Source organism: Argopecten irradians, chromosome 2 (assembly GCF_041381155.1).
Source record: "Argopecten irradians isolate NY chromosome 2, Ai_NY, whole genome shotgun sequence".
NCBI lineage: Eukaryota > Metazoa > Mollusca > Bivalvia > Pectinida > Pectinidae > Argopecten > Argopecten irradians.
Genome location: NC_091135.1, coordinates 2,119,924 through 2,185,446, shown reverse-complemented (window position 1 = coordinate 2,185,446; position 65,523 = coordinate 2,119,924). Strand labels below are relative to the sequence as shown.

Genomic DNA, 65,523 nt, shown 5'->3' with positions numbered 1-65,523 from the left:
GTGTCTGTGCACCCTGTACACTTACACACCATGTACCCTGTACCTGTGCACCCTGTACTGGTATGTACCCTGTGCCTATGCACCCTGTACTTCTTTACACCATGTACATTGTGCCTGTGCACCCTGTACACTTATCCTCAGTACTCTTAGCACCTGGTATGCCTTGGGGGTATTACTGGATTTACCTTCGTTATTGCGTCAGCGCTATATATATAGTAGTATCCACTTGCAAAGCTTGAGCAGGAATGATCCTGGAGAGCTGGGTTATAGTCAGCATCAACCAATCAGATATCTGCCAATCAGAATGCACCATTGCATTATACTCAAGCCAAGCTGATACTGTTGATAAACCGAACCAGTGCTGATATAAGTAGGTTATGTTCTTCAAATAAACCATTCAGATATATATACAAAATAACTTAACTGTGGGCGGCCTATTTCTGTTTACTTTGTAGAAACCCCATTTAAACATCGTGTAGCTCACTTACTTTAACCGTGACCGCCATGTTCATTTGTTTTTCGGAACGCTTCTCGAGTTTACCGACAAGCACAACATAACATAATTTGCATGTAGTCACTTTATGTAAAGTCGAGAAGCGTTCCGAGAGAAACATGAACATGGCGGTGACGGTTAAAGTAAGTGAGCTACACGATGTTTAAATTGAGTTTCTACAAAGTACGGGTCATGACACCTACAAAGGAGATTGTGGATGAACACACTTATAGATACTGTTTACCACCACAAGCGTAAATTTTGTGATTTTGGCTTGGTTTTTGAGGTGCCCATTAGAGCCGAGACGACATTTCGACCTGACAGGGAAATGTCTATCTAGCATATTTTTCGTAAATTTCCCGATTCATCAAGCCATAACTTCGTCAATACTAGGCCAATTTTGTTCATCAAGCACTCAATGGAAAGATAAATTATTTCTCTTTAAGGTAAGATTTCTGTCAATGTTGTATAGAACCCATTTATTAAATAATCACGGTTTTTAAAAAATAGGTCCGTTTTTCTTGACCGCCGAGTTCATACCCTTGATACTATAATATATATATGTATAATATTGGTTAAAAATTTTCGTGCCAGGTCCCTGTGATACAAACAGATAGACAAGTGCACCTATACTGTAGCTACGTAGCTAGTACGTCGATATTGTTGATTCATGCGCTCATTGTAAAGTATGTTCTGCAAACTCGTCCTATATTAGACTGTGTCGTGAAGATTTACGTGCTTCACCATTTACAAGTAAAATACGGTCATGCTGCAGCCCTGAAAACTTTTGGGGAACAGTTGATATTTCTTGTGTCGTGTCATGTAATTTATAACTTTATAATCAAAATATCAAAAGCATCACGTGCACCACGACGGTCATTTGTGGATCATTTCCATAATTTGGCAGTACTGTTTTATGTGAACCGCGTTACGAAAATAAACAACACACAATAAAAGAAGATTTTACAACATTATCTCAAAATCTGAAGAAACAAAATATATTAAAAAACCCATGATAATGCTCCAGAGATTTAACATTGTTACGGTATTTAAATCTCTGATCACGCTAAAAATAAAAATAAAGGCATTTTGTGCTTGTTTGTGATTACCCTTCTATGATTCATGATTCAGTGTTTTAAATGTGAACTAAAATCATCGTGTTTTTCGTTGTCTTTTTCCCCTCCGTTTTCTTCATGTTATTTCCGAGTGTATCGGTTGTTCCAAAAATAGTATTTTGCTACCTAAGTTTCTTTGCGGCGAGAGTTGTCTCTCTTATCCAGCGTCATGAAAAGGGCGGTTAACAACCATGGTCGAAAACTGCTGTCAGTACGCCCCGGTATCGCCGGCAATTACAGCAGTTAGAGCAGTTTCCAAATATATATTTTTATTTATAGAATCCATGACATAAGCTCACCGGCCCTTGTGGCCAGGTGAGCTTATGTCATGGATTCTATAAATCGCTACTTGTCCTAGAGTTCTGCATGGATTGTAACCAAATTTGGCTAGACACATCCTTGGGGGAAGGGAAATAGAACTTGTATAAATTTTGGCTCTGACCCCAAGGGGGCAGGAGGGGCGGGGCCCAATAGGGGAAATGGAGGTAAATCCTATAAATCGCTACTTGTCCTAGAGTTCTGCATGGATTGTAACCAAATTTGGCCAGAAACATCCTTGGGGGAAGGGGAACAGAACTTGTATAAATTTTGGCTCTGACCCCCCGGGGGCAGGAGGGGCGGGGCCCAATAGGGGAAATAGAGGTAAATCCTATAAATCGCTACTTGTCCTAGAGTTCTGCATGGATTGTAACCAAATTTGGCCAGAAACATCCTTGGGGGAAGGGGAACAGAACTTGTATAAATTTTGGCTCTGACCACCCCCCCCCCCCCCCCCCCCCGGCAGGAGGGGCGGGGCCCAATAGGGGAAATAGAGGGGTAAATCCTATAAATCGCTACTAGTCATAGAGTTCTGCATGGATTGTAACCAAATTTGGCCAGAAACATCCTTCGGGGAAGGGGAACAGAACTTGTATAAATTTTGACTCTGACCCCCCGGGGGCAGGAGGGGCGGGGCCAAATAGGGGAAATAGAGGTAAATCCTATAAATCGCTACTTGTCCTAGAGTTCTGCATGGATTGTTACGAAATTTGGTCACAAACATCCTTGGGGGAAGGGGAACAGAACTTAAATAAATTTTGGCTCTGACCCACGGGGGCAAGAGGGGCGGAGCCCAATAGGGGAAATAGAGATAAATCCTGTAAATCGCTACTTGTCCTAGAGTTCTGCATGGATTGTAACCAAATTTGGCCACAAACATCCTAGGGGAAGCGAAATAGAACTTAAATAAATTTTGGCTCTGACCCACAGGGGCAGGAGGGGCGGGGCCCAATAGGGGAAATAGAGATAAATCCTATAAATCGCTACTTGTCCTAGAGTTCTGCATGGATTGTAACCAAATTTAGCCACAAACATCCTTGGGGGAAGGGGAACAGAACTTGGATAAATTTTGGCTCTGACCACCTGAGGACAGAAGGGGCGGAGCCCAATAGGGGAAATTGAGGTAAATCCTAAAAATCGCTAGTTTTCTTAGAGTTCTGCATGGATTGAAACCAAATTTAGCCACAAACATCCTTGGGGGAAGGTGAATATAGTTTGCATAAATTTTGGCTCTTACACCCTGGGGCAGGAGGGGCAGGGCCCAGTATGGGAAATAGCGGTAAATCCTATAAATTGCTACTAGTCATATAGTTCTGCTCGGATTTTAACCAAATTTGGCCCAGAAACATCCTTGGGGTTAACAGAATAAATTTTGGCTCTGGTCCCCTGGAGCAGAAAGAGTGGAGCCCAATAGGGGAATTAGAGGTTGATATTCAAATTCCTTCAGAAAAGAAACAATGAACCTGTATTCAGAACATTACTAGGCATTACAAACCAGGTGAGCGATACAGGCCCTGTGGGCCTCTTGTTTATTAAAGTATTTATCATGTTATTATTTCATCAAAACTATAGCTTGTCCAAACTTTTGTTCTTTTTATAAATTTGAAATATGATACGGTAACAGGACGGAATATTTTTTCCGGGTAACGGCACTTTTTTGCTACAAAAATAATAAAAAAAAATTTGAGATATACCATTATAGATTATGTGTTTAGAAATGTACCTTCCAAGTGTTAAATCATTAAAAAACAAATTTAATGCATTTTCATTTTCATTTTTTTTTCTTAAAAAAATGACAATTTCTGATATTGACTCATTTGCAATTTCAATTCACTATATATAATATTGTGTTTGTAGATATGTGTCCTTATGCTTTCTTACTGCTATAATAATCTCCTAAATGTAGTTTTAACTATCGATAGTAGAGCTATAGTATGGATAACGTAGCTTACTTAGTTTCTTGGCGACATCATTCAAACCTTCATATCTCGAAGAAAAAAATTCGTATGAAATTTGGAAAGCTTGTAGCGGAAGTGTTACTCTTCCAAGTGACGACCCCTAAATCATTATAGATTCGTCACAATTATTTTTACAAGGTAATGAATAACTAGTATTCGTCAAGCGACAGACCATTTTTACTGGTTTGAGGTACATCTTCACGCCATTGTAAGATAATCTGTAATTAAATATTGTTGTTTAGATGTGCATGTCGTGTACTCTAATTAGTTCTTGTAAAAGAAATGTTGTTTGGTTAAACCTTTACGCCTAAAATTAATTTACAGCCTGACGACAGCTAAAATAGAATGTGTCCACTTTACTGGAGGATAGGTGATAGTTTGCCTATCATAATGAAAGGTTATTATATGACTCTTTCATATATACATATGTAGGATAGAACTATTCCACGCGAGGGTACAGAATTTTGGGTCAGAACCGAGGCTTGCCGAGGTTTCCGACCCAAATTCTGTACCCGAGGGTGGAATAGTTCTATCCTACATAATTTGCATATGAAAGAGTTATTTTCTCACATTGCTTGTCGAGTTACTTGCACGAATGATGAGGCAGCCATTTTGTGACAAAATCTTAACTTCTTAAATAATTGATCGATTTTAAAGATAAGAACGCCATTCGAAAGAGCTCATCAAAGTTTGGTTTATATTAATTAATATAAACAAGAAATCTTCGGTAAAGCGGTTTGAAAAGCAAATTAAACAAATGAAATGGTAAATAAATCCGGCAAATCAATCGAAATAGAAGAAAAATGACGTCAACTTTGGCTGATATGACGTCATCTGATTGTTCGGCAATTGTGACGTCAGAGCTATGTAAGATACATTTATCTTACATAGCTGTCTTTCATGGGACAACTCTATCTTACATGGCTAGCTATATGAGAAAATTTTTTCACATGCATATAAGCCTATAATATTTAATTTCAAATTGTGGGCGAATGTTTGTGACACAAGGAACATTATGACGCGGGGTTTGTTTAAATTGTAATACTTCTCATTTGACCTGAACATAAATTTACGATTACAAATTAAATACCGTTATAGGCCATGGGCTAGGAGGGTCCCACATGCACCCCCTCCCCCAAACCTCCGAACCAATATTTTTCTGAACCCTTATGACCCACTGATCACAAATCAAAATGTTAACATTGCATAAGAATGGGATGAACTTCCGGTTATGACGTCATCAAGATGGCTGCCATCTCGAATTGCACTAAAAATTGAAAAATAGTTATAACATTGACATTTTTCAACCGAATTAGACAAATGAGTTATCAAAATGACAACAACAGAGCAAGAAATACATATCAGGACCAAAAAATCAAATATATATAGAGATTTCTACGCAGGAAATGAAAACAAATCTGATTTTAAGCTCAAAAATGGTGATTTTTCCGTTCATTCTCCACTAATTTGCATGTTTTCAGAAATGAAAACATAAAATATGAAAATTGAAAACAAAATTCTTATGTATTGTCATTTGTTTGGCAAATATCTTTACTTTTTAAATCCAAAAGGGCTGGCCCCTATCTTTACTCAAAGAAAAGTTATAATTGTTACAGTCAACCATCATATTTTGGTAAAGAACAGATACGTGACTTTGTTAAAATGAACTAAATTGAGGTTTGTCATTAGAAATGTCACAAAATATACACTTTAACTGAATTTTTGCTTTGGTTTTGGACTTTTCTTTCCATTCAAAGCCATTTGTCCGTCTCGAAAGCAACTTGTCTTTATCAATTGCAGTTATGAAAAGTTCATTTGTGAATATTGGTTTGTATGATTATAAGTGTGTTCGAATAGTTTCATATAAAAATAGTACCAAAGTATTTTGTTTCTATATTTTTCCTTATTATCAAACTGTACCTTTATCTGCATCAGTGCATGTCAGTAATTTTGTATTCGTATAAATCACAACTTACTGTATAGGACATTTAAATCTTGCTTTAAACAGTAACGTATATGTTACAACATACTTAGTATATGACTGTAGAAATCTGACGGAATTATTATGTTTTTCTGTTTAATAAATTCGTCAAAATGCATTAAAGAAAACGTACTTTTCAGCGGTTTCACTTCTCTGCAATACTCTAGATGATTTTTGCCTAAATTAGCAGCGATAACGTATCTGTTCTCTTGTTATATGTCTTTATGAAGTATTAGGAAATAAACGAATTCAATAACACGAATCTGCTTCAAAACTTGTAGTCAAAACTACAACATCAAATTATCAAACGATAGATCAAAACTATTGAAAGCGGCGTCGATGAAGAGATGATTATGTTTCTACCATATTGGTAACGTATCTGTCTACACCGATTCCCATTGACTGCGGATGGTTTCAGCGTTCTTGTCATCTAATTGGGAAAAAACGACCCGCACGGCTGACAGCTGCAGGTAGATGTGATAACTCATGATAAACAGTTCGTCTGATATTATTGGCCAACGAAACCTCACTTGTCCTTTGTTGATGTTTTTTGACATGAAGCAAAGGAATAATTCATTCTCATTGTCCTCGTCTTCCTTCACCTGAGAAACGTTTCAGTCTCCGTAATACTTGAAAGCGTGAGAATTTCTGTCGATATGGGTACAGGGTAAGTTAGACGTGAACGGGCATGTGTTTATATGTTCCACACGTCTGTAAGTCAGAAAGCAAAGACTTGTGGAAAGGGTAATTAAAACACATAATATACAAAACAACAGTTATACTATTTCATGAAATGTCAACAACTATTTGTTATCATAGTTTTTATGCCAAGAACGTAGATGATATTGATCATTGGTTAGGCAATTTGCCGTACGACAGATCAAGAGTGGGATACGTAGCTATATATACACAATTAACGATGGCTTTAGGTCTCGTATTTTGAAAAAAAAAGAAATGCGTTTATTTATTAATCTTAACCTAATGATATAAAATACCTATAAAAATAACAAACGAAGTATTAGTTATAATACACGTATATTACATAAAAGCCTATCATCGATTACAAGGTCAAGGGGAGTAACTCGTACGTGACAATTTAATTGACTAACAACACGGAATTCGGCAGTCCGGAAAACTCGTAATCCGGACGGTTTATGCTGGGAACCAAGGTGTCCGGATTATCGAGGGTCCACTGTATTTTTCCATAACGTATCTGTCGGTAACGTACTGGCCGACACTAACCCCTCTCATCATTTAAATGACACCGTGTGACTTGTCGACCAAACCACAAACATTGTAACACTTAGTATTCTATACTTTTCAAACTGTGATGTGAATTTATCTCTGTGGGAAAGTGGCATCTTAGGTAATCAAGTGCATAGTAGTAACGTATCTGTTGATGTCGTTGCGTAACATGTATATTTTCAAGATTAGATCGCACCTGTCCATTTATGGATGTGTCCTTGTCATAAAGGTAAAAGTTAGTATACAGATTAAAGTTCATTATCACGGAGAAAACGTGGACATTTGATAATACATTAATTGTGTACATGATTTTATTTGTTTGTAACGTATCTGCCAGCATAGTTTGTGACAATGATAAAATGAGATACATCAAAAATATCTAAGCATTTTGTGTGCCAATACTTGTCTATTCTCATTGCGTATGCTAATATCTATGATATGATAGAAAAAAATGTAACATTTACCCATTTCCTTAGTCACAGTTGATTTATGAAATACATTATAGCTTAAGAGGACAGTCGAAATTCGTCACGAGAGCCATATTTGATGTGATGATGAGAAAAAGCTTAATTGGTCAGAGGAACAACACTTGATTATTTTCGAAGATCAATCAATATATTTTACGTGTGAAACAAACATGATATACAAACATGGTTTTTAAGTCCCGATATTGATAAAGGACACTTAATAATGGAATTTGTACATTTAGTGGAGAATGAACGTTTCAGCAAATTTTTCATACTTGGCTTGACGCAACAAAAATGTTTCCAAACAGCAAACTATTATTTCTAATAAGTTTTTTGACCACTTATCAATCGGTTTAAGCAACAAAAACAACAAAAATCAGTGTTAACATCGTACAAGTTATGACGTCATCAAGATGGCCACCATCTCGAATTTCACTGAAAAATGAAAAAATAGTCATAACATTGACATTTTTCGACTGAAGTAGACAAATAAGGTATCAAAAAATGACCACAATAGAACAGCAAATACACGTCAGGACCAAATAATCCAATATATGTAGTGATTTGAACGCAGGAAATGAAATCAAAGTGCCAAGGCCACTCATAGATGCTGTGAATGAAGGACTCAAACAAAGGAATAAAGAAATTGGTTTTTCATTTAAATATAAAATTTAGTAAACTATACATAAGTGTGCAGTGTTGAATTTCGGAGTTTAATAAAAAAAAATATTTACGATACCGTATTTATTTTATGATATTTGAAGATTTTCAAGAACAATAAGTTGAATAACTTGTTATCCTAAAACAACTGTAATAAATTTTATTTCTAAATTATTTTTGAAATAACGATTTCAACACCAATGAAACCGTTCAGAATCTGAGTATCAATTTTTTTTATAATTCTTTATTAATTGCTAAATTATCAATTTCATCAATGTCTTTTCAAAGACAAAAAAATAATAAGTAAACATTTTCGTATCTTAATATCCACTTAACATTGAAGAATATTTTCGAAAAAATATAACATTAGAAATATTACCATTTCCGGATATGTTTTGGTTTCCTTTTTAGAAAACTAACATGGGTTGTTTGACGACTTTTGACTAATAAATAATGGCCAGATACTTTTGCAAAATAAAAGGTATATTACTTCATTAAGTATATCACTCGGATTTCTTTTAAATTCACAAGAACGCTAGCCGTTAACATCAAGAAAACTACATGTAATGTACCGGACTTTAGCAAGTCTTCGTAAGCCTAACAGTAACTGGTTGACGAGATATTACCGTGCAGAACATTTATCGTGAGTTTTGCTTTGCCGACTTTTGACTTATAATAAAACATGGCCATATACGTTTGTGCCAATGCTACTGCCGACAGAGATACCAAGGTCCCAAAGAAAAACTCCGAAGACAATTACCGCCAAACTTAGAGGATACTATCGAAGAGTTTAACTCGGCCAAGCACGAAAGAGACTTAGTGATAAAACTAAAGGATCAGCTAGGAGCGGTCTATGACAAATACCTAGACGAGGTGAAAGGATTTATGAAATATTTAACTTGTATTAATAAAGGGTACATTAATTGAAGAAAACAAAGAGCAGAAACAAGAAGTGAAAAAGAACTCTCAAACCAAAAGTCATTCATCAGTGAGCAGTTCTAGTAGTCGCAGGAGTTCGCTATTAGCACTTCAACGTGCAAAGTTAGAAGCAGCTAAAACTAGTTTGACATTTACACGCCAAGAAGTTGAGATGCAGAAACACCAGGCCAAGATGGATGCTGAAATTCTTCGACAGAGAGCTCAGTATGAATCTGACCTCCAGCATCTAAAATCACAACGAGCAGCAGCCGTAGCTCAAGCCGAACTTGAGGCCATGTATGAGGAGTATGGTGAAGGCGACATAGACAGAGGACCACAACTCTCATTACCTTCGATGGACAGTAAGGAGCTTACAGCGCAGTTTATCAATGCGCAGGCACAGACTGAGAGCCATGGACCTCCTAGAGTGGAAAACAACACCCTTGCACCGATAAATACAGGTCAAGATTCTGCCTTTGAAGGAGGTAGGTGTCCAGTACATGAGTCTTCCATTGATGGAGAAAAAGTCTGATAGGACGATTAATGACAATAGACAACAGATGGATCCTAATGCACCTAGTTTTTACCCAGAACGACTAGGTTATTCTGATTTCACTAAGTACCTGTTACGTAAGGACTTGCTCCTGCAGAGACTTACCACCTTTGACGACAAACCTGAAACATTTTCAATGTGGAAGTCTAGTTTCCAGTCTGTAACCAAAGAACTCAGCGTGACAGCTAATGAGGAATTCGACCTGCTTTTCAAGTGGTTGGGACCGGAGTCCAAGAAGCACGCTTTGAGCATAAGAGCCTCCAATCCAAACCCAGCTAGAGGACTGAAGACTTTGGGAGCGTCTCCACGAGCGATATGGATGTCCGGAAATGGTAGAGGCCTCATTAAAAAGGAAACTAGAGAAGTTTCCAAGGTTGGGTTCAAAGGATAATGCCAAATTATACGAATTGGCAGACATTCTTTCAGAAGTGGGAGCCATGATGGAAGATCCCATTTATGGCTCATTATTAGGCTATTACAACACCTCTTCAGACGTTCTCCCCATTGTGGGTAAATTGCCTCTCCATATCCAAGGGAAATGGACAGTCAGAGCTGCAAGGTATAAGAAGGAGAAGAGTGTAGCCTTTCCTCCATTCTCGGAATTTGTGGTGTTCATAAAGGAAATGAGCTCTATGCTTAATGACCCCGGCCTTGTATAATAAAGATACGTTGACCACTCGTACAAGCAATGAACCGCGTTCCAAGGACAGAGTTCGGTCAAATATTCAGGTGAATAAAACTCAGGTGTCGTCTAACGAGAACTCTAACAAACAACCCAAGAAACAGTGTTTGATACACAACACATCTAACCACGACATAAATCAGTGCAGGGCATTCCGTCTTAAATCCTTGTCGGAACGGAGACGTATATTAAGCGAACACCGCTTATGTTTTCGATGTTGTGACACAGATGCTCATATATACAAAAACTGTTCAGTCTCTGTAAAATGCGCAGAATGCAGCAGCAGTCAGCACCCTACGGCGCTCCATCCCAGGGATGGACATTCTACATCCGGAAATCGAAATGGTCATAAGCCAGACAAAAACAACAATAATTCTACAAGTCCGAACGGTGGGGAGATAACGACTAGTCAGAACGGCGGGGAGAATGAAGGCGTTGTGAGTAAATGTACGCGCGTGTGTGGAGGAACGTTTACAGGCAGATCTTGTTCAAAAACAATACTTGTTCGAGTTCATAGGACTAACTCACCAGAGCAAGCTACCTACATGTATGCCATAATCGACGATCAAAGTAATCGGACATTGTGCAAGCCTGGTTTCTTCAATATCATGGATGTCTCAGGAGAGACAGTTGAACAATATACTCTGGTATCCTGTGCAGGGGACTTGCCGACACAGGGTCGGCGCGCACATGGATTCTCAGTTTCCTCTCTGAACGGCCAGTTTACCTTACCCTTACCTGACATACTGGAGTGTGATCAGATACCCAACAACCGTACAGAGATTCCTACTCCAGAGATCACCAACTATCACAGTCATTTGAAGGGCGTCAAGTTGCCTCCGTTACGGTCTAATTCTGAAATTCTACTGTTGATTGGGCGCGACGTGCCAGAGGCTCATCACATCTGTGAGCAGATTATTGGTCCACCCAATTTACCATTTGCCCAGAGGCTAAACCTTGATTGGGTGGTTGTAGGGAATGTATGTCTGGGAACTACTCATCCTCCGAACCCATCAGAGGTCTCTGTTCTCAAGACAAGGATACTTGGAGATGGTCGACCTACATTGTTTGATCCATGTGACAATCAGTTTTAATGTGAAAGGGGTTTGCGAGGAACCAATCATTGGACAAGGAGTATTCAAGCAGACTCATGATGACAACAAAGTTGGCTTGTCTGTAGAAGACAGAGCATTTCTGGATCTCATGGACAAAGAATTTGTACGAGACACTAGTGGTAAATGGACTGCACCGTTGCCTTTTCGCAAACCTCGTCCTAGACTACCTAATAATAGGCACCAAGCCCTTAAACGAGCTCAGCTTCTCGATGTCTCTCTTCAAAGGAATTCCGTTAAGCGCGAACACCTTGTCACCTTTATGAAAGGAATCTTAGACAACGGGCACGCGGAAGTGGCCCCTCCACTTAAGGAGTTGTGAGTAAACTTGAGGAGTGCTGGTATTTGCCTCTTTTCGGCGTTTATCATCCTAAGAAACCAAATAAGATCCGAGTAGCACCGCGTCATGGTCATACAATTCCACGTCTGGAATTATGTACCGCAGTCTTAGCCGTGGAAATAGCAGAAATTGTCACAGAAGAGCTATCCTTTCCCCGAGAACATGTGTTTTTCCACACCGATAGTAAAGTTGTACTGGGCTACGTAACTAACACAACTCGACGGTTTTTTATATCTATGTGGCCAACAGAGTCTGCAGGATCCTGGAATTTTCTAGACCAGACCATTGGTTCTACATCTCTACCGAGAATAACCCTGCAGATGTCGGCACTCGATACATCGATCCAGCTCGCTAAGAGGAGAGCATGTGGATTCAAGGACCTAAACCAAACATATCCCCAACTGAATCCTTAATTTTCCCTTTGGTTACCCCAGAGGAGGATACTGAAGTTCGACCTGAGGTTGTTCACGTGGCTAAAACGGACATAACGAACAGTGAGAAACCTCATAATTGGTCAGAGCGATTTGAGAAGTTCTCAAGTTGGAAAAGGCTGTTGTTGTCAATATCTTTGATAAAACACTTAGCTGAGTCTTTCAAGTCAAATCACGGCAAGTGCATAGGATGGCACAAGTGTGACATTTATCGGTCAGTTGAAAACTGTGCTTCTGCAGAAGCATTTATTATCAGAGAATTACAAAGGGAATTCTATGGGGACACTAGGAAATGTCCAAAGGAACTTTCACCCTACTTGGACGAAAACGGCATGATACGTGTTGGAGGAAGGCTACAGAACTCAGATTTACCGAGACACGAAGTGAACCCTATCTTAGTACCCGGCCAACATTACGTCGCGATGCTGTTGACTAGACACTTCCATAACGCTGTTCAACATCAGGGTAGACACCTGACAGAAGGGGCGATAAGGGCCGCAGGCTTTTGGATCACTGGGGCAAGAGACTGGTTTCTTTCGTCATTCATCACTGTGTGAAGTGTCGGAAACTTCGAGGAAAGCATTCCCAACAGAAGATGGCTGATCTACCAGTGGATCGTGTTACGCCAAGCCCGCCATTTACATTCGTTGGTGTCGATGTTTTTGGACCTTGGACCATTGTCACACGCAGGACAAGAGGCGGTTCAGCTTCAAGTAAACGCTGGGCAGTGCTCTTCACGTGTCTGTCATCTAGGGCGGTTCATATTGAGTTACTGGAAGAAATGAGCTCATCATCGTTTATAAACTCTGTGAGAAGATTCTACGCCATTAGAGGAAAAGTTGCAGAGTTCCGTTCTGATAGGGGAACCAATTTTGTTGGGGCAATCTCGGACCTTGACGCTACAGCAATCTTCATAGAAGACCTAAACATCAAGGAATTTCTCCGTGAATCTGGTACCATCTGGAAATTTAATCCTCCCCACGCCTCACACTTTGGAGGCTCCTGGGAAAGGATGATTGGCGTTGCACGACGCATACTAGACTCCATGTTCCTCAACAACAATCGTAACCTCACGCACGAAGTCTTGTCGACATTTATGGCAGAAGTAACAGCGATCATCAACGCGCGACCATTGATTCCTGTTTCAACAGATGTAGATGAACCATTAATCTTATCTCCAGCAACCCTTTTGACACAGAAAACAGGAAGTCGGATCGAGTCGTTTGAATATTTTAACCAGAAAGACATGCTTAGATCACAGTGGAAGCATGTGCAGGTGCTCGCTGAGCAGTTCTGGAGTCGATGGCGAAAGGAGTTTCTACCTGTGTTACAGGCCAGGAGGAAGTGGAATCACGAGTCTCGCAACCTTGAGGAGGGAGACGTTGTTCTCATGAAGGATGAACAAACAGCGCGCAACGATTGGCCTCTTGGTGTAATCACGCGTACCTTTCCTAGTGAAGATGGACTTGTTAGGAAAGTTGAGATTCAGATATCGCGAGAAGGAAAGAAGTCAACATTCGTCCGTCCAGTTACTCAGGTTGTTGTCATTTGTTCCAAGGAGACATAGACTGTCAGCTGTGGTCAAGTGATAAACTATGTTGTGTATAATTGATGTCTAAGTGTGTAACAGTTTAGTTCATGAACATCATGTTGAAACCTTTGCAAAATTTACTGTTAAGAGCTGGAATTATTTTGTTTATAAATATGTTACTCTTAAGTTGATTAGAGATAAAGTTAGTGATATTATTAATATCAGACGGGGAGTGTGATGGAACCAGGAGTTCTCTCTCCCTTTGATTGATAACTTAATAATCAAGGTATGGTATTAGAGTTACCTGCCCCTGTCTGTATGTCATTTCCGCCCAAGGAAAGGATGGTCTCGAGAGAGATAAAACTGCAAAAATGTAGCAACTATGTGGCCCCACACGTTGTAAGTGTATAGTTTAATGTTAAATGCATTAATTATTTCATGTGTGACAATTTAAAATTGTGATGAAGCTATGTGCGTACCATGTATTTGGTATTTTTTGTATAAATGCACATGAAGCGATGTTTTGATTTCACCGGAAATCGTGCAGTTTGTCAATTTGATTCTCTGACATGTTTTTGAGTGATGTCGTTTTATTATTGCTGTTTATAAAGCAATACCTATCAGTCTTTACGATATTATTTTGTATCTTAGTGGTATATAGCCATGTATAACATGTATGCCCTAGCTAAATGTAAATTACTAGTGCACATGGTTTAATCATTGTTAGTCGGTATGCAAAATAGAAAACCTCGTATAGGCAATGGTCGATGTATGCAGGTTTTCGATGTAGACAGGTTGTCGTTGTATGCAGGTTGTCGTTGTAGAGAGGTTAATCATGTGAATTACAGTTTTCTTTTATTTTCATTTGTCAAATCATAATATTAAAGGATTGAATTGTTATATATCCTATAATGATAAGGAAATCCCATCTTGATACTCAGAGATAGTATGTACCAAATGTCAAGTTATTAAATACCTGTTTCTGCATATTTACTGTAGAGTTAACAAGTACACTTTTAATATTTCTCTTGAAATATTACATTGACTAATTCATTGTGTAAGTGTGATCTAGTCCAGAATAGTGTTTATTTGTGCAATAGTTATTACAACTTTATTAGGTGTTTGTGAAATTAGCACTTATGTAATAAGTTTAATCCTTAGGATTAATATTTGTATCTGTAAGAGTGAATGACTACAGAAGTTAGAGATCATTAAGTAACAATATTTACTTGTTTGTATTTCAGGTTTTACTATACTCCACTATAAGCCACTATACACCACTTTATGTGGATCTGTAATAAAGGTTGGAAACAGTTCAAGGAACTTTCTGTTTTTTTGAGACAGAACAGTAAAACAACGTGTATCAGCTGCACAGTACATGATGTCTACATCCAGGGATCAGGATCCCAGCAAATTGTTTGAGCAAGGAGGGTATCTTGCGCCCATGCAGGAGTATGGGTCACAACTGCAGGTTCCCGACAACGCCCATGCTACTCCGACAGAGATGGAAAGGTCCCATCGGAAGAAAAACCTCACAGGAGGTGGGGAGGAACTGTATGAGGCCACGGTAGAGACAAGTACCGCCAAACTTATCAAACTCCGAAAAAAGGTAGAGGATACTATCGAAGAGTTTAACTCGGCCAAGCACGAAAGAGACTTAGTGATAAAACTAAAGGATCAGCTAGGAGCGGTCTATGACAAATACCTAGACGAGGTGAAAGGATTTATGAAATATTTAACTTGTATTAATACCTCCTCCAGTAATAGTGAGAAAGTTTCGCAAGAGATGATACATATCAAAATCTATAGAAAGGTAACAGATGTGCATAACGAGATGGTGGAGATTCTTAAGCAGCCAGAAACAGATATCGAAGAAAACAAAGAGCAGAAACAAGAAGTGAAAAAGAACTCTCAAACCAAAAGTCATTCATCAGTGAGCAGTTCTAGTAGTCGCAGGAGTTCGCTATTAGCACTTCAACGTGCAAAGTTAGAAGCAGCTAAAACTAGTTTGACATTTACACGCCAAGAAGTTGAGATGCAGAAACACCAGGCCAAGATGGATGCTGAAATTCTTCGACAGAGAGCTCAGTATGAATCTGACCTCCAGTATCTAAAATCACAACGAGCAGCAGCCGTAGCTCAAGCCGAACTTGAGGCCATGTATGAGGAGTATGGTGAAGGCGACATAGACAGAGGACCACAACTCTCATTACCTTCGATGGACAGTAAGGAGCTTACAGCGCAGTTTATCAATGCGCAGGCACAGACTGAGAGCCATGGACCTCCTAGATTGGAAAACAACACCCTTGCACCGATAAATACAGGTCAAGATTCTGCCTTTGAAGGAGGTAGGTGTCCAGTACATGAGTCTTCCATTGAGGAGAAAAAGTCTGATAGGACGATTAATGACAATAGACAACAGATGGATCCTAATGCACCTAGTTTTTACCCAGAACGACTAGGTTATTCTGATTTCACTAAGTACCTGTTACGTAAGGACTTGCTCCTGCAGAGACTTACCACCTTTGACGACAAACCTGAAACATTTTCAATGTGGAAGGCTAGTTTCCAGTCTGTAACCAAAGAACTCAGCGTGACAGCTAATGAGGAATTCGACCTGCTTTTCAAGTGGTTGGGACCGGAGTCCAAGAAGCACGCTTTGAGCATAAGAGCGTCTCCACGAGCGATATGGATGTCCGGAAATGGTAGAGGCCTCATTAAAAAGGAAACTAGAGAAGTTTCCAAGGTTGGGTTCAAAGGATAATGCCAAATTATACGAATTGGCAGACATTCTTTCAGAAGTGGGAGCCATGATGGAAGATCCCATTTATGGCTCATTATTAGGCTATTACAACACCTCTTCAGACGTTCTCCCCATTGTGGGTAAATTGCCTCTCCATATCCAAGGGAAATGGACAGTCAGAGCTGCAAGGTATAAGAAGGAGAAGAGTGTAGCCTTTCCTCCATTCTCGGAATCTGTGGTGTTCATAAAGGAAATGAGCTCTATGCTTAATGACCCCGGCCTTGTATATAAAGATACGTTGACCACTCGAACAAGCAATGAACCGCGTTCCAAGGACAGAGTTCGGTCAAATATTCAGGTGAATAAAACTCAGGTGTCGTCTAACGAGAACTCTAACAAACAACCCAAGAAACAGTGTTTGATACACAACACATCTAACCACGACATAAATCAGTGCAGGGCATTCCGTCTTAAATCCTTGTCGGAACGGAGACGTATATTAAGCGAACACCGCTTATGTTTTCGATGTTGTGACACAGATGCTCATATATACAAAAACTGTTCAGTCTCTGTAAAATGCGCAGAATGCAGCAGCAGTCAGCACCCTACGGCGCTCCATCCCAGGGATGGACATTCTACATCCGGAAATCGAAATGGTCATAAGCCAGACAAAAACAACAATAATTCTACAAGTCCGAACGGTGGGGAGATAACGACTAGTCAGAACGGCGGGGAGAATGAAGGCGTTGTGAGTAAATGTACGCGCGTGTGTGGAGGAACGTTTACAGGCAGATCTTGTTCAAAAACAATACTTGTTCGAGTTCATAGGACTAACTCACCAGAGCAAGCTACCTACATGTATGCCATAATCGACGATCAAAGTAATCGGACATTGTGCAAGCCTGGTTTCTTCAATATCATGGATGTCTCAGGAGAGACAGTTGAACAATATACTCTGGTATCCTGTGCAGGGGACTTGCCGACACAGGGTCGGCGCGCACATGGATTCTCAGTTTCCTCTCTGAACGGCCAGTTTACCTTACCCTTACCTGACATACTGGAGTGTGATCAGATACCCAACAACCGTACAGAGATTCCTACTCCAGAGATCACCAACTATCACAGTCCATTTGAAGGACGTCAAGTTGCCTCCGTTACGGTCTAATTCTGAAATTCTACTGTTGATTGGGCGCGACGTGCCAGAGGCTCATCACATCTGTGAGCAGATTATTGGTCCACCCAATTCACCATTTGCCCAGAGGCTAAACCTTGATTGGGTGGTTGTAGGGAATGTATTGTCTGGGAACTACTCATCCTCCGAACCCATCAGAGGTCTCTGTTCTCAAGACAAGGATACTTGGAGATGGTCGACCTACATTGTTTGATCCATGTGACAATCAGTTTAATGTGAAAGGGTTTGCGAGGAACCAATCATTGGACAAGGAGTATTCAAGCAGACTCATGATGACAACAAAGTTGGCTTGTCTGTAGAAGACAGAGCATTTCTGGATCTCATGGACAAAGAATTTGTACGAGACACTAGTGGTAAATGGACTGCACCGTTGCCTTTTCGCAAACCTCGTCCTAGACTACCTAATAATAGGCACCAAGCCCTTAAACGAGCTCAGCTTCTCGATGTCTCTCTTCAAAGGAATTCCGTTAAGCGCGAACACCTTGTCACCTTTATGAAAGGAATCTTAGACAACGGGCACGCGGAAGTGGCCCTCTCCACTTAAGGAGTTGTGAGTAAACTTGAGGAGTGCTGGTATTTGCCTCTTTTCGGCGTTTATCATCCTAAGAAACCAAATAAGATCCGAGTAGCACCGCGTCATGGTCATACAATTCCACGTCTGGAATTATGTACCGCAGTCTTAGCCGTGGAAATAGCAGAAATTGTCACAGAAGAGCTATCCTTTCCCCGAGAACATGTGTTTTTCCACACCGATAGTAAAGTTGTACTGGGCTACGTAACTAACACAACTCGACGGTTTTATATATCTATGTGGCCAACAGAGTCTGCAGGATCCTGGAATTTTCTAGACCAGACCATTGGTTCTACATCTCTACCGAGAATAACCCTGCAGATGTCGGCACTCGATACATCGATCCAGCTCGCTAAGAGGAGAGCATGTGGATTCAAGGACCTAAACCAAACATATCCCCAACTGAATCCTTAATTTTCCCTTTGGTTACCCCAGAGGAGGATACTGAAGTTCGACCTGAGGTTGTTCACGTGGCTAAAACGGACATAACGAACAGTGAGAAACCTCATAATTGGTCAGAGCGATTTGAGAAGTTCTCAAGTTGGAAAAGGCTGTTGTTGTCAATATCTTTGATAAAACACTTAGCTGAGTCTTTCAAGTCAAATCACGGCAAGTGCATAGGATGGCACAAGTGTGACATTTATCGGTCAGTTGAAAACTGTGCTTCTGCAGAAGCATTTATTATCAGAGAATTACAAAGGGAATTCTATGGGGACACTAGGAAATGTCCAAAGGAACTTTCACCCTACTTGGACGAAAACGGCATGATACGTGTTGGAGGAAGGCTACAGAACTCAGATTTACCGAGACACGAAGTGAACCCTATCTTAGTACCCGGCCAACATTACGTCGCGATGCTGTTGACTAGACACTTCCATAACGCTGTTCAACATCAGGGTAGACACCTGACAGAAGGGGCGATAAGGGCCGCAGGCTTTTGGATCACTGGGGTCAAGAGACTGGTTTCTTTCGTCATTCATCACTGTGTGAAGTGTCGGAAACTTCGAGGAAAGCATTCCCAACAGAAGATGGCTGATCTACCAGTGGATCGTGTTACGCCAAGCCCGCCATTTACATTCGTTGGTGTCGATGTTTTTGGACCTTGGACCATTGTCACACGCAGGACAAGAGGCGGTTCAGCTTCAAGTAAACGCTGGGCAGTGCTCTTCACGTGTCTGTCATCTAGGGCGGTTCATATTGAGTTACTGGAAGAAATGAGCTCATCATCGTTTATAAACTCTGTGAGAAGATTCTACGCCATTAGAGGAAAAGTTGCAGAGTTCCGTTCTGATAGGGGAACCAATTTTGTTGGGGCAATCTCGGACCTTGACGCTACAGCAATCTTCATAGAAGACCTAAACATCAAGGAATTTCTCCGTGAATCTGGTACCATCTGGAAATTTAATCCTCCCCACGCCTCACACTTTGGAGGCTCCTGGGAAAGGATGATTGGCGTTGCACGACGCATACTAGACTCCATGTTCCTCAACAACAATCGTAACCTCACGCACGAAGTCTTGTCGACATTTATGGCAGAAGTAACAGCGATCATCAACGCGCGACCATTGATTCCTGTTTCAACAGATGTAGATGAACCATTAATCTTATCTCCAGCAACCCTTTTGACACAGAAAACAGGAAGTCGGATCGAGTCGTTTGAATATTTTAACCAGAAAGACATGCTTAGATCACAGTGGAAGCATGTGCAGGTGCTCGCTGAGCAGTTCTGGAGTCGATGGCGAAAGGAGTTTCTACCTGTGTTACAGGCCAGGAGGAAGTGGAATCACGAGTCTCGCAACCTTGAGGAGGGAGACGTTGTTCTCATGAAGGATGAACAAACAGCGCGCAACGATTGGCCTCTTGGTGTAATCACGCGTACCTTTCCTAGTGAAGATGGACTTGTTAGGAAAGTTGAGATTCAGATATCGCGAGAAGGAAAGAAGTCAACATTCGTCCGTCCAGTTACTCAGGTTGTTGTCATTTGTTCCAAGGAGACATAGACTGTCAGCTGTGGTCAAGTGATAAACTATGTTGTGTATAATTGATGTCTAAGTGTGTAACAGTTTAGTTCATGAACATCATGTTGAAACCTTTGCAAAATTTACTGTTAAGAGCTGGAATTATTTTGTTTATAAATATGTTACTCTTAAGTTGATTAGAGATAAAGTTAGTGATATTATTAATATCAGACGGGGAGTGTGATGGAACCAGGAGTTCTCTCCCTTTGATTGATAACTTAATAATGCCCCTGTCTGTATGTCATTTTCCGCCCAAGGAAAGGATGGTCTCGAGAGAGATAAAACTGCAAAAATGTAGCAACTATGTGGCCCCACACGTTGTAAGTGTATAGTTTAATGTTAAATGCATTAATTATTTCATGTGTGACAATTTAAAATTGTGATGAAGCTATGTGCGTACCATGTATTTGGTATTTTTTGTATAAATGCACATGAAGCGATGTTTTGATTTCACCGGAAATCGTGCAGTTTGTCAATTTGATTCTCTGACATGTTTTTGAGTGATGTCGTTTTATTATTGCTGTTTATAAAGCAATACCTATCAGTCTTTACGATATTATTTTGTATCTTAGTGGTAGATAGCCATGTATAACATGTATGCCCTAGCTAAATGTAAATTACTAGTGCACATGGTTTAATCATTGTTAGTCGGTATGCAAAATAGAAAACCTCGTATAGGCAATGGTCGATGTATGCAGGTTTTCGATGTAGACAGGTTGTCGTTGTATGCAGGTTGTCGTTGTAGAGAGGTTAATCATGTGAATTACAGTTTTCTTTTATTTTCATTTGTCAAATCATAATATTAAAGGATTGAATTGTTATATCCTATAATGATAAGGAAATCCCATCTTGATACTCAGAGATAGTATGTACCAAATGTCAAGTTATTAAATACCTGTTTCTGCATATTTACTGTAGAGTTAACAAGTACACTTTTAATATTTCTCTTGAAATATTACATTGACTAATTCATTGTGTAAGTGTGATCTAGTCCAGAATAGTGTTTATTTGTGCAATAGTTATTACAACTTTATTAGGTGTTTGTGAAATTAGCACTTATGTAATAAGTTTAATCCTTAGGATTAATATTTGTATCTGTAAGAGTGAATGACTACAGAAGTTAGAGATCATTAAGTAACAATATTTACTTGTTTGTATTTCAGGTTTTACTATACTCCACTATAAGCTACTATACACCACTTTATGTGGATCTGTAATAAAGGTTGGAAACAGTTCAAGGAACTTTCTGTTTTTTTGAGACAGAACAGTAAAACAACGTGTATCAGCTGCACAGTACATGATGTCTACATCCAGGGATCAGGATCCCAGCAAATTGTTTGAGCAAGGAGGGTATCTTGCGCCCATGCAGGAGTATGGGTCACAACTGCAGGTTCCCGACAACGCCCATGCTACTCCAACAGAGATGGAAAGGTCCCATCGGAAGAAAAACCTCACAGGAGGTGGGGAGGAACTGTATGAGGCCACGGTAGAGACAAGTACCGCCAAACTTATCAAACTCCGAAAAAAGGTAGAGGATACTATCGAAGAGTTTAACTCGGCCAAGCACGAAAGAGACTTAGTGATAAAACTAAAGGATCAGCTAGGAGCGGTCTATGACAAATACCTAGACGAGGTGAAAGGATTTATGAAATATTTAACTTGTATTAATACCTCCTCCAGTAATAGTGAGAAAGTTTCGCAAGAGATGATACATATCAAAATCTATAGAAAGGTAACAGATGTGCATAACGAGATGGTGGAGATTCTTAAGCAGCCAGAAACAGATATCGAAGAAAACAAAGAGCAGAAACAAGAAGTGAAAAAGAACTCTCAAACCAAAAGTCATTCATCAGTGAGCAGTTCTAGTAGTCGCAGGAGTTCGCTATTAGCACTTCAACGTGCAAAGTTAGAAGCAGCTAAAACTAGTTTGACATTTACACGCCAAGAAGTTGAGATGCAGAAACACCAGGCCAAGATGGATGCTGAAATTCTTCGACAGAGAGCTCAGTATGAATCTGACCTCCAGTATCTAAAATCACAACGAGCAGCAGCCGTAGCTCAAGCCGAACTTGAGGCCATGTATGAGGAGTATGGTGAAGGCGACATAGACAGAGGACCACAACTCTCATTACCTTCGATGGACAGTAAGGAGCTTACAGCGCAGTTTATCAATGCGCAGGCACAGACTGAGAGCCATGGACCTCCTAGATTGGAAAACAACACCCTTGCACCGATAAATACAGGTCAAGATTCTGCCTTTGAAGGAGGTAGGTGTCCAGTACATGAGTCTTCCATTGATGGAGAAAAAGTCTGATAGGACGATTAATGACAATAGACAACAGATGGATCCTAATGCACCTAGTTTTTACCCAGAACGACTAGGTTATTCTGATTTCACTAAGTACCTGTTACGTAAGGACTTGCTCCTGCAGAGACTTACCACCTTTGACGACAAACCTGAAACATTTTCAATGTGGAAGGCTAGTTTCCAGTCTGTAACCAAAGAACTCAGCGTGACAGCTAATGAGGAATTCGACCTGCTTTTCAAGTGGTTGGGACCGGAGTCCAAGAAGCACGCTTTGAGCATAAGAGCGTCTCCACGAGCGATATGGATGTCCGGAAATGGTAGAGGCCTCATTAAAAAGGAAACTAGAGAAGTTTCCAAGGTTGGGTTCAAAGGATAATGCCAAATTATACGAATTGGCAGACATTCTTTCAGAAGTGGGAGCCATGATGGAAGATCCCATTTATGGCTCATTATTAGGCTATTACAACACCTCTTCAGACGTTCTCCCCATTGTGGGTAAATTGCCTCTCCATATCCAAGGGAAATGGACAGTCAGAGCTGCAAGGTATAAAAAGGAGAAGAGTGTAGCCTTTCCTCCATTCTCGGAATCTGTGGTGTTCATAAAGGAAATGAGCTCTATGCTTAATGACCCCGGCCTTGTATATAAAGATACGTTGACCACTCGAACAAGCAATGAACCGCGTTCCAAGGACAGAGTTCGGTCAAATATTCAGGTGAATAAAACTCAGGTGTCGTCTAACGAGAACTCTAACAAACAACCCAAGAAACAGTGTTTGATACACAACATATCTAACCACGACATAAATCAGTGCAGGGCATTCCGTCTTAAATCCTTGTCGGAACGGAGACGTATATTAAGCGAACACCGCTTATGTTTTCGATGTTGTGACACAGATGCTCATATATACAAAAACTGTTCAGTCTCTGTAAAATGCGCAGAATGCAGCAGCAGTCAGCACCCTACGGCGCTCCATCCCAGGGATGGACATTCTATATCCGGAAATCGAAATGGTCATAAGCCAGACAAAAACAACAATAATTCTACAAGTCCGAACGGTGGGGAGATAACGACTAGTCAGAACGGCGGGGAGAATGAAGGCGTTGTGAGTAAATGTACGCGCGTGTGTGGAGGAACGTTTACAGGCAGATCTTGTTCAAAAACAATACTTGTTCGAGTTCATAGGACTAACTCACCAGAGCAAGCTACCTACATGTATGCCATAATCGACGATCAAAGTAATCGGACATTGTGCAAGCCTGGTTTCTTCAATATCATGGATGTCTCAGGAGAGACAGTTGAACAATATACTCTGGTATCCTGTGCAGGGGACTTGCCGACACAGGGTCGGCGCGCACATGGATTCTCAGTTTCCTCTCTGAACGGCCAGTTTACCTTACCCTTACCTGACATACTGGAGTGTGATCAGATACCCAACAACCGTACAGAGATTCCTACTCCAGAGATCACCAACTATCACAGTCATTTGAAGGACGTCAAGTTGCCTCCGTTACGGTCTAATTCTGAAATTCTACTGTTGATTGGGCGCGACGTGCCAGAGGCTCATCACATCTGTGAGCAGATTATTGGTCCACCCAATTCACCATTTGCCCAGAGGCTAAACCTTGGTTGGGTGGTTGTAGGGAATGTATGTCTGGGAACTACTCATCCTCCGAACCCATCAGAGGTCTCTGTTCTCAAGACAAGGATACTTGGAGATGGTCGACCTACATTGTTTGATCCATGTGACAATCAGTTTAATGTGAAAGGGGTTTGCGAGGAACCAATCATTGGACAAGGAGTATTCAAGCAGACTCATGATGACAACAAAGTTGGCTTGTCTGTAGAAGACAGAGCATTTCTGGATCTCATGGACAAAGAATTTGTACGAGACACTAGTGGTAAATGGACTGCACCGTTGCCTTTTCGCAAACCTCGTCCTAGACTACCTAATATAGAGAGCACCAAGCCCTTAAACGAGCTCAGCTTCTCGATGTCTCTCTTCAAAGGAATTCCGTTAAGCGCGAACACCTTGTCACCTTTATGAAAGGAATCTTAGACAACGGGCACGCGGAAGTGGCCCCTCCACTTAAGGAGTTGTGAGTAAACTTGAGGAGTGCTGGTATTTGCCTCTTTTCGGCGTTTATCATCCTAAGAAACCAAATAAGATCCGAGTAGCACCGCGTCATGGTCATACAATTCCACGTCTGGAATTATGTACCGCAGTCTTAGCCGTGGAAATAGCAGAAATTGTCACAGAAGAGCTATCCTTTCCCCGAGAACATGTGTTTTTCCACACCGATAGTAAAGTTGTACTGGGCTACGTAACTAACACAACTCGACGGTTTTATATCTATGTGGCCAACAGAGTCTGCAGGATCCTGGAATTTTCTAGACCAGACCATTGGTTCTACATCTCTACCGAGAATAACCCTGCAGATGTCGGCACTCGATACATCGATCCAGCTCGCTAAGAGGAGAGCATGTGGATTCAAGGACCTAAACCAAACATATCCCCAACTGAATCCTTAATTTTCCCTTTGGTTACCCCAGAGGAGGATACTGAAGTTCGACCTGAGGTTGTTCACGTGGCTAAAACGGACATAACGAACAGTGAGAAACCTCATAATTGGTCAGAGCGATTTGAGAAGTTCTCAAGTTGGAAAAGGCTGTTGTTGTCAATATCTTTGATAAAACACTTAGCTGAGTCTTTCAAGTCAAATCACGGCAAGTGCATAGGATGGCACAAGTGTGACATTTATCGGTCAGTTGAAAACTGTGCTTCTGCAGAAGCATTTATTATCAGAGAATTACAAAGGGAATTCTATGGGGACACTAGGAAATGTCCAAAGGAACTTTCACCCTACTTGGACGAAAACGGCATGATACGTGTTGGAGGAAGGCTACAGAACTCAGATTTACCGAGACACGAAGTGAACCCTATCTTAGTACCCGGCCAACATTACGTCGCGATGCTGTTGACTAGACACTTCCATAACGCTGTTCAACATCAGGGTAGACACCTGACAGAAGGGGCGATAAGGGCCGCAGGCTTTTGGATCACTGGGGTCAAGAGACTGGTTTCTTTCGTCATTCATCACTGTGTGAAGTGTCGGAAACTTCGAGGAAAGCATTCCCAACAGAAGATGGCTGATCTACCAGTGGATCGTGTTACGCCAAGCCCGCCATTTACATTCGTTGGTGTCGATGTTTTTGGACCTTGGACCATTGTCACACGCAGGACAAGAGGCGGTTCAGCTTCAAGTAAACGCTGGGCAGTGCTCTTCACGTGTCTGTCATCTAGGGCGGTTCATATTGAGTTACTGGAAGAAATGAGCTCATCATCGTTTATAAACTCTGTGAGAAGATTCTACGCCATTAGAGGAAAAGTTGCAGAGTTCCGTTCTGATAGGGGAACCAATTTTGTTGGGGCAATCTCGGACCTTGACGCTACAGCAATCTTCATAGAAGACCTAAACATCAAGGAATTTCTCCGTGAATCTGGTACCATCTGGAAATTTAATCCTCCCCACGCCTCACACTTTGGAGGCTCCTGGGAAAGGATGATTGGCGTTGCACGACGCATACTAGACTCCATGTTCCTCAACAACAATCGTAACCTCACGCACGAAGTCTTGTCGACATTTATGGCAGAAGTAACAGCGATCATCAACGCGCGACCATTGATTCCTGTTTCAACAGATGTAGATGAACCATTAATCTTATCTCCAGCAACCCTTTTGACACAGAAAACAGGAAGTCGGATCGAGTCGTTTGAATATTTTAACCAGAAAGACATGCTTAGATCACAGTGGAAGCATGTGCAGGTGCTCGCTGAGCAGTTCTGGAGTCGATGGCGAAAGGAGTTTCTACCTGTGTTACATGCCAGGAGGAAGTGGAATCACGAGTCTCGCAACCTTGAGGAGGGAGACGTTGTTCTCATGAAGGATGAACAAACAGCGCGCAACGATTTGGCCTCTTGGTGTAATCACGCGTACCTTTCCTAGTGAAGATGGACTTGTTAGGAAAGTTGAGATTCAGATATCGCGAGAAGGAAAGAAGTCAACATTCGTCCGTCCAGTTACTCAGGTTGTTGTCATTTGTTCCAAGGAGACATAGACTGTCAGCTGTGGTCAAGTAATAAACTATGTTGTGTATAATTGATGTCTAAGTGTGTAACAGTTTAGTTCATGAACATCATGTTGAAACCTTTGCAAAATTTACTGTTAAGAGCTGGAATTATTTTGTTTATAAATATGTTACTCTTAAGTTGATTAGAGATAAAGTTAGTGATATTATTAATATCAGACGGGGAGTGTGATGGAACCAGGAGTTCTCTCCCTTTGATTGATAACTTAATAATCAAGGTATGGTATTAGAGTTACCTGCCCCTGTCTGTATGTCATTTCCGCCCAAGGAAAGGATGGTCTCGAGAGAGATAAAACTGCAAAAATATAGCAACTATGTGGCCCCACACGTTGTAAGTGTATAGTTTAATGTTAAATGCATTAATTATTTCATGTGTGACAATTTAAAATTGTGATGAAGCTATGTGCGTACCATGTATTTGGTATTTTTTGTATAAATGCATATGAAGCGATGTTTTGATTTCACCGGAAATCGTGCAGTTTGTCAATTTGATTCTCTGACATGTTTTTGAGTGATGTCGTTTTATTATTGCTGTTTATAAAGCAATACCTATCAGTCTTTACGATATTATTTTGTATCTTAGTGGTATATAGCCATGTATAACATGTATGCCCTAGCTAAATGTAAATTACTAGTGCACATGGTTTAATCATTGTTAGTCGGTATGCAAAATAGAAAACCTCGTATAGGCAATGGTCGATGTATGCAGGTTTTCGATGTAGACAGGTTGTCGTTGTATGCAGGTTGTCGTTGTAGAGAGGTTAATCATGTGAATTACAGTTTTCTTTTATTTTCATTTGTCAAATCATAATATTAAAGGATTGAATTGTTATATCCTATAATGATAAGGAAATCCCATCTTGATACTCAGAGATAGTATGTACCAAATGTCAAGTTATTAAATACCTGTTTCTGCATATTTACTGTAGAGTTAACAAGTACACTTTTAATATTTCTCTTGAAATATTACATTGACTAATTCATTGTGTAAGTGTGATCTAGTCCAGAATAGTGTTTATTTGTGCAATAGTTATTACAACTTTATTAGGTGTTTGTGAAATTAGCACTTATGTAATAAGTTTAATCCTTAGGATTAATATTTGTATCTGTAAGAGTGAATGACTACAGAAGTTAGAGATCATTAAGTAACAATATTTACTTGTTTGTATTTCAGGTTTTACTATACTCCACTATAAGCCACTATACACCACTTTATGTGGATCTGTAATAAAGGTTGGAAACAGTTCAAGGAACTTTCTGTTTTTTGAGACAGAACAGTAAAACAACGTGTATCAGCTGCACAGTACATGATGTCTACATCCAGGGATCAGGATCCCAGCAAATTGTTTGAGCAAGGAGGGTATCTTGCGCCCATGCAGGAGTATGGGTCACAACTGCAGGTTCCCGACAACGCCCATGCTACTCCAACAGAGATGGAAAGGTCCCATCAGAAGAAAAAGACGTTCTCCCCATTGTGGGTAAATTGCCTCTCCATATCCAAGGGAAATGGACAGTCAGAGCTGCAAGGTATAAGAAGGAGAAGAGAAGCCTTTCCTCCATTCTCGGAATTTGTGGTGTTCATAAAGGAAATGAGCTCTATGCTTAATGACCCCGGCCTTGTATATAAAGATACGTTGACCACTCGTACAAGCAATGAACCGCGTTCCAAGGACAGAGTTCGGTCAAATATTCAGGTGAATAAAACTCAGGTGTCGTCTAACGAGAACTCTAACAAACAACCCAAGAAACAGTGTTTGATACACAACACACATCTAACCACGACATAAATCAGTGCAGGGCATTCCGTCTTAAATCCTTGTCGGAACGGAGACGTATATTAAGCGAACACCGCTTATGTTTTCGATGTTGTGTGACACAGATGCTCATATATACAAAAACTGTTCAGTCTCTGTAAAATGCGCAGAATGCAGCAGCAGTCAGCACCCTACGGCGCTCCATCCCAGGGATGGACATTCTACATCCGGAAATCGAAATGGTCATAAGCCAGACAAAAAACAACAATAATTCTACAAGTCCGAACGGTGGGGAGATAACGACTAGTCAGAACGGCGGGGAGAATGAAGGCGTTGTGAGTAAATGTACGCGCGTGTGTGGAGGAACGTTTACAGGCAGATCTTGTTCAAAAACAATACTTGTTCGAGTTCATAGGACTAACTCACCAGAGCAAGCTACCTACATGTATGCCATAATCGACGATCAAAGTAATCGGACATTGTGCAAGCCTGGTTTCTTCAATATCATGGATGTCTCAGGAGAGACAGTTGAACAATATACTCTGGTATCCTGTGCAGGGGACTTGCCGACACAGGGTCGGCGCGCACATGGATTCTCAGTTTCCTCTCTGAACGGCCAGTTTACCTTACCCTTACCTGACATACTGGAGTGTGATCAGATACCCAACAACCGTACAGAGATTCCTACTCCAGAGATCACCAACTATCACAGTAATTTGAAGGACGTCAAGTTGCCTCCGTTACGGTCTAATTCTGAAATTCTACTGTTGATTGGGCGCGACGTGCCAGAGGCTCATCACATCTGTGAGCAGATTATTGGTCCACCCAATTCACCATTTGCCCAGAGGCTAAACCTTGGTTGGGTGGTTGTAGGGAATGTATGTCTGGGAACTACTCATCCTCCGAACCCATCAGAGGTCTCTGTTCTCAAGACAAGGATACTTGGAGATGGTCGACCTACATTGTTTGATCCATGTGACAATCAGTTTAATGTGAAAGGGGTTTGCGAGGAACCAATCATTGGACAAGGAGTATTCAAGCAGACTCATGATGACAACAAAGTTGGCTTGTCTGTAGAAGACAGAGCATTTCTGGATCTCATGGACAAAGAATTTGTACGAGACACTAGTGGTAAATGGACTGCACCGTTGCCTTTTCGCAAACCTCGTCCTAGACTACCTAATAACAGGCACCAAGCCCTTAAACGAGCTCAGCTTCTCGATGTCTCTCTTCAAAGGAATTCCGTTAAGCGCGAACACCTTGTCACCTTTATGAAAGGAATCTTAGACAACGGGCACGCGGAAGTGGCCCCTCCACTTAAGGAGTTGTGAGTAAACTTGAGGAGTGCTGGTATTTGCCTCTTTTCGGCATTTATCATCCTAAGAAACCAAATAAGATCCGAGTAGCACCGCGTTATGGTCATACAATTCCACGTCTGGAATTATGTACCGCAGTCTTAGCCGTGGAAATAGCAGAAATTGTCACAGAAGAGCTATTCTTTCCCCGAGAACATGTGTTTTTCCACACCGATAGTAAAGTTGTACTGGGCTACGTAACTAACACAACTCGACGGTTTTATATCTATGTGGCCAACAGAGTCTGCAGGATCCTGGAATTTTCTAGACCAGACCATTGGTTCTACATCTCTACCGAGAATAACCCTGCAGATGTCGGCACTCGATACATCGATCCAGCTCGCTAAGAGGAGAGCATGTGGATTCAAGGACCTAAACCAAACATATCCCCAACTGAATCCTTAATTTTCCCTTTGGTTACCCCAGAGGAGGATACTGAAGTTCGACCTGAGGTTGTTCACGTGGCTAAAACGGACATAACGAACAGTGAGAAACCTCATAATTGGTCAGAGCGATTTGAGAAGTTCTCAAGTTGGAAAAGGCTGTTGTTGTCAATATCTTTGATAAAACACTTAGCTGAGTCTTTCAAGTCAAATCACGGCAAGTGCATAGGATGGCACAAGTGTGACATTTATCGGTCAGTTGAAAACTGTGCTTCTGCAGAAGCATTTATTATCAGAGAATTACAAAGGGAATTCTATGGGGACATTAGGAAATGTCCAAAGGAACTTTCACCCTACTTGGACGAAAACGGCATGATACGTGTTGGAGGAAGGCTACAGAACTCAGATTTACCGAGACACGAAGTGAACCCTATCTTAGTACCCGGCCAACATTACGTCGCAATGCTGTTGACTAGACACTTCCATAACGCTGTTCAACATCAGGGCAGACACCTGACAGAAGGGGCGATAAGGGCCGCAGGCTTTTGGATCACTGGGGTCAAGAGACTGGTTTCTTTCGTCATTCATCACTGTGTGAAGTGTCGGAAACTTCGAGGAAAGCATTCCCAACAGAAGATGGCTGATCTACCAGTGGATCGATCGTGTTACGCCAAGCCCGCCATTTACATTCGTTGGTGTCGATGTTTTTGGACCTTGGACCATTGTCACACGCAGGACAAGAGGCGGTTCAGCTTCAAGTAAACGCTGGGCAGTGCTCTTCACGTGTCTGTCATCTAGGGCGGTTCATATTGAGTTACTGGAAGAAATGAGCTCATCATCGTTTATAAACTCTGTGAGAAGATTCTACGCCATTAGAGGAAAAGTTGCAGAGTTCCGTTCTGATAGGGGAACCAATTTTGTTGGGGCAATCTCGGACCTTGACGCTACAGCAATCTTCATAGAAGACCCAAACATCAAAGAATTTCTCCGTGAATCTGGTACCATCTGGAAATTTAATCCTCCCCACGCCTCACACTTTGGAGGCTCCTGGGAAAGGATGATTGGCGTTGCACGACGCATACTAGACTCCATGTTCCTCAACAACAATCGTAACCTCACTACGAGGTTACTTGTCGACATTTATGGCAGAAGTAACAGCGATCATCAACGCGCGACCATTGATTCCTGTTTCAACAGATGTATATGAACCATTAATCTTATCTCCAGCAACCCTTTTGACACAGAAAACAGGAAGTCGGATCGAGTCGTTTGAATATTTTAACCAGAAAGACATGCTTAGATCACAGTGGAAGCATGTGCAGGTGCTCGCTGAGCAGTTCTGGAGTTTCTACCTGTGTTGCAGGGCAGGAGGAAGTGGAATCACGAGTCTCGCAACCTTGAGGAGGGAGACGTTGTTCTCATGAAGGATGAACAAACAGCGCGCAACGATTGGCCTCTTGGTGTAATCACGCGTACCTTTCCTAGTGAAGATGGACTTGTTAGGAAAGTTGAGATTCAGATATCGCGAGAAGGAAAGAAGTCAACATTCGTCCGTCCAGTTACTCAGGTTGTTATCATTTGTTCCAAGGAGACATAGACTGTCAGCTGTGGTCAAGTGATAAACTATGTTGTGTATAATTGATGTCTAAGTGTGTAACAGTTTAGTTCATGAACATCATGTTGAAACCTTTGCAAAATTTACTGTTAAGAGCTGGAATTATTTTATTTATAAATATGTTACTCTTAAGTTGATTAGAGATAAAGTTAGTGATATTATTAATATCAGACGGGGAGTGTGATGGAACCAGGAGTTCTCTCCCTTTGATTGATAACTTAATAATCAAGGTATGGTATTAGAGTTACCTGCCCCTGTCTGTATGTCATTTCCGCCCAAGGAAAGGATGGTCTCGAGAGAGAGAGATAAAACTGCAAAAATGTAGCAACTATGTGGCCCCACACGTTGTAAGTGTATAGTTTAATGTTAAATGCATTAATTATTTCATGTGTGACAATTTAAAATTGTGATGAAGCTATGTGCGTACCATGTATTTGGTATTTTTTGTATAAATGCACATGAAGCGATGTTTTGATTTCACCGGAAATCGTGCAGTTTGTCAATTTGATTCTCTGACATGTTTTTGAGTGATGTCGTTTTATTATTGCTGTTTATAAAGCAATACCTATCAGTCTTTACGATATTATTTTGTATCTTAGTGGTAGATAAGATGTATAACATGTATGCCCTAGCTAAATGTAAATTACTAGTGCACATGGTTTAATCATTGTTAGTCGGTATGCAAAATAGAAAATCTCGTATAGGCAATGGTCGATGTATGCAGGTTGTCGTTGTAGAGAGGTTAATCATGTGAATTACAGTTTTCTCTTATTTTCATGTGTCAAATCATAATATTAAAGGATTGAATTGTTATATATCCTATAATGATAAGGAAATCCCATCTTGATACTCAGAGATAGTATGTACCAATTGTCAAGTTATTACTGTCGTGTCGGTCTAACCGTTGACAAAATAAATGATGTAATACCTCGGTATGTTGAGCGACAGTATTATCAACTGGTCGAGTGGTTCTGTCAATTGTCTGAGGGGCTGAGTTTAGATAGCCTACCTGACGTCAGGCGATAGAACGAATGGGCGGAGTTTATCTAACAATGTTCTAGAGTTTGAAAGGCAATATGGCTGCACCTGATAAAAAAGCGTGTGTGGAAGATCTTATGTTAACGGGGTACTGACGGACGGTAAACTTCGTCGTGAATTACTTGATCTTCATTATAAACTAAAGGATTATCTTTTTCATGAGATTAGTAAAAAAAAACCTGATGTTACGAGAGGAGGTTGTCACAAGATTATAAAGAAATGTGACTGCACGCGGGACATTTGACCCATTTACCTGTTTATCGGAACCCAAGCAAAATTACCAACGAAGTCTTATGTTTATAGAATATAAACAGAAATAAAATAATGCCCCGTTTATTGGAGAGGAATGTTCGTACGCCGCAAACGGTTCCGTCGGCCATTTGAGAATTTAGAGCAATTTGCTGCATTTCCACGTACATAAACGTAAGGCTTACAGTAACGATAACAGTGTTAGATATATCTACGAATGTATGATGTTTGTCCTTGAATGTTTGAAAAACGACACATTCTGTAAGAAATCCATTAACAGACGATAAATCCGTAGTGAATTAAAAGTACTTTGATATTTAAAAAGTTGATTGATAAAGAAACAAACAGAGGTGAACTGTCCGCGAGGCGGGCCTCACGGCAGCCATTACATGTACGTTGTTCTCGAAGTAGCCTAGCTAACGTTTGTGATGCACAATCCCTACCGTGAATTATGCTAGCGGTGACGCAAAAAGTTATCCAGTCTATCCCGGCTGAAACACGGACAGCAGCTCATGAAAACCGCGTTATCGCATTTAATACTACAGCTTTAACTGCGGGTAATAGAAAGTATGGACACATCCTGCAGTTCTTATGAATACGGTAATACCCGATGAGTTCAGGATAGATCTAGTTCTTAGAGTACGGTAATACCCGATGAGTTCAGGATAGATCTATCACACGTGGGTCACACATATCACACGATAAAGCCACGCCCACCAACCAATCAACTCGCGTTTAGCATTATATTGTAACCCAGTATGCAATGGTATTGTGCAAGTTGCGCGGCGAGTACATCACTGTCGTCGTCAACGGTTAGACCGACACGACAGTAAATACCTGTATCTGCATATTTACTGTAGAGTTAACAAGTACACTTTTAATATTTCTCTTGAAATATTACATTGACTAATTCATTGTGTAAGTGTGATCTAGTCCAGAATAGTGTTTATTTGTGCAATAGTTATTACAACTTTATTAGGTGTTTGTGAAATTAGCACTTATGTAATAAGTTTAATCCTTAGGATTAATATTTGTATCTGTAAGAGTGAATGACTACAGAAGTCAGAGATCATTAAGTAACAATATTTACTTGTTTGTATTTCAGGTTTTACTATACTCCACTATAAGCCACTATACACCACTTTATGTGGATCTGTAATAAAGGTTGGAAACAGTTCAAGGAACTTTTTGATTTTTTGAGACAGAACAGTCTCACGTTTCCCCCTTGGGAGGGGGTCAAGTTTACTATAGTTTATATAGGGAAAACACATTTATGAGCATTTGTTGCTCAATTTTCATTGTTAACGAGTCAAACTTGGTTAGAATTATTAGCCTGAGATAGCATTTTAACATCATATTGATATTAGTCCAGGCCGACCCCCTGGGCGCAGAGAAGATGGGCCAAAAAAAGGTCAAATGGGCTAAAACTTCAAAAATATTCTAAAATTCTGGAAATAGCAGAATCAAATAATTAGAGATGGAAAAGTCTTAAGGTGTTTTAAAAAAAATTGTGAATTATATGACCTCGGGGTCTCACGTTGCTGGTGAGGGGTCAAGTTTACTTTAGTTTATATAGGAAAAACCTATTTGTGAACATTATTTGCCCAATTTTCATAGGAAATTAGTCAAACTTGATTAGAATTATTAGCCTAAGATATAGCATTTTAACATCCATATCCGTCCTTTATCCTGATATTAATGCATGACTTGTAGTTTGGCCCTAAATGACCTTAGTTGTCGATGGGCCGTAAAACTGAAACAAACAAACAAACAAACAAACCGTCCTCGATGGCCCCCTGGGGGACCAGAGAGGCAGGACCAAACAGGGTCAAAATGATTAAAATTTCAAAAAATACCTCTTAAGTTCACAGGTTTGATGGAAGCAAATACTCTTCATAGTCTAAAAAGTCAAATTTATAAATCACTGACCAACTTCAAGGCCAAGCATATAGTGTTTATATGTCTTTAATTTGTTTCATTATTTGTTTCATTATATATTCTCACTCAGTAACCGTTAAGGCCCATGGGCCTATTGTTAATATAAAATGCAGCCCTTTTATCTTTCTATAGGATATGAACTTAAATACATTGTAAATCATGAATATAATATGTATACAATTTAAGGTGTAAAGAAAGTTTACATGAGTCGAATTGATTCAATAATAAATTTTGATACATTGTCGAAGATGAAATTTATTGTCTTCATCGGAAAGTATTAAACTACCTTTTGTTAAAATATTGGCGGACATGTAGCCAATCCTATTGAAGATTAAAAATAAGTCCTGAAACTTGCATGAAATGATCCTGACATGGTCCTGACAAAGTGTTCTTATTTTTCGGGTTGATCTGAAATCTAAGATGGCCACTACAGCCGCCATCTTGAAAACACATTTTGAGGGACTTCTTCTCAAGATCTACCAGTGCTATTTGGCTGAAACTTGCATGAAATGATCCTGACATAGTCCCGACAAAGTGTTGTTACATCTCTGGTTGATCCCAAATCGAAGATGGCAACCAGGACACGATATCTAAAAAATAATTTCCTATCACTGTTAAGGCCCTTGGGCCTCTTGTTGATGAAATGAATTTAATTTCATTATATAATTTCAAATGTGATGTGCCTTTTCTCATTCCAGTTATAATTCTTAAGGCTTCTAGTTGTATTTTTTCAATTTCAGTCGTTGGATAAATGCATTGAACAATTATTCCAGATAATATCTGTATATTTTAAAATCGGTCGTATAAAAGATTTATAAACAGTTTCTAAAGATTTACGGCCAATTCTATATTTCAACATTCTAAGAATATTTAATCTTTTATAAGCTTTGTCTTATATATTGGATATAGTTATCCCACGTTCCTGCTCTATTGAAATTCAATTCTAAGTGTCTATGACAATCATATTGATTAACAATAACATTATTAAAAATTAGATTAGGATGGACAAGATTTCTCCTAGTGATGTTTAAGCCTAGAGTTTTATTTGTATTGAAATTAATTTGCCACTCATTTGCCCATTCACTAATTGAATTCAGATCTTCATTTAATTGTTCTGAAGCAGAAACTGGATCATTATCTACAATAACATATAGGGATGTATCATCAGCAAATAATTTAATGTTGCAGGAGACTTCATAATATCATTAATAAATAAAAGAAATAAGAAGGGCCCTTAAGGACTGATCCTTGAGGCACAGCAGCAGATATATGTTTAAAAGAACTATATCCTTCAAGTATTACTTTTTGCGACCTGTCAGTAAGATAACTTTCAAACCATTTATAAACTTTATCAGCAATTCCATGTTTTCTTAATTTGTAAAGGAGGCCCTTATGCGATACATTATCAAATGCTTTACAAATATCTAAAAATACAAATCTAATAACTTTGCCATTATCTATATATGATATGTTGTAGAACCCGTTTCCGGTTTTAACACAACGGTAGGTATTATATATTGATAAAAGTTGATTTAATGTTGAGTAACCATGCTAAAATCTAGACTGGTGTTTACTTATAACATGATGATTACTAACAATTTTTTCAATAGTTTTGGAAAAAACTGAGGTTACGGCAATTGGTCTGTAATTACTTGGATTTGAAGTGTAACATTGGATCTTTTCTAAGTCTGTGGAATAGTACCAGTTGCAAATGTTTTGTTAAATAGAATGTTTAGAGGTTTTATTATGGATTGACAAAGGTATTTTATGAGCTTAGGGATTATTCCATCAGAACCAGCAGGGTTTTATTATTATTAATTATCTGGATCTGATCTATAATATCAGTATCACATGACTAAGGGGAGGTCAATCTTGTTGTCGTGCATCATCACTGGAATTAATCCAATAATATTTAGATCTCGATATTGAGAAACTTCTGATGTTAGACATGACGTAATGATCATACGTGTCTCGTCATGCTATACCTCTAACATTGTTGGAGTACACTGGAATTTGATATGGAGGTAAAGAAGTTGTTAAATGCGTCAGCTTTTTCTAATGGATGGATAAGAATTTTATTATTAACATTAGGAGGAAAAGACTTTCTTTTTATTGTTTAAAGAAGACACAGACTTAACTATTCGTCACCATTTACCTGGAGGGACGAATTTATCAATCAAAGAATTTTATAATTTGGTGACATAATCTGTTTTGGCTTTACGAATAAGATCTATTGATTTATTTCTAATGTCCCTAAATTTTTGCCAATCCTTAACTCTATTTCTGGTAATTGCTTTTTAGTGAATTCTGTTCTTTTTTCTAAGGCATAATCGAATTTCATTTGTAATCCAGGGTTTATCTGAGGGTCTAATAGTTACTGTTTTATAAGGAACATGTTTAGTAATAATATCATTCAATGTTCTCAGAATTATTTCATTTATTTCATTAACATTATCTAGTTCTCAAATCAATGAGTCCCAGCCTATTGATTGCAGTTGATTATTTATATAGTCCCACTTGGCTCTGTCAAAATGATAAAAAAATTATAAGATTTCTCTTTTAGGATTTTGAAACATAGGTTTAAAAGGATTGGACAATGACCACTACATGTTGGAGGTAAGACTTCAGTATTACTTACAATATTCAAGTGTTATTTGTGAAAAAAATATCTATGCTGGACACTGAAGTGTCAGTTACATGTGTTGGTGTTTGAATAAGACTTTCTAGTAGGTATTTTGTTAAAGCGAATAGTCGAGCAAGTGACTGTAAAATCGGTAAAAATGGTATTAATATATCCGGTATAATTTCTTATGAATTAGAAAAATAAAACTTTCCGTCAAAATCGCTGTACATGCGAAGAAAATAATAATATCTATGGGAATCCTAAAAGTCCTCCCGACCGGCTATGAGTGCAGGTCAATCTTAACGCATGCGCAACATCCACCACTCTCCGTAGTAAACAAAACATGGCTACCGTAGTTTTGAACCAAAAGGTTTCCGCCAAAACAACCAACTGACTCACCTAAAATGCGAAAGGAAAGGCAATGGAGCAGCGACAATCCCAACACCTAACTCGGTAAACATTACGACGCATGGAGAGTGTTAATACAACTTGTTATAGTGAAGAGAACAGTTCAAACGAGCACGCGGCTCCGGACCGCTACTGTACGTACCTAGCACAGGGACTTGTAACGTAGGTTGTGAGAAAGTCTGTTGTGTATACGTGTGTACTATAGGCCTATATACCATATAAAAGGACAAGGGAACCAACGGCTCGCTTGGAAGAGGTACACCTGCCTCTACAAAAGTCGCCGGTATTCCGTCAAACATGGATAAATATGAATATATTTAATACTAATATATTCTTAAATAAATTTTCGATACGGAAAACACAACTTCAGACACGAAATAATATATTAACATACCTTTATTTCACTATGAACGCGGAAAATGCAGTCAGATTTCCTCACTGTCGTTTTGCCTGTCCAGTGAAATCTAGGTCAAAGGCACTCATATTCCCTTGTAACAAATTTTGTATGCATTCATTTCACTTTCTGGTGATATTTTCCCATTGCAAATACAAATAGGCTATCTCCGATAACTCTTTCATTAATCCAATCCAACAACTAAGCGAGGAATCACACTTTTTTTTATCCAGCACTCGACTCTTGTTCGTATAATCCGCCATATTGTAATTGATGATGGGTACCTTTTTAGTGTACCCGCCCTTACCCGATACTGCACTGGAATTCTGTACCCAGACTTTGTATAAATTAAGTTTTATGGTTAAGGTTCTTAGAAGTACCTTTATTTGAAATACACGTATCATTAATTGAAGAATCTAACTTAAGTCGAGACTCTAATGTTTTACTTTACCGCTACCACATTAATATTGTAGCTTTTAGTATACAGGCACTGTGTATATGGGGTTTCCAGTTCGGGTCCGGGTATGGGGTACACAATATCCACTCAAACGTGTTTAACCTAGATTTCACTGGACAGGCAAAACGACAGTGAGGAAATCTGACTGCATTTTCCGCGTTCATAGTGAAATAAAGGTATGTTAATATATTATTTCGTGTCTGAAGTTGTGTTTTCCGTATCGAAAATTTATTTAAGAATATATTAGTATTAAATATATACATATTTATCCATGTTTGACGGAATACCGGCGACTTTTGTAGAGGCAGGTGTACCTCTTCCAAGCGAGCCGTTGGTTCCCTTGTCCTTTTATATGGTATATAGGCCTATAGTACACACGTATACACAACAGACTTTCTCACAACCTACGTTACAAGTCCTTGTGGTACCTAGGCCTACTACCCGGTACTCCCTGCTCAGCTGATAGTGAGTGAGTCTTCGTATTTTGATCATTATGTAAATAGTCCCTAGCAGTATTTTTTTCATAAATGAGTGGTCACATATGGTCACATGTTTCATACCTGTTCCCCATTCGCGTAAAACGTAACCCTGGGGTAAATAGCGGTTCTTTCGTGGGGCCTCTTTAGGGGTAATGAATGCCCTGTATATTTATAAAATGTACCGTTGTAATGCATGTACAGTTAGAATGTAACCGCTAGTGCATTATCAAGCTAAGATTTGTTTCAATTAATCTATAATATTATGCTACCGGTCAATTCATACAGTTGTTATCTGATGTATATATTTATAGATTTTTAATTTGTAAATTTTTGTTCTGTACATGTTCTGGTAGTGTTATACACATACATTGTATATAGGATTTACATTGTAGGTTAATTGGTAGAATTGTATTGTATATGTTCTGATATACACATATACATATGTACATGTAGGTTTTAGCTTGTTCTTTAGATATATTTGGAGGACACATACAGTATTATTTCTGGTCATAATAATAGTGTTTGTATATTTATTACAACTCGTACCTGGTTCATGTGTATATGACAAACTTTACAGAGTTGAAATGTACTGCAGCCATGTGTCATTTATAATTATTCTGAATTTTTGTTGGAACTATAGATAATGAATTTTGTATCTTTAGTGACATGAATACAGAAAGTTCATCCCTTGGACCTGTATACAAGTGTATGTATACATATACATACAATTAGCATCATATGAAGACTGAAGAATGTTGATATGAGTGCTCTTGAAAGTAAACTTTTCCAATATGGACCTAGAGGATCATGAACAGAACATTTAAACAGTATTAATTTATTAAATGTTCCTTTCAACTGTAATCATTAAATAAAATTATGATGCAATACTTTTTCATTGTTTAACTTTGTAGAAATATTTGTTTATATTAGTCCTCTAGATCCAGTGATTATAATTCTTGCATCCATATGCCGGCCCATTTGTTTGTCAGGGCTTGTGAGATAGCTTTTCAATTACTTTTAAAATATAAGGATTTTTTTTACATATAGCAATATAGATACCATTGTCTTAGCATTTCTAAATTCTACTTTACAAGAGTAGACTCAACATATAAATAAAACCATAAAAAACTAGCAAGTTATCTGAAATGTTAAAAATCTTTTTGTCTGAACCAAATTTCACATTTATTGTCTATGTGTAACTTGTACATAGACCATTTATGTATTAATACTGTAGTAACAGTGATTACAAACACATAGACTAAAATGTAGTATGTAGTACTATGTACATCTGTCTTTGATTTGAGTTCTAAACAAAAAAGTGGTACCTATTGGGAAGTCGTGACTTGGGCGGAGGGTGAAATACAGAAGAAATAGCTACACATGGAAAAAAGAAAGATATACAGTACCATATGGATTCAAAGTTGCTCCAAAATCAATGAGACTAAATAACCAAAAAAAAGCCATGTAAACCCCAAATATGCAATGACCAGATCAATGATAAAGCACCCTTCCACTTCCAGTTATCTGTAGCTATTTCTTCTATATTTCAACCCCCCACTCAAGTTACAACTTCCCAACCTCATGATTCTTCTGTCTTTTAGCCCCACCCCCACCCCCACCCCCCAACACACACATACCTGATTAATTGTCATGTTATTTCAGGTTCCTATTCAGGTATTATTCCTAAAAAGCAAAAAGGGTATACACACTGTGTACTCTCAAAGGAGGGGAACCACTTCATTCAAAAATGGAATTTACTATTTCATCTTAATTTTGAAATTTTCAATTTAATTATTAATTACTGGACTATTAAAACAGTATAGAAACCCTCGGCTACAGACAAAGTACTGTGGTACACATTTCTCTTAATTAATTACTTTTCTTCAACTCAATCATCTTTTTCTTCAGAGCACAAAAAAGAACAGGAAACAACAGAAAAGGAAAGTAACATACATGTAGGCCTATATGTTTTCTGGAAATATATATGATGTGTTAATTCTCACAGCATAGGCCTACATGAATGTGAAGAATTAAATATTATCAATGTTTGAGAGAATTTCCTAGTTGTAATTCTATAGCAGCTACATGGAATGTACGTTTACATATATACATTGTACGATACATATACATCATAAAAGTTTCTTTCCTTCCAGCTGGACATTCATGTCATCTCTCTCCAGAACTCAAATATTGTTTACAAAAAAAAAAAAAAAAACAAACAGAGACATAGATAATTTAATTAAATCTCTGCAAAAAACTACACGAATAATTGAACACATATATTGTACTTGTAAAATGTCTATGTATGAGCTAATTTATTTTCACATCTTTGACAGCTACATGCATGGACGTTCTATGGAACGTTTTCGTGTGGTTTTAAATGGGAAATTATGTTACGATTATTTAAGGATTAACTTGAATAGATTTTTTATGTTATGGAGATATAACACAAAAATCTGAGTGTACTCTAAATAAACCGCGAAGCGGTTTATGATGAGAGTACACTCAGATTTTTGTGTTATATCTCCATAACATAAAAAATCTATTCAAATTAATCCTTATAATTCAATTTACTAAAGATAATCTCTTCAACATTTAAAATTCATTTTGGGACTCTTTTGTCTATGAAAGTATTACGCCGTCATCTCAGCCAATCAGAAGCGACGTTACAAACGGCGACGCCATTTTTTTCCTTTATGGGCTGATAAAGTAAATTTTTAAGCCAATGGAAATGCTCGTAGCAAGCAACATTGAATTATTTGTACTTAACCTCCATGATTCGGTTGATGTAAAATACGACGAATGCGAGGCTGCAATAATTGCCCCTTGCCGGGGCCCCATCTCTGCATCGGCCGAATATTTGTGTCGATTTCCATGTACAAGATGCTTTTATCGAAAAATTATTACAAAGCATTGTCATTAATGTAAGAATACTTCATTTGCATCAAATGTATCATCTCAAAACAACAATTTGCATACCGCATTAGTGGTTTATCACACGAAACGAAACCGACACGACTGAGAAACACATGTCCATGTTGACATTTCCACGCAGCCTCGTTTTCAAAGAGTTTGGCGAATTTATATTTAGAACTGTGCTAAATTTACACGGGGCTTCCCCAAAATTTCAATGGTCAAAACTGGACACCGTAAGCAGAACTTGACCATCATTATGGTATACAATGACTTTTGGAAGGCCAAAGAACGCATTTAGACTGGTTTCCTTTGCCCGACTATTCACTTTAAAATATTGTGAAGATGGAATGAGTTGGAAAGTCTAAGCATATCCTGATTTATATCCCCAGTTATAATTACATCAATGTTTAGGTTCATCATATTTTCAATAAGTGTATCGAAGTGTTGCCAAAAGTTAACTTAAGAGTTTGGTGGACGATAAATACAACATAAGATAAATCTTTTGTTGGAGTTATGTACTTCAATGACAATGTTTTCAATGTTGGGATTCTCAAGATCACAGCGTCTAATTGTTGATAAATTTTCTTTGGTAAATATTAACAAACCACCACCATTACCATAATTTCTGTCTCGCCTGAACATGGTAGGATGTGTATCTAACTCAGTGATCAGTTATTGTGTCATTAATATGAGTTTCTGTTAAGCAAATAATGTCATTAACTGCTTGTATACAGTAGAAAATATACAATTATACGGATGATCTGTATGTGATTAACTTTTTTGAGATCACTAAAGAGCTGAAAGGAGATATAATGACGTAACATAAGGAGTAGTATGTATTTTTATATCCTTGGATTCATTGTTGATGGTCTTAGGTAAGTTTATAAGAATACAGTGATGTATTAGCTTACAAATTATTAAGATGAGTGTGGTACAGCCTTTATAACAATTTTGTACAGATTGAATAAGATTGTAGATACAGGCTTGAGTAGAGTAGATTGATATTACAATCAAAACCACTAAATGTGGAGTCAAGCAGATGTGCTGAAATCATAGATATTACTAGAATGTGGTATAAGTATTTGTTTACGACTACTCAAGTATTTATAAGTCTCATATACGTCCTTGGACTACTATAAGGACTGTACTTAATTACACATGTACATGCAAACATTCCTTTAACTCGGATTGGAAACACGATATATTGCTATCAGCAAGTGATGAATGAACAGCACGTCAGTAGGTTTTGAAAAGATTTCCCCTTTTATTAAATACAACAACGAACAAAATAAAGGTAATGCCTATGGTGTTTATTTCTAAGGGCATCAATCAATGCCCTACAAGACCAGAATTAAAATGGGGTGTCATTAACTGCGCCATTGGCATGCATTTCACCAGTGCAAATACTAAATTTGCACAATCTATAATATTTTTCTCTTAATTGAATTACTTCATATATTTTATCGCAAATTAATACAAAATCATTATCTAAACCATTTCTGTCATATCAAGGACATATATCACTTATAAATCCTTGGTCATATGTAAGACATTTTTGATGCTGTGAAACAGCATTCTTAGGTACGTTCGGAGAGCCTGTGCACATCAAAACAATGAAACCACTCCGCGATGAAAATTTAAAGTTGTTTAGTTCATTTCACGTATTACTTGATGGTATGAAAAAATAAAACCCCAATATTCAAAATCACAGACATAGAATCTGTACATACGTATATACCATTGATGGAATGTTTTAAGTGTTCAGTTGGGACTCTATCATATTTGTATTACTCCGAGAACACTGGTCTCCCGAAAGTCACGAACAACGCCTTCTTCGCTGTCTTCCTCCGCGACAGACTTTCGGTGGATTTTGGACTGTGTGTGTTTATCCGAATTTTACGTTATTCATGCTAATGATCGATTATTGTAATCAAATGTTAGGAAGGTAACTGCAAAAGAAAGTTCTTATAACGCTAATGAAGTTTTTTGTGTTGGTTGTATTTACGAACTATATCTGAGATATTATTGCGCAGTGAAAGTTAATAGTTTTGAGTATGTGCCTCCTCCCTTGATCTGCCACTGGGAGTTCTGTCTTTTGTTTATCGACAACTGCGGTGAATTGAAAGGGAAAAAGTACCAAATCTATCAACATAAACTTACAAAATATAATGATAATATAGATCTATTTATGTGCGAGCAACTTAAAGTGACAATTGAACTTATATTGCCGTGTCTTATGAAGACTTGCTAAAGTCCGATGTATTGCAGGAAGTTTTCTTGATGATAGCGTTCTTATGAATTCAAAAGAAATTTGACTGTTATAAGTAACCAAATAATGTACCCTTTACTTGACAAACGTATATGGCCATGTTTTATTATAAGTCAAAAGTCGGCAAAGCAAAACTCACGATAAATGTTCTGCACGATAATATCTCGCCAACCAGTTACTGTTAGGCTTACGAAGACTTGCTAAAGTCCGATACATTACATGTAGCTTTCTTGATGTTAACGGCTAGCGTTCTTGTGAATTTAAAAGAAATCCGAGTGATATACGTAATGAAATAATGTACATTTTTTATGGCAAAAGTATCTGGCCATGATTTATTAGTCAAAAGTCGTCAAAGCAACCCATGTTAGTTTTCTAAAAAGGAAACCAAAACATATCCGGAAATGGTAATATTTCTAATGTTATATTTTTTCCGAAAATATTCTTCAATGTTAAGTGGATATTAAGATACGGATATGTTTACTTATTATTTTTTTGTCTTTGAAGAGACATTGATGAAATTGATAATTTAGCAATTAAAAAAGAACTATAAAAAAAATGATACTCAGATTCTGAACGGTTTCATTGGTGTTGAAATAGTTATTTCAAAAATAATTTAGAAATAAAATTTATTACAGTTATTTCAGGATAATAAGTTATTCAACTTATTGTTCTTGAAAAACTTCAAATATCACTAAATAACTACAAACACAAATTTCAAATCTCATCTGAGACACCAGATCCGCTACAAACAACACAAATTATAAATCTCATCTGAGACACCAGATCCGCTACAAACAACACAAATTACAAATCTCATCTGAGACACCAGATCCGCTACAAACAACACAAATTACAAATCTCATCAGAGACATCAGATCCGCTACAAGCAACACAAATATCAAATCTCATCTGAGACACCAGATCCGCTACAAACAACACAAATTATAAATCTCATCTGAGACATCAGATCCGCTACAAACAACACAAATTACAAATCTCACCAGAGACATCAGATCCGCTACAAACAACACAAATTACAAATCTCATCAGAGACATCAGATCCGCTACAAACAACACAAATTACAAATCTCACCAGAGACATCAGATCCGCTACAAACAACACAAATTTCAAATCTCATCTGAGACACCAGATCCGCTACAAACAACACAAATTATAAATCTCATCTGAGACACCAGATCCGATACAAACAACACAAATTACAAATCTCATCAGAGACACCAGATCCGCTACAAACAACACAAATTACAAATCTCATCAGAGACACCAGATCCGCTACAAACAACACAAATTACAAATCTCATCTGAGACATCAGATCCGCTACAAACAACACAAATTACAAATCTCATCAGAGACACCAGATCCGCTACAAACAATACAAATTACAAATCTCATTACAAACACTCATCAGAGACACCAGATCCGCTACAAACAACACAAATTACAAATCGCATCTGAGACACCAGATCCGCTACAAACAACACAAATTACAAATCTCATCAGAGACACCAGATCCGCTACAAACAACACAAATTACAAATCTCATCTGAGACACCAGATCCGCTACAAACAACACAAATTACAAATCTCATCTGAGACACCAGATCCGCTACAAACAACACAAATTACAAATCTCATCTGAGACACCAGATCCGCTACAAACAACACAAATTACAAATCTCATCTGAGACACCAGATCCGCTACAAACAACACAAATTACAAATCTCATCAGAGGTCATCAGATCCGCTACAAGCAACACAAATATCAAATCTCATCTGAGACACCAGATCCGCTACAAACAACACAAATTATAAATCTCATCTGAGACATCAGATCCGCTACAAACAACACAAATTACAAATCTCACCAGAGACATCAGATCCGCTACAAACAACACAAATTACAAATCTCATCAGAGACATCAGATCCGCTACAAACAACACAAATTACAAATCTCACCAGAGACATCAGATCCGCTACAAACAACACAAATTTCAAATCTCATCTGAGACACCAGATCCGCTACAAACAACACAAATTATAAATCTCATCTGAGACACCAGATCCGCTACAAACAACACAAATTACAAATCTCATCAGAGACACCAGATCCGCTACAAACAACACAAATTACAAATCTCATCAGAGACACCAGATCCGCTACAAACAACACAAATTACAAATCTCATCTGAGACATCAGATCCGCTACAAACAACACAAATTACAAATCTCATCAGAGACACCAGATCCGCTACAAACAACACAAATTACAAATCTCATCAGAGACACCAGATCCGCTACAAACAACACAAATTACAAATCGCATCTGAGACACCAGATCCGCTACAAACAACACAAATTACAAATCTCATCAGAGACACCAGATCCGCTACAAACAACACAAATTACAAATCTCATCAGAGACATCAGATCCGCTACAAACAACACAAATTACAAATCTCATCTGAGACACCAGATCCGCTACAAACAACACAAATTACAAATCTCATCTGAGACACCAGATCCGCTACAAACAACACAAATTACAAATCTCATCTGAGACATCAGATCCGCTACAAACAACACAAATTACAAATCTCATCTGAGACACCAGATCCGCTACAAACAACATAAATTACAAATCTCATCAGGAGATACAACAGATAGGTATTCAGTTTTTAGTCAGAATTTAAGTTAGAGTTACAATCAAGCGGTCTGATATTTGGATTTTACCTTTACCTACAGGATATTATATGAAGTTTATTACGGATACGTAGAATTATTTGACTAACTCATCATGGAGACTTGACTTTCCCCTTCGACTTCAACTGTGTACGAGATATTTGTGACTATTCTGTTATTACTTGGATTATTTGTCAACATGCTCAATATTACCTCTCACTTGCAAATAAACAATCGTAACCTATTCTATGTGTTAATCGTGCCCCGCTAATTCCCAGCATGACTAACTACAACAACAATTCTATCGTGACCTGCCCAATCCGACCAGGGCTCCGGTCACTGTGTACCAGAACAATAAGTCAAATCAAATAATCATGAAGTGCAAGGAATCAAATAATGTAATACAAGTTCACTAAGAATTTAATAAAGAGTTCTGCAAATAGATTTGCTGACCAAGGAGTAACCAATGATCCACCATTTTTTTAGGTCATCTGACCTGACATGTGTCGTCCGTCGTCGTAAGCCGTGCCTTAACTTTTCACATTTTGAACTTCTTCTCAAGTTCTACCAGTGCGATTTAGCTGAAACTTACATGAAATGATCCTGACATGGTTCCGACAAAGTGTTGTTATTTTTCGGGTCGATCTGAAATCCAAGATGGCCGCCATAGCCGCCATCTTGAAAACACTTTTTGAACTTCTTCTCAAGTTCTACCGGAATGATCCTGACATGGTCCCGACAAAGTGTTATTATTTTTCGGGTCGATCCAAAATTCAAGATGGCCGCCACAGCCGCAATCTTGAAAACACATTTTAAACTTCTTTTCAAGTTTTACCAGTGCTATTTGGCTGAAACTTGCATGAAATGATCCTGACATGGCCCTGACAAAGTGTTGTTACATCTCCGGTTGATTCCAAATCGAAGATATCTACCATGACACTATATCTAATTAGTTTCCTATATGATTATTGCCAAAGTAGTCAGATGACCGTTAAGACCCTTGGGCCTCTTGGTTTTAATTTCATTTAAATGTGTATAATTAATATTTACGATTTATTTTACTAATATTTTAAAATCTATTACACGATTTCCTCTCACCAATTTATAGGCATAGAGGCTTCGTATTGGTTTTGTGGCATTCTGGTTTGGAAATTTACCAAGTTTGTTCAAATTAATGACATTGAACGCCATTCTAGGTCACAGAGACCAAATAGGCTGAAATATTTTAATGATGTTCTGTCAATAACTAAAATGCCTAAAGATCTGATATTGGGCGTGTCGCATACTGGGGTAAAGCTCTACTGGGTTTATTCAAAGGAATGACCTCGATCGTCATTCCAGATTGCGGGGGTCAAATACATATAGGTTAAAAGCTTTACACAACTTCTTGTGCCTAGAGACCTGATATTGGGACCGTAACATACTGGTAATATGAAGGGCTATTATGTTGGCTCGAATGAATACCTTGACCTTCATTTAAGGTCACAGGATGAAAAAAACTTTTCACAACTATTGTCAATATCTAAGAGGCCTATAGACCTCATATTAGGCCTGTACATGTTGCAGGCATGGGGTAATAAAAAATGTAATGGTAATTAATTGTTATGCATTACAATTTTTCAAGTAATTGAATGTTATGTGTAATTGATGCAAATTTCAATTACATGTAATGGTAATTTAATTAATTAGATTACAAACATGCATGTAATGCTCAATTACTTTTCAATTACATCTCAATAACATGTGATATTTTTAATGACATGAATATAGATAGATTTGTCACATGATTTTACATTTTCATATAGAGACTTAATAAAAAAAAATTATTTTCCTTGAACTCCGTGTTTTATAAGTTTACACCAAAGTTTCCCTCTATCAATAAGATCAAATGACTTTTTATAATCAATGAAACAACAGTACAAACGTTTCTTTTTTATTAAGACGTCTATTAATTAGTGATTGAGGACGAATATTGCATCTACTGTTGAGTGACCAGCTTTAAAACCAATTGAGCATCATTTATAACAGAATTTTCATTATCGCACTTAATCAGCCTTTTGTTTACCATTGCGGTAAATAGCTTTCCCATACAATTGACTAAAGTTATACCTCTATAATTATTGACATAATTTTTATAATCTTTTTTATGTACTGGGACAATGGAGCCAAGTGACCACACTTTTGGAAAGAACCCGGATTCAAAAATTCTACTAAAGAGTTTTGATATACAAGGTATCAAAATATCTTCACAATCTAAGAATAATTCGTTTAAAATTAGACCTTCACTGCAACTTTTATCTCTTCAGATTACGAATTGCAAAATGTATCTCCTCTTCAGAAAATGGTTCATCTAATTTATTAAATATTGTTGAATCTATATCGTTATGCGACAATTCGTCATTAGTGTCATCTGTATTAATGCTACTACTAATATTACTAATATAGTCTAAAAATTCATCCATACTAATATGTGGTTGGGATACATGATTTTTACGCTTTGAAAAATATTTATAGAATTTCTTGGGGTTATTCTTTCTGAGAAACTCTACCATATCACCTTCTTGTCGTTTGTATTGCCGCTTAAGTCTATATTCCAACTTTTTGTAAGTTTGTTTTTTACTTATAAGAACCGCATGATTACCATGTGTCTTGTTAACATTAAAATCATATATTGCACGTTTATACTCATTATATCTATTTTACATTCATCAGTAAACCATGGTTTGTCCTCTTTATCACCTTTATACTGTTGCGGGTATTGATTCTTATTACTTGTATTTCTAACATTACAGTTTGGTAAAACAACATGATTTATATCACCACAAAATTTGGTTACACATTCATCATTTTTTTCTTGAGAATCTAACGACATATCACATATATTAGTAGGTCGTGAACTATTGCTTGAAGGTCATTGCATATTCTATCTACATTGTCTTTGTTCCACCTCACAGTTTTTGTTGTAATACCACTACATAAGACATTATTGCGGTCATCAATTATATTAGTGTAACAGATATTGAAGGAAAAAACAACGGTGAGTGGTCAGACATAGTATTGAACTCGCCCGTCCCAAATTTTAAAATATTTGAAATATAATCACAATCAACTAATAGGCAATCAATTAGGCTCATTCCGTTGTTATTACAAAAGGTATAATTTCCATCTGCATCGCCTGTATATGACGACCATTAACTATTCGCATACTTGTAGTTTTACACAATGTAAGTCATTTTCTGCCATATGTATTTACATGTTTATCCATATTAATACGAGGACAACTAGTTGAATCGTTATTATAAAACATATCATCAAACAATTTATCATCAAGCCCATCATTTACAATATAATCTGGCCTAGTTTCTGTTCGCGCATTTAAGTCACCAGCTACATACACATTACCATTTGTTTTGTAACGGCTTATTGACTCCTCTAGACTCATGAATATATCAATATCACAACTATTATAAATCAAAGTGCCAAGACCACTCATAGATGCTGTGATTGAAGGATCCAAACCAAATAATAAAGAAATTGGTTTTTCATTTAAATATTGAATTTAGTATACTTTAAGTGTGCAGTGTTGAATTTCGGAGTTTAATAAAATGTATTTACAGTATACCGTATTTATTTTATGATATTATGAGTTATTCAACTTAATATTCTTGAAAAACTCATTTTCCTGAAATAACTGTAATAAATTTCGTATCTAAGTTATTTCTGAAATAACGATTTCGACACCATTGAAACCGTTCAGAATCTGAGTTTCATTTTTTATAATTCTTTTTTAGTTACTCAGTTATCAATTTCATCAATGTCTCTTTAAAGACAAAAAAATAATAAGTAAACATATCCGTATCTTAATATCCATTTAACATTGAAGAATATTTTCGGAAAAATATAACATTAGAAATATTACCATTTCCGGACAAGTTTTGGTTTCTTTTTTAGAAAACTTACATGGGTTAACGTTGCTTTGACGACTTTTGACTAATGAAACATGGTCAGATACTTTTGCCTAATAAATGGTACATTATTTCAATACGTATATCACTAGGATTTCTTTTAAATTCACAAGATCGCTAGCCGTTAACATAAAAAAACTTCATGTAATGTACCGGACTTTAGCAAGTCTTCGTAAGCCTAACAGTAACTGGTTGGCGCAGAACATTATACCGTGAGTTGTGCTTTGCCGACTTTTGACTCATAATAAAACATGACCATTTACTTTTGCCAAGTAAAAGGTACATTATTTGGTTACTTATAACACTAAAATTTCTTTTGGATTCATAACGCTAACATCAAGAAAACTTCCTGCAATACATCGGACTTTAGCAAGTCTTCATAAGGCTACCGTACATTACACGGCAACATAAGTTTATTTGTCACTCTAAAATGCTCGTACATATATAGATCTATATCATCATTATATTTTGTAAGTTTATGTTGATAAATTTTGTACCTTTCCCCTTTCAATATGACGCAGTTGTCGATAAACAAAAGACACAACTCCCGGTGACAGACACATACTCAAAACTATTAACATTTACTGCGCAATAATACAGTGTATCATCGGATATAGTTCGTCAATGCAACCAACACAAAAAAAAAACTTTATAAGCGTTATAAGAACTTTCTGTTGTATTAACCTTCCTAACATTTGATTATAATAATCGATCAGCAGCATGAATAACGTAAAATTTAAATAAACATACACAATCCAAAGTCTGCCGCGGAGGAAGACAGCGAAGAAGGCGTTGTTCGTGTTTTTCTGGAGACTACTATCACGGAGTAATACCAATATCATAGAGTCCCAACTGAACACTTAAAACACTCCATCCATGGTGTATATGTATGTACAAATTCAATGTCTGTGGTTTTGAATATTGGGGTTTTATTTTTCACACCATCAAGTATTAAGTGAAATGAACAAAACAACTTTTAATTTTCATCGCGGAGGGATTTCATTGTTTTGATGTGCACAGGCTCGCCGAGCGTACCTAAGAATGCTATTTCACAGCATCAAAGATACTATTTTCCGGATGAAAATAACAAAAACACAAAAAAGAATGACTGATTACCAGAGTAAATCCTTACCCAAAATATACAATCAACAATATTTTCAACTCTAGAAAACGTATTTTTAAATGGTTTTTATGCAGAAGCACAACTCCACCCTCTTTTCCAGTAGGACTGGGGAAAACATATGTACAAAATCCATTCAACTCAACCACGTCATTACTCGTTATCCAACATTCAGTCAGACATATGACATCATATTTATATAATATTTCTAAAAAATCTCCGTCGGTGAGTTAACTAGTGAGCCCTTTACCAATGTTCCATGACAGGACCGACAATCACTCTTCTCCCTGTCCTACCTCTGTTCCCCTACTGACTGGGAGGTGTCAGGGGTACTAGACTCACGAGACTCAATGATCCTCCGTTCCTCAGCTGGTTGCCCAGGAGTACTAGGAGGCACACTTGACTGCTTTGGCTCACGATCAGATGACAAACGTGGCCGACTGGATAACGGGGCATTATTATGCACAGATGGGGAAGAGGGAACACGTGATCGTTTTTAACAATTCTACCATTGTTAACAATAGATGATAGAACAACTTCACTAAAAGATCTACCAGCTGTCTCTTGATCATCATACAGTTGATTATCGATGTAAAGTTTGTGTCTCACAAGTTTAACTTGGTGGCCTGCTCTTTTGTGCAATCGTAGAATAGGGTATAGCTCTCTACGCCGTTGTTCTACAGCTTTGAGGAACTGCTCATTGATCCAAAAGTTTTTGTCTTTAAGATAATGCGCGTTTTTTCGAACTAGCTGTAGGTCTTTTTGGTACATAAACACTGCTACGATCGGCCGCGATTTGCCAAATACATGCCTGCCAAAACGATGGACATCTGTGAATTCAATGTTTTTCTCGATACACAGTTCATAGTAGATAAAGTCTTTCAGTCTACTTTCAGTGTCCTCGTGTTTGTCTTCCCGGAGTCCATGGAATACCAGGTTCTGTTTCATTGATCGACACTGTATGTCCTCTATAATGTCTAATATTGCCTGCTGGTTGTCTTTGTTTGTCATTACCACTGTCTCAATTTGTTTTGTGATGGAGTCAACCATCTCTTCTGTCTTTTTCATACTTTTTCATACCTTCACTATTTCAGAGCTAGGTAAAATGTTAGAATCACATCTAATGTAAAATTGACCGCCACTTAAATTCACAGGGGTCAAATTGGCTAAAATCTTTTAATGACTTCATGTCAATAACTAGGAGGCCAGAAGATCTAATATTGGGCCTGTTGCATGTTTGGATGAAGGTGTATTATGTTTGCTCAACTGAATTACCTTGACCTTAATTCAAGATTTTAGGATTTTTGGCTGATGTGACCTTGAATGAAAGTCAAGCTCATTCATATTAACAAACTTGCCATGTATGTCAGTCTGTTAAATGTCTATATTAGGTCTCAGGTTCCTCATCGATTTTTTAATGATTTTTTTTTCTCGGAAAATTGCACTACAATATGATGACACGTTCATTGGCATATCTCTTACCAACAACTTTCTGTGCAGAAGATAATAAACTAGTAATTGTCACTGGACAATTTGGCGGGCTTTTCACCTGCTATAAATTTCGCTCAAGGTCATTTATAGTAACAAACTTGGTATCCCTTTGTCTCAGCGTGCTACAAGTCCAATTTCAGGCCCTTCAGAACATGAAAAGAAGTCGTTTAAAGAATTTTGGCCCATATGACTTTGAGTGAAGGTTAATGTCTGACATAAATGGCTACCATGTTTGGTAATATGAATCCAGCATCCTGCAGACCTAATACTAGGTCTCTAAGGCGTCCAGAAATTCAGAAGAAGCAATTTGAAGATTCATTAGGATTATTTAACGTTTGAACTTTTACCATTATTTTCAACCAAAAGTTGACGTTTTATATCCAAGTCGCTGCAAGTTAATATTTCCATTTTTTATTCTACATAACATTTTCAAAACTGAAAGAAATTTGTCGAGCCGTTAACGAGATATTGACATAAATTGAAAACCGGAAATGAGGCCATAGCGGTCATATTGAATTCTTGATCTACATTATTTTGTTTATAAAACAACTTCAGATACATTACTTAACTATACTGAAATAATGTTTACAAATATAGGAAGAATAATAATAAGAACTAGAAATTTTCATTGGACAACTTGATGGGCTTTTCACTAACAAGGAATTTCGGTCAAGGTCAGTCATATTACCAAACTTGATAGCCTTTTATCTTAACATGCTATAGGTCAAATTGCAAGTTTCTAGACATTTCAGAACATGACAAGAAGTCGTTTAAAGGTTTTAGGATATTTCATATTAACAGATTTTTTTGCCATTTATGTCAGCATGCTACAGGCTTAACATTAGGCCTCTAGGCCTTCTTAATCTAGAACCTAACAAAAAGTCATTTGAAGTGTTTAGGAATTTTGGCCAATGTGACCTTGAATGAAGGTCAATGTCATTCATATAAACAAACTTAGTCGTCATTTATGTCAGCATACTACAGAACTAATATATGGTCTTTAATTAGACCTTCTAGAATTTAGACTTTTGATGATTTGTTTTATAACAAGAGGCCCAGAGGGCCAGTATCGCTCACCTGGTTTGTAATGCCAAGTAATGTTATGAATACAAGTTCATTGTTTCTTTTCTAAAGGAATTTTTAATATTAACCTCTAAATCCCCTATTGGGCCCCATCCCTCCTGCCTCCAGGGGGTCAGAGCCAAAATTTATACAAGTTCTGTTACCCTTCCCCCAAGGATGTTTATGGCCAAATTTGGTCACAATCCAAGCAAAACTCTAGGACAAGTAGCGATTTATAGGATTTACCTCTATTTCCCCTATTGGGCCCACCCGTTCTGCCCCCGGGGGGGCCAGAGCAAACATTTATACAAGTTCTGTTCCCCTTCCAAAAAGGATGTTTGTGGCCAAATTTGGTTACATTCAATGCAGAAATCTATGACTAGTAGCGATTTAAAGGATTTACCTCTATTTCCCCTATTGGGCCCCACCTATCCTGCCCCCAGGGGTTCAGAGCCAAAATTTATACAAGTTCTGTTCCCCGTCCCCCAAGGATGTTTGTAGCCAAATTTGGTTACAATTCATGTAGAACTCTATGACTAGTAGCGATTTAAAGGATTTACCTCTATTTCCCCTATTGGGCCCCGCCCCTCTTGCCCCTGGGGGATCAGAGCCAAAATTTATACAAGTTCTGTTCCCCTTCCCCCAAGGATGTTTGTGGCTAATTTTGGTTACAATCCATGCAGAACTCTAGGACAAGTAGCGTTTTAAAGGATTTACCTCTATTTCCCCTATTGGGCCCCGCCCCTCCTGCCCCCGGGGGGACCAGAGCCAAAATTTATACAAGTTCTGTTTCCCCTCCCCCAAGGATGTTTGTGGCCAAATTTGGTTACAATCCATGCAGAACTCTAGGACAAGTAGCGATTTATAGGATTTACCTCTATTTCCCCTATTGGGCCCCGCCCCTCCTGCCCCCGGAGGGTCAGAGCCAACATTTATACACGTTCTGTTTCCCCTCCCCCAAGGATGCTTGTGGCCAAATTTGGTTACAATCCATGCAGAACTCTATGACTAGTAGCGATTTAAAGGAAATGTTGACGGACAGACGGACGGACGGACGACGGACGCCGCGCCATGACATAAGCTCACCGGCCCTTCGGGCCAGGTGAGCTAAAAATTGCATTATTGAACTTTGACCCTTATTACCGGAAGTTGACGTTTTACAGAAAAATATTGCTGAAGTTATTTGCTTGATCAAGGTGCGATACCGTGGCGTCCGGCGTCCGTCGGCCCGTCAACAATCGACTTCTTCTCCATAACCGCTGGTCAGAATTTAACTAAAGAATGGTAGCATCCTTATGGGGTACTGACTGAAAATTGTACAAATGGTCGGGGTGACTGCCTGAGGGCCTGCGAGGCGTGGCTAAAAGGGGTCGATTTGGCTATTTCCATATAAACGACTTCTTCTTTTGAAACTAAGCATGGGATAACACTCATAATGTAATGGTAGCATCCTTATAGGCCGGAGATTCAAAATTATACAAATGAGGGGGCTGAGTCCCCGGGGGCCTGAGGGGCGGGGTCTATTTGGCTATTTCCATTTAAACTAATTCTTCTCTGAAATTGAGTATGGGATAGCACTCATAATGCAATGGTAGCATCCTTATAGGGTTGGGATTCAAAATGGTACAAATGATGTTGTTGCCCTGAGGGGCGGGGCCAAAAGGGACAATTTGACTATTTCCATATAAACGGCTTCTTCTCTGAAACTAAGCTTGGGATAGCACTCATAATGCAATGGTGGCATCGTAATAGGGCGGGGATTCAAAATTGTACAAATGACGGAGTTGACCCGCCGGGGGCCTGAGGGGCGGGGTCAATTTGGCTATTTCCATTAAAACGATTTCTTCTCGGAAACTAAGCATTGGATAATAATCATAATGTATTGGTAGTATTCTTATAGGGCGAGGATTAAAAATGATACAAATAATGGGGCTGAAAAGTGTTCATCATCGTAACATTGCACTGTTTTGACAGATACCTTGGCATAGTATAGTATATTAATCATTATTTATACCCTTGTTTTTCCTAGTTTAGAAACTACCTGATTATTTATTCGTGTGAAAATTGGTTTTTCAGTTATTTTCGAAGTCGAAACTAATGACCATTTGACATAAATAGTAAGAGAAGATACTAAGATGCAAATAGTATTCTATCTAAGTCGCTGGTAACACATATCCTGGAGGTATCGTTTTTTCGCGAACTTAATAACGTCGGGCTTTGTAAAATACAGAAATAAAAGAAAGTCAAACTAATCATAATCCACATACATTAATTCTGCTGCTGGTCAAGTTAAGGAGTTTTTAGGTCATTTGACCTATTGTCATCATGCATTGTCCGTTGACTTGCGCCTGGCGTCGTGTGTAAACTTTTCATTCAAACGACTTCTTCTCAATAACCGATAGGCCCTGGGTACTGATATTTAGCCTGTAGCATGGTAGAATGAAGGGCTACAACGTTTATTCAAATGAATGACCTTGACCTTCATTCAAGATCACATGGGTCAAATAGGCTAAAAACAACTTTTTATGAATAACAAAGAGGCATAGAGACCTGGGCCTGTGAAATGCTGGGCTGAAGGGCTACTAAGTTTGTTCAAAGAATTAATTTGACCTTCATTCAAGGTCACAGGTGTAAAAAAGGCTAAACTTTTAAACGACTTCTTCTCAAGAACCGAAAGGCTCAGGGTACTCAAATTGGGCCTGCGGCTTGCTGGTATGAATGGCTAACACATTTCTTCAAGTGAATGACCTTGACCTTCATTCAAGGTCACGGGGTCAAATAGGTTAAAATCTTTACACGACTTCTTGTGAATAACGAAGAGGCATAAAGACCTTATATTGGGCCTGTGACATGCTGGGCTACCTAGTTTGTTCAAATGAATGACCTTGACCTTCATTCAATTTCACAGGAATCAAAGAGGGTAAAATCTTTAAACAACTTCATGTAAATATTGGATCAAGGGACGCCATGTTTATTAAAATGAATGCCCTTAACCTTAAATATATCGAAACCTGAACTTCTTCTATTTGCCACTACTATATTCTCTGAGGTGTGGTATTGTGCTAATAGTAAGATCACCTTTAAGGCCCATGTGTATCTTGTTATTATAACTTAAACTCAGTTAAGGCGTTTTAAACTCTCTCCTTGCCTTTATTCATACTTAGCTGACGACGAAAACGATACTTCAAACATACCTTCCGGTTGCCGATGGCACCTCACACAACATTACTACGGTAATTCACAAATGATTTATTTCACAAAGATATTATTTTATTCTGTCGGTATTATCCATGGAAAACAGATTAATTCTGATTAAAATAAGATACGGAAAATGACCGGGATGGTAATTGTAAATTGGATGGCTTATAGACTAAATAATTTAAAAGTTTACCACTTTCCCGGGCATAATGCTGACCGATTTCCTATAATAATGATTGAATAATTCTCAAAAATATGTTTTCCCTATATAAACTACATGTACAGTAAACTTGATCCCTCTCCCCGGGGGAAACGTGAGACTACATGGTCATATAATCCACATATTTTAAAGGACCTCAAGGCGATTAGAATAGGTCACTTGAGACTTCATCTCAGGTGACCTAAATACGAAAAAAAAAACAGTTTTAAAATAGTTTATAAGATAGGCTTTTATTTTAATGCAAGACATCCAATGGCTTGGATCACACATAAAACCAACATGATGTTGTAAAGTATGAACTTTAAATTAGTTTAAAGAAATTGATAAAAACCAGAAATAATTGCATTAAATTTAAAACACCGTACTCTGTAGTTTCCCTAATTATTGTCATAATCGATCAAGTCGTCCAGTTACCAATGACCCAAAGCCTCCCTGACGAGGATATTTCTGCAGTTATAAAGTTGCCGATAACGTTTTGCAAATATTTTTAATTAGGCCCGAAAACCACTCCACTGAAATAGCATTACAAAATTTCTCTTCAAATATGAACACTGTGTTTGTGGGCCGAGTTATGGAACACCATAGCTTTCTTGTATGGTTCAATATTATAGGGTTTTATCATAATATGATTTGATCTTAATCAATATGTGGTATCATTTTATCAATATTTGATTTGACCAATACATGTATATCATTTGCTTCTATCATTATTTTATTTTCATTTGTCATGGTATTATTTTTTATCGTTAAAATCATCGATTTCATCATTATTTGATTTAGTGAGTTACAATTGTATATATTTGATTTACATCTATAATTGTTTTATTTGGTTTTATCATTTATATCATTTTCATTTATCGTTATGTTATTTGATTTCATTTTGTCGGGGTTTTTTATTATTCATTTTACCAATGTTTTTACTGTACAATATTCGTTATTCACGAAGTCGCAGAGACGCTTACATCACTCATACATACAATGAAAGAGTACAATTATACAATATATAACCATATAAACTACACGTATATATTTGTATGTTACATAATGATGTTTGTAAATAATGTAAAGTAGAATCATACATTGTTAAAAAAGAATGATATAACGTTAAAATCAAATCAAATTTATATGTAGATGAAATGAAATAATATAAAGATAAATTAGAATGGTATGATAACACCAAATACAACAATCTGATAGATGTAAATCAATATATATCACTAAATATAACAATCTGATAGATGTAAACCATATATATCACCAAATTAAATGATGAAATAAATTGAGATTATGATAAAAGAAAATAATACCATGACAAATAAAAATAAAATAGTGGTAGAAGCAAATGATGTATTGGTGTAATAAAATATTGATAAGATGAAGATCAAATCAGATGGCGATAAAATCATATAATATAATGAAACTGTATTACATTTGAACCATACGAGACAGTTATGGCTTTCCATACTAAATACTTACTAGTAGATCGTTTATTATCATCCTCATAATGAAATAGTCTGGTAAGTGACGTCATAGCTTTTAGTGCAAATGACGTCACCCGGAAACCAAAGTGCGCATTATTAATGTGGGTGATAATAGAGCCCCAGGCGGTACATGAACTAAACTTACTTACAACCTAGCTTGCCTCCAATCGATATCAGGTCTAATAAATACATGTATACAGTAATTGATATTAATAAAAATAATTTTCACTATAACTCTGTATACTCGCTCTGTTCAGATCACCATGACGACCAGGACGGGTTTACTGGTGGGAGCTAGGAACGAGTCGTCACTCATATATGATACTATCATTTACAAATCAATCCATGACAATAAGGCAGGTCAATACCACATACTACTACGGTTATCTTCTGTTATCATCGTTATTTCAGTGTATCGTGATTACGATTATGCTTTGAGACATACAAATGAAACAGAGTTCAAACATTTTTACAACGAGAAATATCTTCCGGGGCCAAGAACGGAAGAATTTTGAGCATGTCCCGAATACCTTGCTCCACTGACACTGTGGCGCTGTAACCTAGCTTTCGAATTTTGGCGTAGGAAACCTCGTAATCTCGTTTGTCCTTGTCTTCACCGGAATTTGATTCTGTGATTTTACATCCGGGCACATTGCTTTGTATAACACGTGCAACATGCGACTTTGTCATGTTCATCTTTTCGTCGCCAACGTTGTACGCCTGTCCTTTCATAGCGTCAAAATTAGAAAGAGCAAACACAAACGCGCGGGCGGCGTCTTTCACGTGTAGAAACGTACGGCGAAAATTGCCTTCGTACAAATCAAATTCTTTCAATGTTAACGCTTTATGTGTGAGGTCATTAATGAGGAGATCAAGGCGCAGTCTAGGTGAAAGTCCAAAAACAGTAGCGAGCCGTAGAGCAACACCGCCAACATCTAGAACAAGTTTTTCCCCTTCGGCCTTGCTGCCTCCGTACAAAGTAAGGGGACTAATCCCGGTTTCTTCTGTACATACGCCCTCTACCGCCCCATAGCAAGACCCTGTACTGGCGTACACCAATATCTGATCCGGACGCTTCAGCTCAGCAATCATCCGAGTCCCGCCAACGTTTGTATCAATTGCCAGATCCGGGTCTTTGTCACAGGCAGGGTATCCTACAATAGCGGCTAAGTGTATGATGGCGGATTTATCGTGCATTACCTCAGCTAGCTGGTCGCGATCGCGCACATCTCCCTTTACGATATGAAAGTTTGGGTTTTGTGCGAAATTAAGTACAGGATGCAGACCCCACTTAAAGATATCATACACTGTCACCTCGTACCCATCTTCTAGAAGAATCGGTATCATAGTTGTGCCTAAGTAGCCAGCGCCACCTGTAAGTAACACGTGACCTTTACTGCTTCCGCCCTCAGCTAATTGTGAAGCCATAGTTTCTGTAACATAAAAAATATTAAGACATTGAATGAAGTTCAATCGGCCTAACACATCTGACGAGACAAAATAGATAAATTATTTAGATATATTTATGAAACAGCGCTTTAATTTTGAATGGATTCGACGGAATGAATCTTGTACTACGGTGTGTCCATCTGGGAAACGACATTTTTTTAAGTATTCAAATAGAGACTATTGCCACCTGAAGAAGAGACATGGAGACCATACAACACCTTGAAGCTATTATAACTTTCCCAGATTTCCCAGTAATTTAGGCAATGATGGCCATAATGTCAATTGCATGTGTATATAAGACAATTATTTAATAACTCCGTTTTTTACCTGTTGATCTATTGTCACACATACCGCTACCCCCTACCGTCTTCTCTCTACCCCCTACCGTCTTCTCTCTACCCCCTACCGTCTTCTCTCTACCCCCTACCGTCTTCTCTCTACCCCCTACCGTCTTCTCTCTACCCCCTACCGTCTTCCCCCTACTCCCTACCTCCTCCCCCCTAATCTCTACCCCCTACTCTCTACCCTCTACCCCCTACTGACCGCTACCCCCTACCGTCTACTCTCTACCCCCTACCGTCTTGCACCTACTCCCTACCTCCTCCCCCCTAATCTCTACCCTCTACCCCCTACTGACCTACGACCGCTACCCCCTACCGTCTACTCTCTACCCCCTACCGTCTTCCCCCTACTCCCTACCTCCTCCCCCCTAATCTCTACCCCCTACTCTCTACCCCCTACCCTCTTCCCCCTACTCTCTACCCTCTACTCCCCTACTGACCGCTACCCCCTACCGTCTACTCTCTACCCCCTACCGTCTTCCACCTACTCCCTACCTCCTCCCCCCTAATCTCTACCCCCTACTCTCTACCCCCTACACTCTACCCCATACCCCCTACCCTCCACTCTCTACCCTTTTTCCCTACTCTCTATCCCCGACCTACCCTCTACATGAGTTGTTAATGCAGCCTATCGAGGTGCACATGCGCGGATTATGACACCTAAGATGACCGAGTTAATTACTAACAAGAGGCCCATGGGCCTTAGCGGTCACCTGAGTTCGGATACAGAATGAAACAAAGACACAAAAACACTATATATTGGCCAATCAGGCCCTTGAAACCAGTCAGTGATTTTAAAACTGACTTTTCAATCTATGAAGAGTATCTGGTTCCATCAAATCTGTGAATTCAGAAGATTTTATTTTCTTATTTCAGTCATTTTGACCCCTTTTGGCCCCGCTTATCTACCCCTGGAGGTTGGCCAGGACCAATATGGATATGATACTAAAATGCTATCACAGGGTAATAATTCTAACCAAGTTTAACCTATTGAAAATAAAGCAAATAATGCTAATAAATGTGTTTTTCCAATATCAATTAAAATATATTTGACCCCTAATCAGGGGAAAGTCTGAGATGCCAGGGCCATGAAATTCACAATTCTTGTAAAGGGCCTTAAAAAAGACCTTCCAATCTATGAAGAGTATTTGGTTCAATCAAATTTGTAAATTCAGAAGGAGACACTTGAAATTTTAGCCATTTTGATCAATTTTGGTCCCACTCTCTGGCCCCTGGGGGTCGGCCAGGACCAATATGGATATGATGTTAAAATACTATCTCAGGCTAATAATTCTAACAAAGTTTGACTCATTTCCTATGACACATGACCAAATAATGCTCAAAAATGTCTTTTCCCTATATAACTATAGTAAACTTGACCCCCTCCCCAGGGGGGAACGTGAGACCCCAGGGTCATATAATTCACATTTTTTGTAAAGGACCTCGAGACCTTTTAATCTATGAAGAGTATTTGATTCCACCATTTCTGGAACTTCAGAAGAAGATTTTTGAAGTTTTAGAATATTTGACCCTTTTTGGCCCCACCCCTCAGGCCCCTGGGGGTCAGTCGTGGAAAAATTGTTAATAGGATTCAATGGCCATCTCATACTGATAATTCTGACAACATTTGACTTATTTCCTATTACAAATGACCAAATAATGCTCAAAAATGTCTTTTCCCTATATAAACTATAGCAAACTTGACCCCCTCCCCAGGGGGGAACGTGAGACCCCAGGGTCATAAAATTCACAATTTTTGTAAAGGACCTCAAGACCTTTCAATCTATGAAGAGTATTTGATTCTACCATTTCTGGAATTTCAGAAGAAGATTTTTTAAGTTTTAGCCTATTTGACCCCTTTTAGCCCCACCCCTCAGGCCCCTGGGGGGCTGGGACCATATAATTCACAATTTTGGTTGACCTTTGGCTATCAGACAATGCGTATGCTAATTGACGGAACATGGAGCATACTAAAATGCGGAATGCGGATCGGAACGAGAGTACCTACAAAAAGCGGAATGAAAACGGAACATAGAAAAACCAAAGAAATATATGAGATAAAATTCAATATTTCCTTTGTCGTTTATCTGAGCAGAGCCTAGCAATCTCTGCATAAACCCTATTTATTTTTTGGTAACAAAAGTATAATTAAAACCGTTAAACTGTTCGTCTGTGCGAGACCTGGCTAAATGTACCTTACACTAACACAAGCTCACAAATTATTAAATGGCTTCCAACATAACAATTGAAATTGCTAAGCAATATAATCATATCATTTTTTTAATTTCCTATTCTTTCCAATCAAAGGGTTCAGCTTCCGCGTAGCTCACTTAGCTTTTTGGGAACCCAATACTTGGTTTAAAAGGACTTGTGCAGTCAAAAATGATAATTTCAGTTTATGCTGGAAATGGCTTTACAAGAACGTGTAGAAACCTCTGCGTGCCGCGCGCGACCGGAATAACCTGAAAGCCGTCGATATCGAGGTCCAAAATTGTGACCGACCGATTATGCATATTTTCTAGCTCTAAACCATGTGACGTCATAATAGTCCGTGGCTTATAGCTGTACTATAACTGATGTGCTATCACTTACGTCGACGGTCACAGGAAAAGCCGATCAACGATTTTTTATGATTACTTTTGAGTGAAGTTAATCGTACAATAACTTTGGCTCGAATGTCAATAACTAAAAGAGTGATATTCGATGTTTCGAATACTCTAATTTATGTTCTAATAGCAGGTATCTTCGTGTAATCAAGGATTTAGAAGTCATATACGTCCTTGGTGTAATTATGAAAGAAAATCCACACAGAAATAAAAGTTTCGGATTTTTTGTCGATGAGTTCAGCAACGAATAAGCTTTAATTAGATAATATTTTCCTGTAGTCTGTATCTTTGATACGTTGTGAATTGCAAAGTTTGTGACTGTAAAATGAAATTTTACGTAACAATTTAAGAAATCCTTGATTAAAGTATTGACGTACGTACATACCGATGATTGATCATTACAAACATTGTGTTGTGTGTTGCTAACCGAATAAATTGAGATACATTTATTACAATACCGTAAAACGTTTCAACATATGGTAGAAAAAATTTATTTTTGATATTATAAAAAACACTATTTTTTCAGACCATGCGGTCGCTTAAAATTTTTAATCTATATTCGAGTAGATACTCCGATATACATATATAATTAGCCATGCCTTTGGTTTGATGGTTATGTAATACCTGGAACAGGATGTTGTTTACCTGTACACGCCGCCATTCATCGAACTCACCTGTAATTACCTGGCAGTTTGCTATTCGGTGGACTATATCGGGTATTTACTATTGTCTTACTGTCAATCAGGTAAGGACATCCGTTAATTGGATTGTGGTTTGACTTAAGGAAACCCCGTTCATCTATGCTCTACTATATGTAACATTACTGTTCTGACAAATATATGTAAGTTTTTGAAAAAATTTGAAAAACTATTGATTGAGCATGTACATCACTAATACATATTGTAATGCACTGTTGCGCTATGGGCCCAATATACTTGTATGTTTATATTATGTATAGTGACCTCCTGTTACATACTTGTATGTCTGAGAGTGAAATAAAATCTGAAATCTAGGGTGTTTTTTTTATTGTCGCCTCCATTTTTTTTAAATGAAGATGTAAAAGCCAATGGAAATAAAATATCCCTGATCATACCTGGGAATATATATCATATATTATATATGTCGTACACAGGTAAAACAATAATAGAAGTTGACTTATTCAGAAACAAAAATGGTTCTAAGAACTATTTCAACTAAAGGTTTAATCTTAAAAAATATTTCTGT

General features: G+C 38.3%; 6 protein-coding genes across 6 annotated transcripts in view; 5 read left to right on the top strand and 1 right to left on the bottom strand.

Annotated features, from left to right (window-relative positions):
• The first annotated feature begins 12,868 nt into the window (after positions 1 to 12,868).
• On the top strand, positions 12,869 to 13,840 carry LOC138313459 (uncharacterized). Its single transcript, XM_069253885.1, has one exon. It carries the CDS (start codon positions 12,869 to 12,871, stop codon positions 13,838 to 13,840), a length of 972 nt encoding a protein of 323 aa, XP_069109986.1.
• A 4,835-nt stretch (positions 13,841 to 18,675) lies between these two features.
• LOC138313447 (uncharacterized) lies at positions 18,676 to 20,310 on the top strand. The gene has a single exon (XM_069253877.1). The coding sequence runs from the start codon at positions 18,676 to 18,678 to the stop codon at positions 20,308 to 20,310; it is 1,635 nt and encodes a 544-aa protein (XP_069109978.1).
• Positions 20,311 to 23,061: 2,751 nt separating this feature from the next.
• LOC138313438 (uncharacterized) lies at positions 23,062 to 24,681 on the top strand. The gene has a single exon (XM_069253867.1). It carries the CDS (start codon positions 23,062 to 23,064, stop codon positions 24,679 to 24,681), a length of 1,620 nt encoding a protein of 539 aa, XP_069109968.1.
• A 436-nt stretch (positions 24,682 to 25,117) lies between these two features.
• On the top strand, positions 25,118 to 26,641 carry LOC138313422 (uncharacterized). Its single transcript, XM_069253866.1, has one exon. It carries the CDS (start codon positions 25,118 to 25,120, stop codon positions 26,639 to 26,641), a length of 1,524 nt encoding a protein of 507 aa, XP_069109967.1.
• Positions 26,642 to 31,101: 4,460 nt separating this feature from the next.
• Positions 31,102 to 31,482, top strand: LOC138313406 (uncharacterized). The gene has a single exon (XM_069253865.1). The coding sequence runs from the start codon at positions 31,102 to 31,104 to the stop codon at positions 31,480 to 31,482; it is 381 nt and encodes a 126-aa protein (XP_069109966.1).
• A 26,758-nt stretch (positions 31,483 to 58,240) lies between these two features.
• LOC138314118 (GDP-D-glycero-alpha-D-manno-heptose dehydrogenase-like) overlaps positions 58,241 to 65,523 on the bottom strand; it is a 14,359-nt gene continuing 7,076 nt past the window's right edge. Inside the window, exon 2 of the mRNA XM_069254296.1 lies at positions 58,241 to 61,336. Coding sequence (XP_069110397.1) covers positions 60,363 to 61,331 — 969 coding nt within the window. The 5' untranslated portion in view covers positions 61,332 to 61,336 and the 3' untranslated portion in view covers positions 58,241 to 60,362. The remainder of the gene's footprint in view (positions 61,337 to 65,523) is intronic.

What these genes read in the sequence shown, in the direction of transcription:
- LOC138313459 (XM_069253885.1), top strand. Translation starts at nt 12,869, where the DNA reads ATGGCTGATCTACCAGTGGATCGTGTTACGCCAAGCCCGCCATTTACA.
- LOC138313447 (XM_069253877.1), top strand. Translation starts at nt 18,676, where the DNA reads ATGTGGATTCAAGGACCTAAACCAAACATATCCCCAACTGAATCCTTA.
- LOC138313438 (XM_069253867.1), top strand. Translation starts at nt 23,062, where the DNA reads ATGGAAGATCCCATTTATGGCTCATTATTAGGCTATTACAACACCTCT.
- LOC138313422 (XM_069253866.1), top strand. Translation starts at nt 25,118, where the DNA reads ATGTGGATTCAAGGACCTAAACCAAACATATCCCCAACTGAATCCTTA.
- LOC138313406 (XM_069253865.1), top strand. Translation starts at nt 31,102, where the DNA reads ATGAGCTCATCATCGTTTATAAACTCTGTGAGAAGATTCTACGCCATT.